This window comes from Pseudophryne corroboree, chromosome 4, assembly GCF_028390025.1.
Source record: "Pseudophryne corroboree isolate aPseCor3 chromosome 4, aPseCor3.hap2, whole genome shotgun sequence".
NCBI classification, from domain to species: Eukaryota; Metazoa; Chordata; class Amphibia; order Anura; family Myobatrachidae; genus Pseudophryne; species Pseudophryne corroboree.
This window is the reverse complement of record NC_086447.1, coordinates 651,429,904-651,501,992: the sequence shown is the minus strand read 5'-3', so window position 1 is coordinate 651,501,992 and position 72,089 is coordinate 651,429,904.

Sequence of the window (72,089 nt, the reverse complement as noted above, 5' to 3'; positions counted from 1 at the left end):
GGCATCGGCCTTGGCAGACGACGTTGCTGGCATTTCATCGTCTCGGCCATGACTAGTGGCAGCAGCTTCAGCACGAGGTGGAAGTGGATCTTGATCTTTCCCTAATTTTGGAACCTCAACATTTTTGTTCTCCATATTTTAATAGGCAAAACTAAAAGGCACCTCAGGTAAACAATGGAGATGGATACTAGTATACAATTATGGACTGCCTGCCGAGTGCAGACACAGAGGTAGCCACAGCCGTGAACTACCGTACTGTACTGTGTCTGCTGCTAATATAGACTGGTTGATAAAGAGATAGTATACTCGTAACTAGTATGTATGTATAAAGAAAGAAAGAAAAACCACGGTTAGGTGGTATATACAATTATGGACGGGCTGCCGAGTGCCGACACAGAGGTAGCCACAGCCGTGAACTACCGCACTGTACTGTGTCTGCTGCTAATATATAGACTGGTTGATAAAGAGATAGTATACTCGTAACTAGTATGTATGTATAAAGAAAGAAAAAAAAACCACGGTTAGGTGGTATATACAATTATGGACGGGCTGCTGAGTGCCGACACAGAGGTAGCCACAGCCGTGAACTACCGCACTGTACTGTGTCTGCTGCTAATATAGACTGGTTGATAAAGAGATAGTATACTCGTAACCGGTATGTATGTATAAAGAAAGAAAAAAAAACCACGGTTAGGTGGTATATACAATTATGGACGGGCTGCCGAGTGCCGACACAGAGGTAGCCACAGCCGTGAACTACCGCACTGTACTGTGTCTGCTGCTAATATATAGACTGGTTGATAAAGAGATAGTATACTCGTAACTAGTATGTATGTATAAAGAAAGAAAAAAAAACCACGGTTAGGTGGTATATACAATTATGGACGGGCTGCCGAGTGCCGACACAGAGGTAGCCACAGCCGTGAACTACCGCACTGTACTGTGTCTGCTGCTAATATATAGACTGGTTGATAAAGAGATAGTATACTCGTAACTAGTATGTATGTATAAAGAAAGAAAGAAAAACCACGGTTAGGTGGTATATACAATTATGGACGGGCTGCCGAGTGCCGACACAGAGGTAGCCACAGCCGTGAACTACCGCACTGTACTGTGTCTGCTGCTAATATAGACTGGTTGATAAAGAGATAGTATACTCGTAACTAGTATGTATGTATAAAGAAAGAAAAAAAAACCACGGTTAGGTGGTATATACAATTATGGACGGGCTGCCGAGTGCCGACACAGAGGTAGCCACAGCCGTGAACTACCGCACTGTACTGTGTCTGCTGCTAATATAGACTGGTTGATAAAGAGATAGTATACTCGTAACTAGTATGTATGTATAAAGAAAGAAAAAAAAACCACGGTTAGGTGGTATATACAATTATGGACGGGCTGCCGAGTGCCGACACAGAGGTAGCCACAGCCGTGAACTACCGCACTGTACTGTGTCTGCTGCTAATATAGACTGGTTGATAAAGAGATAGTATACTCGTAACTAGTATGACTATAAAGAAAGAAAAAAAAACCACGGTTAGGTGGTATATACAATTATGGACGGGCTGCCGAGTGCCGACACAGAGGTAGCCACAGCCGTGAACTACCGCACTGTACTGTGTCTGCTGCTAATATAGACTGGTTGATAAAGAGATAGTATACTACTAATATTATATATACTGGTGGTCAGGTCACTGGTCACTAGTCACACTGGCAGTGGCACTCCTGCAGCAAAAGTGTGCACTGTTTAATTTTAATATAATATTATGTACTCCTGGCTCCTGCTATAACCTATAACTGGCACTGCAGTGCTCCCCAGTCTCCCCCACAATTATAAGCTGTGTGAGCTGAGCACAGTCAGATATATATATACATTGATGCAGCACACTGGGCTGAGCAGTGCACACAGATATGGTATGTGACTGAGTCACTGTGTGTATCGTTTTTTTCAGGCAGAGAACGGATATATTAAATAAAACAAACAACTGCACTGTCTGGTGGTCACTGTGGTCGTCAGTCACTAAACTCTGCACTCTCTTCTACAGTATCACAGCCTCAGGTCAATCTCTCTCTCTCTCTCTCAACCCTAATCTAAATGGAGAGGACGCCAGCCACGTCCTCTCCCTATCAATCTCAATGCACGTGTGAAAATGGCGGCGACGCGCGGCTCCTTATATAGAATCCGAGTCTCGCGAGAATCCGACAGCGTCATGATGACGTTCGGGCGCGCTCGGGTTAACCGAGCAAGGCGGGAGGATCCGAGTCTGCTCGGACCCGTGAAAAAAACATGAAGTTCGTGCGGGTTCGGATTCAGAGAAACCGAACCCGCTCATCTCTAGTTTAAACACCGGTATGCTTACCGACAGTTTCTGCTGTACACTGTGTCCTTCTAGCATTCTCCACCACTTGTGACAAGGATCACACACACAGGGACTTAGATGAACACTTTCAGTGTTTATTTTGTACAGCAGGTCACCACATAGCAAGTTGATTCCATACAATCTGTATTACAGGCAGTAGCATACAGGTACTCACAGCATAGCAGACTCTTGATAGGCTCCAGTGTTCCCTAGTCTAACCCACACAACCCGGCCTATCACTTGGGTAGCTATTCCACCATCAAGAGCAAGGTGACTCTGTCTTGGAAAGCCTTATATCAGGAAATCCCAGGTGCTGCTGATCACACACCTGGGAGTCTGCTACTGCTTCTAAAACCTGGTCTGGATCCTCCACATTACTTCCACATGGAAAACTGCTGTCTCTGCCACACTATGTACTGTATGTGTGGGTATCTATGTGTATGTATGTGGGTGTGTGTATCTACAGTATATGTGTGTGTGTGTGTGTGTGTGTGTGTGTGTATATCTATGTGTATGTCAGAGGCAGAACATCTGCCGGTGCACCCGCTGCATAGCACAGAGACCCATAGCAATTAAGGGACCTGAAGCCGGCACCATTATAATTAGTCATCATTATAAGCTGCCATTGCTGCGTCGCACTTCCTGTCCGTTCTGGTCCTAGTATGGGTGTAGTATGGTATGCCGGTGGCCAGCATACCGGCGCCGGGATCTCGACCGCCGGCATACCGACAGCTGGGTGAGCGCAAATGAGCCCATTGCAGGCTCGCTACGCTTGCCACACTGTGGGCACAGTGGCACGCTAAGCACATAACGCTATGCATTCTCCCTCCAGGGGGGTCGTGGACCCCCAAGAGGGAAAATAGTTGTCTGTATGCCAGGTGTCGGGATTCCGGCGCTGGCATCCTGAGCTCCAGGATCCCAACAGCCGGCATACTGAATACCACGCCCTAGTATAGATTGAGCCTGCTGCTGTGGAAAGATGAGGTCTGCAGTCTGGCCAGAGGAGGAGGGGCGCCAATTCCCTCTCTGTCCCACTCCTCCCCTTTCTTGCCGACCAGTCCAGCTCTTCCTATCTGAGGCTTGCTGCCACAGGGGAGGAAGGAGCGCTAAGAGTGGAGCGGGCGCTGAGGTCTTTGGAGGTAAGGAGCGACAGAGCTGGTAAGAGGCAGAGCAGCCACCTGCTGCAGAGAGCCCAGTGCCTGTCAGGCTTCTGGAGCAGCGGCATCCCTGTGAGTATGGGAAGCCGAAAGAGCAGTTGAAGCTGCCACCGCCGCCCAACCCATAACCCACAACCGAGCACATCTGGCCACATAAAGAGCCAATGCAGAGACTGTAGTGACAGTAATGTTTTCACTGCCCACATTGACATCGCCGGAGGGCGGAGTCATAGAGGACAACTGTCAGGAGCTAGTTGCTGAAGCCATCACAGGTGTGTAGTTTACCAGTTACCCTCTCCTATTGCCAATAACTGTCACCAACTAACATGTAATGTACCTTTCACCCTCTTCCTGTTACGCACTACCTATACCTATGACCCTCTCCCTGTCTCCCATTGTCTATACCTGTCACCCTCTTCCTGTCACCCACTGCGTATACCTGTCACCCTCTCCCTGTCTCCCATTGTCTATACCTGTAACCCTCTCCCTGTCACCCGCACCCTCTCCCTGTTTCCTACTGCCTATGTCACTCTCTCCATCAACTACTACCTCTCCCTGTAACCCTCTTTCTCACATTGGGTACAGCTGACCGGCAGCTGGGATCCCGGCGGTCAGCATACCAACGCCGGGACCCCGGTCACCTGAATGCCGGCAGGGGGCGAGCGAATCAAAGCCCCTTGCGGGCTCGGTGGCTCGTTGCGCTCGCGACAGGTACTATTCCCACTCTATGGGTGTTGTGGACACCCACGAGTAGGAATAACCCTCGGCCCCCTGTCTGCATTATTTTGGTGGTCAGGATCCTGGTGTCAGTAAGCTGACTGCCGAGATCCCGACTGCCAGGATGGTAACTACATACCTCTTCCTCTCACCCTCTACCTGTCACCCACTGCTTATACCTGTCACCTCCTCCCCATTATCCTCTGCCTATCCCTGTCACCCGCTGCCAGTCCTTGTCACCCTCTTCCTATTTCCTACTACCTATGTCACTCTTTCCATCATCCACTGCCCAGTCCTTGTCACCCTCTCCCTTTATCTGTCACCACTTCCCCATCATTTTCTGCCTGTCCCCATCACCTTATCCTCCTTTCCGTTACCCTCTGCCTCTCCTGTCACAGATAGCCATGTTGCATAGGACGGAAGAGGGGGGCCCAAAGTAAATTTTTGCACCTGGGCCCACCATTCACAAGTTACGCCACTGGTGTATGTATGTGTGTGTGTATCTGTGTGTGTATGTATGTGTGAGGGGGCATAATGTGTATAAGTTGCACTTCTGTGGGCATTATATGTAATCAACACTACTACTGGGTACATTATGTGTATAAGCGGCGCTACTACAGGGAGTATTATGTGTATAAGCGGCACCACTACTGGGGACATTATGTGTATAAACAGCACTACTATGCTTGAGGTAAAGTGAATAAGATTGTGCTACTGTGTGGCATAATTTTAAATGGGTGTACTATTGTGTGACCATGCCCCTTCCTTGTGAGACCACACCCCTTTATTGACGCACACTGTCCCTTTGTAAAATATGGGAAAGCGAAAATTAATAGATTGCAGGGGGGCCCTGCCGACAGTAATAAAACATAATAAAAGTAATTCCACACACTGTCCTCCATAGTAATGTCACACATTGTATACCCCCAGTAATTCAACCACACACTGTACCCCAAAGTAATGTCACACATTGTGCCCCACCTAGTAATTCTACCACACAGTCCCCCATAGTAATGCCACACATTGTGGCCCCACCCCCCTAACACACACAGTAATTCTACAAATTGGCCCCACAGCAATCAAATAAATAAAAAATGTAAAAAAAACACTGGCCCAAACCTCAGGTTTCTCTCTCAGCACTGAGAAGCAGCACAGGGCAGAACGGAGCAGGCAAGCAGGGAGGCAGGTGGGCGAGTCATGCCGTGTCACCATAGGTCTTGGGCTGGGCCGTGGAAGAGCACTGCCCTAGCCCAATCTCAATGGCAGCCGGCAGTGGAGTGGCAGGCATCTCTGGCAGGCAGTGGCACATTTGACAAATGCTGCAGCAAAGTGGTTGAAAAGCACAGCGCTACCCTCTCCATCCCTGCAGGCAGAGGAGACTGATGCACTCAGAGCACACAGCAGCTAGTGGTGGGAAGAGAGGCTGCAGTGCTGCAGGCTGACAGACAAGAAGGGGGGCATGCAGAACCAAGCCCTCACCGGACCCCTCCAACAAGCCCGGACCTAGGTAATTAGTACCTCCCCCCCTCTCAGTGCCACTGCTTATGCAAGGCATACACGGTCAGATAAAATGCCAGTCAGACTGATAGATATTTTTTCTGACACCCTGTCAGATTTCATGGCCATAGACTGTGAGATATCTTAGTGTATGGCCACGTAATATCTGTGTTCCAACCCTGGGGAAGAGATACAGTATTCCCCATTCCTCAGCTGTAAAAGAACAGGGGAAATGCCCATTGGCTGGCTGTGGCAGTGCATACCAGATGCAGATGACTTGCAACTAAAAAACTAGTGTGACGGATGAACTGGTTTATTTGGCATGTCCTAACAATCAATATTTGCCAATCGATCGTGCGCATACCCAAATCAATTATCTGGGTCATCCGCCGATTATAAGGTGGATCACCCATATAATTATATAATGTTTGCCCAGCGTTAGTAGGACAGGCTTATTAAAACAAAATACAAAAGTAATAATAATATGGCATTTACATTTTTTTCTATGTTGTATGGTTTTGAAACAATAGGAAATTTAGAGGCCTATTAAATATATTTCTTGATGTGACCCTTAATTTTTTATAATAGGTTTTACCTTTGCTCATTGTGAAATGCTTAGGACATAAATAACGCCGGCTGTCAGGTTCCCAGCACTCTGTCGAGATGATAGTGGACTTCAGGAAGAAGTCAGCTAGTGCACCTCTGCTAACGATGGGGGTCCAACGCTGATGCCATTGTCGGGAAAGCTCAGCAGCGGTTGTTCTCCTCAGGCAACTAAGGAAGTTCAACATCCCACAGAAGATTCTGCTCTTCTTCTACTCCGCGATTCTGCTCCTCTTCTACTCCGCGGAGTCGGTACTGTGCTCCTTGATACTGGTATGGAACGGCACTGGCAGCGCAAGGGACAGATGCAGGCTCCAAAAGGTGGTCAGAACCACAGACAAGATCATCAGGGCCGACCTTCACTCAGTCCAGGACCTATACCTGTCCAGAGCTAAAAAGCCGTCAATGAGAGTAAAGGAAATCCCGGCCACAGCATGTTTAACTTGCTTCTTCAGGCAGACGTTGCAGGGCTGACCCTGCCGGGTCCACCAGAAGCCTCAAAAGGTTTATTTCCCCAAGCAGTCCGCCTGCTGAACTCCTGAACATTGACTGACTAGACATACATGTAACTCACTTGTGTCCCTACGATATACCTATCTGTATGACTTTTCTTGCCCCCCACCCCCCACATGCTTATCTGTTACTTACTAGGCTGTTGTATAGCAAACTGAAGACAAATTCCTAGTATAGGGGGTCAGGAGACCAATAACAGAATCCCGACCATAAGTCTAGCGGGCAGTTTAGAGCCGGGAGGGAGGGGGATGAGGTTTAGGCACCATCTGGGGAAGAAGGGGGGAGGTTAGCGTTAAGCTGCAGCGGGGAGGAGGGAAGTTAGGGTTAGGCTGTGGAGCAGATGAGATTAGGTTTAGGCACCACCAGGGGGAGGTTAGGGTCAGGCACTAAGGGGGTGCGGAAATGGTGGGTTAAGGTTAGGGGTAAGGGGAGAGTGGGGAACAGTCTTAATTCCCCCTGATGGGATTTCAACTATCGTGATGTTGGTGTCGGCATCCCATCTGCCGGGAAATGATACTGAACCCAACAATACATACATCTGTATTTATGCATAAACCCTTCATCTATTGTTCTCAGCTGCAATACAATGCAGAGAACAATACAGCAGGGGATTAAGTTATTAAAGGAAGGGATTAAGTCCTACTGGCCAGTCTCAGGTAATCCTATTAAAGGTCAAGATAAATGTGGACCCATCTGTATATATTGATTCTTGACTACCAGATTTACTTTAGTGGGGTGCCACACAAGCCTAGAAAATACAAGCCCAGATGAAACATGTACCAGATTTTCTCAAATAAATCGTGTTTAGTATTTTGACCCCTTGTAGTTAGGATAAAAATGTTTAAAATAGATTTCTCACGTATATTTGAAGATGAAACACGCACAGATTTGGTTTGGTGTAAATTAATTTATGTGGATTAAATATATACATTTCAGTAGTACGCAAGAACAACAATATGGGTCAACATTTCGATATTTTATTGCCGAATACCATAGCACTATGTACACGAAGGGGGTAGGGGGTGGTGGTGGTGGTGGTGGTGGTGGGGGGGTGTTCCCATGTTTAGCATGCTCTATGTTATGTTGATGAATCCTAGTTATACAGTATATGCAGTTGTGCTCCTGGATACATGACTGTGGATCCCTGAGGGCTATTGCAAAAATATGTACACTACACTAATGTAGACAAAAGTGATTGGACACTGACAGCAAATAGATCAATGAGATTATATTGACGTCAGTACTTTGTAGGTCCACCACGTGCAGTGATTACTGCAGGCACCCTTCTTAGCAAACTGTCCACAAGTTCCTGGACATCAGCAGGTTGCATGTATTGCCATTCAGCCTTACGAACAGTGACCAACTGCGACTCTGAAGAAGGTTGGCTCTAGCTAGAATGCCCCCCTTAGCTACAATTGGTCCCAGAGGTTCTCAATGGGCTTCAGGAGCTCACCATTTCGATTGTGCTGGGGAGGGGGTGTTGGGTCCAATCACTGTCATCAACATAGTTTATGTGATTGGGACACCAGCAGCAGTATATATTGTTGTTTCCAAAAGACGAACCCTACATCTGAGTATTTAATTAATTGACATTGTGGTTAACTTAGTATGCCACTTAGGATACCATGCACCTGTAATTGCTATGTGTTTTCCTATGATTTGTTGATGTCATATGTCCTGGTTAGTAATTACAGTGCTTGGCTTTTGCTGAACTTTTGAGATCTCCACTTTTGCTTTCTATCAGTCATCAGTACCCTACAGGATAATTTTTTAAAGAAATAAAAGCCTAAATATAACAGAGCTTGAGTGTATGCCATCTGGCTTCCTCTTAAATGTAATAGTTTTTATTAACAAAGTATACAGTGGCCAAGAGGGTTTGTGATGATATAATTGCAACTTTCAAGGGTTGGTTCCTTCTGTGTGTGTCGAGAAGGGGGTTTAGGCGGGACGGTGGGGGGGAGGGGCGGGGGCTGTATTGTTATTCTCAATCTTTTACACTTTGTTTTTATAGGGGTTATATTAATTTCTGCAAAATTTAGTTATGTACTTGAATATATATAATTTTTGCTTTCCATATCATGTATTCAGTATCCTAGAATTTATTTTGCATCTATTATATTTGTTTGCATGTGATATATAAGGAAACAATAGAAACATAAAATGTCAAAAAAAAAATCCAAAATTTATTATTTTTTATTCCTTTGCAGCTGCTAACATAAGGTATACAAAGCCCTCAAAGCAATAACCAAAAAGTTAAATAAATAAAAAATGTCACAGCTCTCCTGTGCCGCATATTGTGTTATATACTGTAACTCCAGAAAAATAATGGAGAACAAAAGAACAAAAATTTGGAGGATAAAATAGGGAAAGATCAAGAACCACTTCCTCCTAGTGCCGAAGCTGCTGCCACTAGTCATGAGAACTGTGTGTTCTAAGATGGTATCACAAATCCCCAAGGAGAGTCCAAATGTGTCGGCGGTTGTGATGCCTGACCTTCCAAACACTGGACGGGAAGAGGTGGCTCCTTCCACCATTTGCACGCCCCCTGCAAGTGCTGGAAGGAGCATCCACAGTCCAGTTTCTGATATTCAAATTGAAGATGTCACTGTTGAAGTACACCAGGATGAGGATATGGGTGTTGCTGGCGCTGAGGAGGAAGTTGACGAAGAGGATTCTGATGGTGATGTGGTTTGTTTAAATGAGGCACCGGAGGAGACACCTGTTGTCCGTGGGATGAAGAAGGCCATTGTGATGTCTGGGCAAAATATAAAAAAGCCACCTCTTCGGTGTGAAATTATTTCTCCACAAATACAGACAACAGGTGTCAAGCCGTGTGTTGCCTCTGTCAATCTGTAATAAGTAGGGGTAAGAATGTTGACCACCTAGGAACATCCTCCCTTATACGTCACCTGCAGCGCATTCATCTGAAGTCAGTGTCAAGTTGTGAAATTTTGGGTAAGAGCATAAGCAGTCCACTGACACCTAAATCCCTTCTTCCTCCTGCAAGCCACAACACCAACTCCCTCAACGTCAACTTCCTCCTCAGTCAGGAACATCAGTAGTCCTGCAGGCCATGTCACTGTCAAGACTGAGGAGTCCTCTCCTAACCGGGATTCCTACGGAGGATCCTTGAGTGGTATGCCTGCTGTTGCTGCCGCTGTTGTTGTTGCTGCTGGGAGTCGATCGTCATCCCAGAGGGGAAGTCAGAAGACCACTTGTACTACTTCCAGTAAGCAATTGACTGTCCAACAGTCCTTTGTGAGGAAGATGAAATATGACAGCAGTCATCCTTTTGCAAATTGAGGCCTTGACAGCTATGTTGGTGTTAGACGTGCGTCCGGTATCCGCCATTAGTTCAGTGGGACTTAGAGAATTGTTTGAGGTACTGTGTCCCCGGTATCAAATCCCATCTAGGTTCCACTTCTCCAGGCAGGCGATACCGAGAATGCACAGAGACATCAGAAAAAGTGTCCTCAGTGTCCTACAAAATGCAGTTGTACCCACTGTCCACTTAACCACGGACATGTGGACAAGTGGAACAGGGCAGACTAAGGACTATATGACTGTGACAGCCCACTGGGTAGATGTATGACCTCCCGCAGCAACAACAGCAGCGGCACCAGTAGCAGCATCTCGCAAACGCCAACTCGTTCCTAGGCAGGCTACGCTATGTATGACCGCTTTCCATAAGAGGCACACCGCTGACAACCTATTATGGAAACTGAGGGACATCATCGCAGAATGACTTATCACAAATCCCCAGGAGAGTCTAATTGGGGTATCGGACAATGCCACCAATATTGTGCGTGCATTACATCTGGGCAAATTCCAGCATGTCCCATGTTTTGCACATACAATTAATTTGGTGGTGCAGAATTTTTTGGAAAATTACAGGGGCAAGCAGGAGATGCTGTCGGTGGCCCGAAAAATTGCGGGCCACTTTCGGCATTCAGCTACTGTGTGCCGAAGAATGGAGTGCCATCAAACATGCCTGAATCTGCCCTGCCATCACCTGAAGCAAGAGGTGGTAACGAGGTAGAATTCAACACTCTATATGCTTCAGAATGGAGGAGCAGCAAAAGGCCATTCAAGCCTATACATCCACCTACAATATAGGCAAAGGAGGAGGAATGCACCTGACTTAAGCGCAGTGGAGAATGATTTCTGTCTTGTGCAAAGTTCTCCAATCCTTTGAACTTGCCACACGTGAAGTCAGTTCAGACTGCCAGCTTGAGTCAGGTCATTCCTGTCATCAGGCTTTTGCAGAAGCAGCTGGAGAAATTGAAGGAGGAGCTAAGACGGAGCGATTCTGCAAAGTATATGGGACTTGTGGATGGAGCCCTTCATTCACTTTGTCAGGATTCAAGGGTGGTCAATCTGTTGAAATCAGAGCACTACATTTTGGCCACCGCGCTCGATCCTAGGTTTAAAGCCTACGTTGTATCTCTCTTTCCGGCAGACAGAAGTCTGCAGAGGTTCAAAGACCTGCTGGTGAGAAATTTGTCAACTCAAGCGGACAGCTCCTCTTTCACTTTCTCCCGCAACTTGGGCTGCGAGGAAAAGGATAAGATTTCCGAGCCAACCTGCTGGTGGGGATGCAGGGCAATCAGGAGCGAGTGCTAACATCTGGTCTGGACTGAAGGCGCTGCCATTGTGATAGCTGGGCAGCACCGTTTCTGTCAGTTATTTTAAAAGCATTGTACGCCAGCCCGTCTCCTCACATAAGCAAGCAGTTTATTCACAGTTCAGACAGGGTTATCACAACAATAACATTAAACTCCTTGTTCTCTCTCCCCAACACAATATTCATATGGGTTACATCAGATTACATTTGCTTCACTGGCAATAACAACATTAACCATGATGTGACAGCATTACAGTACAGTACAGTACATACCAGCACAGTCTGGGAATCAGTAGTGTGGCTTCTGCAAACTGAGATTCATTTCAGTGTGCTCTCCTCCATTCGCTAGGGGCTCTATCTAAACGGGATCTCTCATGGACACGTTACTGGGGGCCTTCCGCCAAATGTGGTTTCCTACCACTCACCCAGATAGACCTCTACCGAAGGCTCACACCTCCCATCCTGCTTCTTGGGTACCCCTGAAGGTGGGGATCCCCTTTGTTTCTTCCACTGATTGCTCATGCTGTTGCTGCTCTCACACTGCAAATCTGGATATCTTTTGCTCTTCCTAGCAGCACCTACATGCTGTTCCATAATGCCAGGGACTGTGGAGTACCATGCTTGTTCCACAGTCCCCAGGCTGCATTTCTCCTGGACACTTAGCCTGTGCCCTCCATCTCAGTCCTCAGCTCACACTGAATTCTCGCCTGTGTTTTTTCCTTGTCCTGTAAAACCCCCCTACACTTCCTGTCATAAGATAACCCCCTACATGTCGCAGGGTCTGTGAGAACTGGTTTAACTGGTTTTGGGGCCATAAACTACCCCACTCACTGATAAGAATTAAATGGCTTTTGGAACTTTCCAATATCTGTTAACTTTCCAGTATGCCACACCATCGATTACTGACATGTCTACTGTCAATGCATATGATTCTGTCACCACTGAAAGAATGATGGAAGATTATATGAGTGACAGCATCCAAGTAGGAATGTCAGACCGTCCGTACACACTGTATACTGGCAGGAAAAAGAGGCAATTTGGATGCCCTTGCACAAACTGGCTTTATTTTACCTAAGTTGCCTCTCCTCCAGTGTGTACTCCGAAAGAGTGTTTAGTGCAGCTGGTAACCTTGTCAGCGATCGGCGCAGGAGGTTACTTCCACAAAATGTGGAGAAGATGATGTTCATCAAAATGAAATATAAATTCCTCGGGGAAGACCTTTACCAGCAATTGCCTCCAAAAAGTACACAGGGACCTGTGATGGTGGATTCCAATGGGGACTAATTAATACTCTGTGAGGAGGAGGATGTACACAGTAAAAGGGGTGAGGAATCGGAGGATGAGGTTGACATCTTGCCTCTGTAGAGCCAGTTTGTGTAAGGAGAGATTGATTGCTTCTTTTTTGGTGGGGGCCCAAACAAACCAGTAATTTCAGCTATAGTCATGTGGCAGACCCTGTCGCTGAAATGATTGGTTTGTTAAAGTGTGCATGTTCTGTTTATACAACATAAGTGTGGGTAGGAGGGCCCAACGATAATTCAATCTTGCACCTCTTTTTCTTCTTTGCATCATGTGCTGTTTGGGGACTAGTTTTTGAAAGTGCCATCCTTTCTGACACTGCCGTACAAGTCCAGGGGTACTGCCGTATAAGTCCAGGAGTACTGCCGTATAAATCCAGTCCAGTGGTGCTGTCCTGTGCTGCATCAGTCCAGTTATGGTGGCTTGTGCTACCATAAGTCCAGTGGTGGTGTCTTGTGCTGTATATTATTTACTCCAAATAAAAGGGTTATTTACATAACTTATATTATTATCCAAATAATTTTTACAGGGTTTGCCTTGTGTGGTGTAGGGGTACGCTCAACTGTGCTGCATATTATTATAATAGCTTCAAATAAAAGGGTTATAAATATCCAAATTAATTTTACAGGCTTTACTGTGTGTGTGTTTGGTTTAGGGGTACACTATCCTGTGCCACCAATATTGTGCATGTATTACATCTGGGCAAATTCCAGCACGTCCCATGTTGTTTGTGTCGCACACTTGTGTCGCTTAGCTTAGTCATACAGCTACCTCATTGCACCTCTTTTTCATCTTTGCATGATGTGCTGTTTGGGGCCTTTTTTTTTTTATATCTGCCCTCCTGTCTGACACTGCAGTTCCACTCCTAGAAGGGCCAATTGTTTGTGTTGCTTAGCTTATCCATACAGCTATCTCATTGCACCTCTATTACTTCTTTGCATGATGTGCTGTTTGGGGCCTAGTTTTTTTAAGTGCCATCCTGTCTGCAACTGCAGTGCCACTCCTAGATGGGCCATAGAAGGGTGGTGGCAAAACCAAGCCAAAACCAAAGCACGAGCGGGGAATTGGAAACAAAACCAAAACACAAAACACGAAAAGTGCCCGCTACACATCTCTAAGGGACAGATGCTTACGAATTTTTTTCTGAAGAAAAATGGTTTTGCCTTGTACGTGATTGTCACTTTAAAAAAAACGTCCGAGTTTAGCTAGGAACCCGCACCTCCAGCCAACTTCATTACATCTGGCCCCGGGTGTGCTAGGTCAAAAAGGAAACATTTTCTCTGCAATTTTACACTTTTGCAATTAATCTTTGCAATCTTTACATACCATTATAACAGAACTATTTTCTTACCCAGCTTATGTCATTTGTTGAACAAAAATGTGGAAAAATAATAGTTTTTCTGCCCCAAACAGTCCTATAAAACATAAGGATCCACTTGGTGCAAAACATTTTATCCTGAAGTTGGGGTTAAAACTGATCTTGATATTAAGTACCAAGGAGACTAATATCTTAATTCAGAAACCCACATAATAAAATGACATGGCTAGAAAAAACATATTATATCCTCGCTGTTCGCACTTGTCATTTTCAATTTATAATATAGCTTGTCTTACTAATGTTTCTTTAGTTAACCAATTTATATTAGACATACATGTAGCCACATTATATATCGTACAGTATACTGTATATAAGACATTTGGCTTCAGACTAAAGAGAATGATAATTAAATATTGATATACCACTGTGCACACTTCACCAGCAGACTTGGGTTCCTGGGAAACATTGTCAAGTGTCCTTATCTTTCACAATCTTACATTAAATATGAACTTTACAGTATTTGCTTTCCTAGAAATAAAAAGCATGATCCTGATGTGCTTTATTATGCTGTAAGTAACTGTATATGTTATTGTTATTGATACCAAAAGAAAGGATCATATATTAGGTTAAAAGTTCATAGGTGATAAGAGTGAATTATGTTAAATAAATTTAAATTCAACTTCCATTAGAGCTTGATGGAACAAGAGCAGTGTAAGTGAAAGAACAGAATGCGAGTTAAAGAACAGTATGCAAGTATACCAACATTTGCCAAATTAAAAGGAACAGTTTTTTGACTGAGCAAATCAAAGCTAATCCTGTATGTTAGAGGTGCAATTCAAAGGGTTCTGCATTGTAATGCCAACAAATCATTCTACATTTCATCCAAATGTTGCCCCTGATTTGATGTCTTCCTCAGTATAGCTGGTTTTCAAACCTTGTAGCCCCCTGTAATGTAACGTAAGAAGAACTTGTATGTTTATAAGCAATAGAGAACTAGTAGCCATGGCACTGTCTGTCTAATATTGTATATTCTTAATTACGTAGGGCAGTATTCAATTGAAGTCGGAACTGCCGTCTAGTCGGAAAGACGGCAGTTTACGACTTTTTTAAGCCGAATCATGATTCAAACTATTCAATGGGGCTGCCGTTGATTAGTGTATTGGCCACGGATCCACCTGTTTTGTCGGATTTGCTGCCAAATCCGACAGGTTTTAGTCCCGTTTCTGACAATGTCAATCCGACTTTAAAAAAAGTTGGATTGACATTGTCGGAAATGGCCAAAACCTCTAGGATTTGGCTTTGAATTGAATACTGAACTGTCAGATCCTTTCCGTCGGAAAGGATCCAACATCAATTTAATACTACCCTTAATGTATTATAACTAGAGATGAGCCGCTCCGAACTTCCGAGATCCGAGTCTTCCCGAGCAGCCGTTTTCCAGCCAGATTTGGATTCCACTTCGAGGCAAAATGTCATCCTCATGGCATTGGATTCTCACGGATTTTGGATTCTATATAAGGCCCCATGACTAGGACCCAGCGCCATTTCACTTTCAGGCATGCTGCTGTATGCTGCATTGTATTCTACTGTATTGGCTGTGCTGTGTCCACTGTTCAGACTCCAGACTTACAAGTGGCTGCGCTTTGTATGTACTCAGTGTATAGGGGCATGCTGGTGTATGCTGCGCTGTACTCTGTTGTATTGGCTGTGTTTTGTCAGATTACAGACTTACAAGTGGCTGTGCTCTGTATATAGTCAGTGTATAGGGGTCATGCTGCTGTATGCTGTGCAGGACTCTGCTGTATTGGCTGTGCCAGACTCCAGACTTACAAGTGGCTGCACAACATTGTGTATTGTGTGACTCACTGTCAGATATTCTATTGTTTGTACTGTTTTGTGCACTTTACTATAGAGTGCTTTGTTCATGTTATATATATAACCTGTGACGTCAAGCAGTTTAAACTGAGCTGCAAGTTAAAAAATAAATAAACATAAATAAATATAAATCTATTGTTGTACTGTTTGATCCTCTTTGTTCATGTGTATCTCTAAGCCCCGTGAGTCCACACAGTGGTCTGCGAATGTAAAACTATATAATGAGAAAAGCAACCAAATACCAGTGCTGCAGCTGCTGCCACCAGTCATGCACCACTTTTCATTTCTGCCACTGTTGTGTGGCAGTGTTTCTTAGATGTGCTATAAACTGCTGTTTGTGTAGTCCGCTGCTCTGTCGCTTAGTAATCAGCCAGCTCACTGCAGCCTTTGGGCTAAAGCGAATGAAAACAATATTGTGAGCTGTGAGGTGGTCAAATTGTACTGGAAATAAGTGGAAATGAATGTTATTGAGTTTAATAATATCCTAGGAACAAAAAAATGGCAAAATTATGTGACCTTTTTATGTAAATTTTTGGGGAAAAATCCAAACCAAAACCAGTCATGGACGAAATCCGAAACCAAATCAAAACTAAATCAAAAACAAACACCAGCTGACGATTAGAACCAAAACCAGCAAATGTGACCCGGTGCACCTCTCTAATTATAAATGACACTTTCTAGCAAAGCATACTGTTTTCTTTGTAGGGGTGTATGGTGGTGGAGTTGTGCTTCTCAGATGTGGTAGGGGGGACAAGCAATTATTTTTAAGCTAATCATGTGCCTGTTGAATGGCAGAATTTTTGCCACCCATTAAATTTTTCTACATTCAACTCCGTTACATCTCCGTCTGCAGCTGCACGGGCATGACTGGATAGTAAATGGGCATGCTAGCTAAGTTCAGCAAGGGTTTATCCAAGGCACATTGACACATCTATGGGTTATGCAGAGTTGATGCAACTGTTTCTGTTGCATCACTTGCACCAAAGATATGGCTGTGCAAGCGTGCACTCATAATGACGATGGCTATGATGCCCTGGGTTGGTGGTTCAAGAACAATTCAAATTATATATGGTCAATATAATAGGCAAAACCAATGCTTGCGTATTCCCCCAAAAAATTATGTGGACAAACAGAAGTGAATCTTAAACTGAGCCTAAGGATGACATATAGTATAAACACAATTTACTTAATTTCATATTTTTTTCTGAATTTCTTAATAAGAAACTTCAGGCCTAGGGGTGTCATGAAAATAATTCTGATGCTCAAGGGTGCTGTGGTTTAAAAAGGTTTGATAACCACTGGACTACAGTTATATATATATTTAATATTTAAGTTCACTATTTAGGTTTCATATATAACATCTACAGAGAGAGAGCTAGATTTTGGTGTGGTGTGTTCAAACTGAAATCTAAATTGCAGTGTAAAAATAAAGCAGCCAGTATTTACCCTGCACAGAAACAATATAACACACCCAACTCTAACTCTCTCTGCAAATGTTATATCTGCCCCACCTGCTGTGCACATGGTTTTGCCCATTAGCTAACAGATTTGCTGCTGCAATCAGATCTGAATTAGGCCCAAAGTTCACTTTTGGGTCTCTGTTAAACGCTTCAACTATTTGCTATATCCTGGAACTGCCCAACTGCTTGGTCAAGTATACAGTACAATCTTCAAACCAATACCTCCACATCAGTTGGATTTTTTTGGGGCTGTTTCTTTTTTTTTGGCAGAATGAAAAAAAGGATATTCAGCGCCCAATCAGTTATTGGGCAGTATGGATGGTGAAATGGTTAGCATTGCTGCCTCACAGCACTGAGGTCATGGGTTTGATTCCCACCATGGCCCTAACTGTGTGGAGTTTGTATATTCTCCCCGTACATGCGTGGGTTTCCTCCTGGTACTCCGGTTTCCTCCCACAATCCAAAAATATACTGGTAGGTTAATTGGCTCCCAAGAAAATGAACCCTAGCGTGAATGTGACTACGTGTATATGAGATAAGGATTATAGATTGTAAGCTCCACTGGGGCAGGGACTGAAGTGAATGGCCAAATATTCTCTGTAAAGCGCTGAGGAATATGTGTGCGCTAAATAAATAACTAGTAATAAATAAATAATATACAGATGTAGGAAGGCTGCCAACTAAGGGGGTCATTCCGACCCGATCGCTCACTGCAGTTTATCGCAGTGCAGCGATCGGGTCGGAACTGCGCCGGTGCTGCAGTGCGCCGGTGCATGCCAGATGACCACGCTATCTATTCTCCCTCCAGGGGGGTCATGGACTCCCATGTGGGAGAAAAGCTGTCGGTATGCCGGCGGTTGGGATTCCAGCGCCGGTATGCTGGTCGTCGGGAGCCCGGCCGCCGGCAAACTGAAGACCACCCCAGTCTAGAGCCTTTCCCCGTATATGTTATGTACACTTGAAGTTTGAGATTACCCCTCCCCACCTTCCTCTAATTGTTTTAACAGGGACGTGCAGTGAGGTAAATGGCTGAGGAGGCACTGGCTAGTACCAGAGCCAGATTTACACACAGTATATGAGCCAAAGGCTCATATTGGCTCATATGCAAAGGTGGGCATTATGCAAAGTTGCTGAGGTATAAACTCCTGGAAATTTGGTGAGTTTGCAGAAAAGATGCCATACAGAGTTGCCGATTAATGTTTTGATGGTGGCTGCTCAAGCCTGTTGAATGCCCCACTGCCAAAACTCCCAGTTTATAGCCTTAACACCACCCCTCCCCAGCACTCAGTGTTCCCATTGATCCTCTGTGTGTCCCCCAGTGCTCCCTATGAGCCATCATACCCCAGATGGTGGCTTTCACACCCCCGTTTACACAATGTGGCCTTATCAACCCATGCCTATTGCCCTCACACACACTTTACATAATGTAAACCCCATCACTCTCTGTGGTCCCCACACAACCCCCTATACCCAGTGTGGACCCCATCACTCCAACATGTGAGCCCCACACATACCAGGACTCAGTGTGACCCTTTCACCTCCAACTCATGGTCCTCACACTCCATTTGCACTGTGTGGTCCCTATCACTCCCATTCCATGGCCCTCAAACCTCCCTGCACTCAGTGCACTGCCCCCCTTCCCACATTACTCCTTTTCACCCCCTCTCGCAGCTGCCTTGTCACTACTCCTCCTGAAATTTTGGCCTCAGTCTAGTCAGGGCTGTCTCACACTCCCTGTCCTCAATGACGGATAGACAGCTGACAGGGGGAAGGGTATACTGTAATGGGGGGCATATATAGGTGAAGGGGAATGGGTATATAGTAATAGTAGGGATATAGATGCAGAGGGAAGGATATACAGCAATGGGAGGTATATTGGTGCAGAGGGAAGGGTATATAGTATTAGTAGGGATAGAGATCCAGGGGGAAGGATATACAGCAATGGGAGGAATATTGGTGCAGGAGGAAGGGTATATAGTAGTAGTAGGGATATAGATGCAGGGGGAAGGATATACAGCAATGGGAGGTATATTGGTGCAGTGGGAAGGGTATATAGTAATAGGAGGGATATAGATTCAGTGGGAAGGGTATATAGTAATAGGAGGGATATAGATGCAGGGGGAGGGTATATAGTAATAGGAGGTATATAGGTGCAAGGGGAAGAGTATATAGTAATAGGAGGGATATGGATGCAAGGGGAAGGGTTTATAGTTTTGTATATAAGTATGGGAGGAGATGTTGGTGGTAGCCAGCCACACTGACTCAGCCCCCGGCAGCCTGGTTCCCTTTCCCCTTTATGTACTTTGGGAAAGGAGAACATGAGCTGAAAGTGGAACCTCACATCATTGTCTGACACACATTCTCTGGGGACACTCCGCCTGTTCCCCTGCCTGCCCCAGTACACTCACCATTCAGCAGGCTGTCCATGTTCGGCCCTTCGCACCTGCCTCCTTGCTGCTGGCCAAGTGTCCTCGCAAGGCCCGTCCCCAGTTGCCGAGTAAATGTGACTGGCCTGGCCCCTACCGGTCGGCTGGTTCAGCTGCAGTATATCCCTGCCACCTACCCAACAGTATTACTGGTCCTGTGATCCGCTGCGCGGGTGGTGGGCTCGGAGAGGAGTCCACTGTGCTAGCATCCATGGCAGGTGTGGCGTGTGTGAGGGGGGTGCTCTTCATTTTCTGTGGGTGCTTGGGCCAGGGAGAACCCACGGAATCGGCGCCTATGCTGCCATATACTTTTTACTCCAGAGTTTTGAAAAAGGATTAAAATAATACAAAAAAGATATTTCTAACATAATCTTTGTATTTGTCATATACTTTAAACAGTCAAAACTCTGGTGCAAACGTTAGTATGACAGGAAAGGCTCTGACTAACCTGCCTTACCCTATTGTATGTCACTGGTTTTTAAGCAGGGCAATAGCATTTGACTACACATTGAATGAGGCATAATCGAAAGTAAGTCCTCTTTATATTAATATAGTTTCAGTTTTTGGGGTGAGCGTTGGGATGTGGGTCCCGCTGAGCTACAGTATTCTGGCTGGGCCACTTCAGGGCATCACCACTTAACACATACTGTATATTACATTTTTTTTTATCACTTTCTTTGTTTTTTATCCATGTATTTTTTTCACACATTTTTCACTCTTATAACACTCCTAGCAGTGAGTATCTGCTTTCATACTCCTAATACTCTGTAACACTTCACTATCTTTCATTTGTGAGATGCCCTGGGGTGGTGGGGGTGTTTGGCTGGGCTGGTTTGGAGGTACCCTGCGCCCCAGACGTGAACTCCAGAATGTTTGGGACTTGCCCAACAAAGAGGTGACCTGGACGTTGGTGGGTAGGACCATATGGCCAAATTTATGCTAGCAACCTAATATATGATATTTATTGTAATATATATTTAAATTTTGAGCAGTAAGGTTTGCATGGTAACCTGCACCCTTTTTTTCTATGTATACATACAGAGCCCACCTGGCAACATTACATCAAAATATATCATTACATATTTGCAACAAATATAACACAATACTGGATGAGAAGGAATGCCACTTGGGCTTAACCTTTTTTTTCAATATGCCCGGCACTCTGATCTCACCACAACTGCTATGTACCGAGTTTGCAAAAAACAAAGGTGAATATGAAGAATAAAATAATCAAAGGCCATATTGTTGATAAGCTACAGCTGACAATCACACCTATAGGTATTGTGGCTCTATACTAAAGTACAGTAGGCATGGGTATGAAGTTAACTACTATACAGTAGTATAAAAAGGTTGCAAACCAACCACAGAGAGTTTGAATATATGGGATCCGATCTCCAGGTCGACAGTAACTAGGTCGACAGGGTCTCTAGGTTGACATGTTCAAGGTCGACAGGTCAACATGAGTTTTTCACATTTTTTTCTCTTTTAAAAAAAACTTTTTCATACTTAACGATCCACGCGGACTACAATTGGGAATAGTAACCTGTGCCGAGCGCAGTAAGGCACCTTGCTCGAAGTATGGTGAGCGAAGCAAGCCATGCGAGGGGACACGGTGCACTAATTGGGGTTCCCGGTCACTGTATGGAGAAAACGACACCAAAAAAACATAAAAAATTAATGTCGAGCTTTTGACCTGTCGACCTAGACCATGTCGACCTAGAGACCCTATTGACCTAGAGACCCTGTCGACCTAGTTACTGTCGACCAATAGTGGTCAACCTAGACACTGTCGACCTAGTTACTGTCGACCTTCCATACCATACCCGAATATATGGGTATAGTTATGGGTGTGGGGTTCCAGTTTCTTGTTTTACCGCTGTGCTGCCCTCAAACTTAGGCTTACCGTACTATCGCTTTCTAACAGGGACACTCATGAGTTACAAAGGCTCTGTGGCTGGCTGAGTTCAAGCCTACATTTCACCTGGTTTTAATCAGTCCCAGAACCTGTGTAATTCATGAGTGTACCGGTTTAAAGGGATGGTATGGCAAGCAAGCATACTCAAACTGTCATTTTATTTTTAACCTGCTGGATGGAAGAGAGTAATGTCAACCAGTGAGCACCCACACAGAAGCAGGAGAATGCCAGCAAGAAAGCCCCACAGGAGATACTTAGACATGCATGATAAATATTTACTATGCAGCGATTTAATTTGCAAGGAATATCCCATAGCATGAATATTCCCACTTCCTACAATATTTATTGGGGGGTAATCAGTTAGCACCGTTTTTTCATCTAGGCAAAAAACATCACTTTTCGCTATTTTTTAGGGCAAATAGGGATTCGTCCTATGCAATAGCAGAGCCGTTTTTTGCCTAGGTGAAACATTCGGCAGGCGCCAAAAACATGTGGATCGGCAAATCCACATGTTTTTGCACATGCGCCGCCCATTTTCGCCGATTATGAGGCATTTTTCGCCAATGCCTTTTCACAAAAAGAAGTGAAAAGGCATTGGTGAAAAGACATAAAAAGGGGTGAAAACGTCCCACAATGGAATACGCAGCGGGGTAAATTCAATAGCTCCTAAATTGCCGGAGCTGATTGAATACCCCCCTCATGGTACCTTCAACTGTTAGGATGAAGAAACATAGTAGAAACAAACCAACCTCTATGGCTCCACAATCCCATGAGTCTATGGAATCTACCAATAAAACAATCCCGTTCTGGCTTGTATATATGACTGCATTTTCATCTATAACATTAAATGATGCAACCTTTAAACAAATTGTACAACATTTTAACTGAGTTATAAAATAATGAAATTAACAATGAAATAATAATTTAAATGAAATAAATACACTGCACATGTGTAGCTGATTTGAAAGCCCAGATTTGTTCTTTCAGTTCCACTTAGCTAGAAAAAAAGTCATTATAAAAACAATACAGACAAATGTATAAAGAAGAAACAAATTGAAAAAACTGCTGACCATTAAAAAAAGTATTTATTCAAAGAATAAAGTATTTTAAAATTATTTTTCCTCTACAAACACCAAACAGCAATACTCCTTGTTTAATAGCCCAGTGAGTCGTGCCCCCATCAATAATACTGCTTAGCCAGGGATGCAAATGTTTCTCACTTATATATCCCTGTGTTCCTGAATAATACAGGGTTCCTGGCCATGGCCCTCATTTCGACCCAATCGCATGCTGCACTTCCTCGCAGCGGTGCGATCGGGTCTGGAATGCGATGCTGACAGCGGAGAAAGCGGTCGCAGCGGCGACCGCAAGAAGATTGACTGCAGGAAGGCGTTCCGGGGCGTCAACTGACCGTTAGAGGCCATTTTCGGGGAGTGGTAAGAAAAACGCAGGCGTGTCCAGGCGAACGGAGGGCGGATGTCTGACGTCAAAGCCGAGCCCATCATCGCTGGATCTGTCGCACAGCGTAAGTATGTCCAGGGCTGGTCTTGATTTGTGAGAAACTTTTTTAGCTTAGCAGGGCTGCACAAGTGATCGCAGCCCTGCTATGCTAAAATACACTCCCCCATAGGTGGAGATTAGTTGATCGCACCAGCAGCAAAAAGTTGCTTGGTGCGATCAACTCGGAATGAGGGCCTATGTCTGCTCATAATCATGCGACACACATCACGTTCTTCATGTAATGCAGTTGCACATGCAGACCCAATTTTTTCCCTGAGACATAGGGTCTATTTACTAAGGGCCTGATTCAGACATGAAGGGGGGGTCATTCTGAGTTGATCGCACGTAGCAACTTTTTGCTGCTTGTGCGATCAACCTGATGCGATCACATTTCTCGCTGGCGGCAACGTTCGTCACCAGGCAACAACGCGCATGCGCAATGCGTCCACCACGCATGCACATTTCCAACCCATTCGCACCACAGCGAAGAACCGCTGCGTGTGAACCGGTCGGAATGACCCACATAGACGGAATTGCATAGCCACACACAAGCAGCTTTGTAATTCCATCCACCAAAATGCTAATGCAGCAGGAGGTGTCTATATGAAATAGACACCTCGTGCATTGCATTTGCGATCCGAGTGCAGCATCCACAGACGCTGCCTCTGATTACCATTGTGATTCACAACCATCGGTTGCGATGGTTAAAGGTTTGTCCAAGCTGCATAAAGTGAGGCTTACTCAGCCTGAATGGTTCCTGGCAGCTTGCAATGACAGGAAATATGCGTGCTGTCATGCAGACCTTGGCCTCAACCCTCCCAGAAAATGGGGTGACACAACCCCGTTTCTGGGAACGCTAGCCTAGAACGCCCCTTAGGAGACACTGTGAGTGGATTCGCAGTCCTCCCACCATCAGAGATGTGTGCTAACCATCAGGTTAGCGTACGTCTCTGAATCAGGCCCTAAGCCTTGGAGAGAGATAAAGTGGACAGAAATAAAGTAGGCTAAGTACATAGACCCCAAAGTCTCTATGATAACTTATGTTCTAGAGGGACAAGACAAGCATGTGTACATTCAGTTAGATCCGCCTGTATTTGTGTATAAACACACATTTGTCTACATTGACATACCTGGTACTTGAACGTACAACCTCATCATTGCAGTCAAAAATCTAATATATGAAGCTAGTTGTAAATGCCAATATAAAACCATTGCAGCAAAGCAAAGCTATATAGTGCGGCCGTAGGGGGATTGAATGAGTGGCAAAATACTACATAAGTATGTTTAGTTGCAATGTTAAAAACTGAAAACAAAGAGGGGGTACTTTCCATCCCCAGTATCCCCTTGCAGACTAATACTCATTTCAAGCTGCAACAGGTGGGTCGCACACGGGAGCCATACACAGGTGCTTCCCAGGTGCAACCTGTCTGAGCCCCTTTCACACTGCTATCAGCAGCCCGGCATATTGCCAGGTTGGTGACATCAGTCTTGACGGGTGCGGGGGCGGTGCTTGGAGATCAGATGATCTCCAAGCGCTGCCCATACATACAGTGTGAACGGGAAACGCATCAATCCAGCAACCCGTTCACACTGCACAGCGACCAGGGTTGAAACCGTGTTCAACCCTAGTCGCTACTGGGGTTGAAAAGCTTGACCCGGGATATTTCTCCTGGGCCCTTTCAGACTGCACAGCAACCTGGGTTATGCGCACTCATGTGCAATAACCCAGGTTACAAGCTGGCAGTCTGAAAGGGGTATACATAGTACTTGCAACAATACATGAAAACTAAATGCTCATAGAAATTCAGAGATATTTGTTGCATTTATTTGCAAATACATTGTAAGCTGCCGAGCCCCTTCATGGCTTCTATGATTATCGGCAGTCCCTTCACTGCATGGTAACAATGCCCACTTGGGGCCATGTAATTGTCTATTATAAGGCCTCATGATAAAGGCCCATACAGAAATATGACCAATTTGTGGGCGAACTTACCAATGAGCCATCCCTGGGATCTCCAAGTAACACAACAGGAACCAGCATGCCTTCCAAATGCAGATCCCATACAATGCCTCTCACAAATGCACACACAGTGGAAGCTGCTCAATCAGTTTGGCAGAGAAATACAGGCAGGTATTTAACCATCATGCAATAACATCAGGGAGGTGTGTGATTGACTCCAAATGTACTATGCAGCAGGACAACAACCCCAAACATACAGCCAATGTCATTAGTAACTATCTTAAGCATAAAGAAGAACAAGGAGTCCTGGAAGTGATGATATGGCCCCCACAGAGCCCTGATCTCAACATCATCGAGTCTGTCTTGGATAACATGAAGAGACTGAAGGATTTGAGCAAGCCTACATACACAGAAGATCTCTTGTTAGTTCTCCAAGATGTTTGGAAAAACCGCCCTGTCAAGTTCCTTCAAAAACTGTATGTAAGTGTACCTAGAAGAATTGATGCTGTTTTGAAGGTGAAGGGTGGCCACTCCAAATATTGATTTGATTTAGATTTCTCTTATGTTCATTCACTTTGAATTATAGAAATTGAACAAAATAAACTATTAACAATTCTATTTTTGAAAGCATTCTTACGCTGCAGCATTTTTTCCACACCTGCCTAAAACTTTTACTGTATATATATATATATATATATATATATATATATATATTTATTTATATATGTCTTCCGACAGCGAGGATTCCGAAAGCCGGTATCTTGAACCGTGTACCATATATATAGATATATATAAATAAATTGTTTTTTTGAGGAGTGCTCTAATTAAATTGTATAAGTGTTCCCACTATAACCTTAGAGAGTAAATACATATTTTCTTATGAATGAATGAAGAGGATAGATTGATATAGCCTTATATACAAGCACACCCAATATTATTATTATTATTTATTATTATTATTAGCATTTTCGTATATAGCTCGGTATATTCCGTTGTGCTTTACATTAGAACAGTTATAGAACAAAACTGGGCAAAGACAGACAGTCATAGAGGTAGGAAGGCCCTGCTCGCAAGCTTACAATCTATAGGGAAATAGGCATTGATACACAAGGATAGATGCTACCTATTGCATAATGGTCCACCAGATTGTTAGGTTCTTAATGGATTGTATGATATGATCACCCAGCAATGTTGGAAGACAAAATATGTGATGTTATGTGTACTGTACAGAGAGAATGTAATTGGATAGGGAAGGATTGAAGGTTATGTGGGTGGGTCTGGAATTTGGTAGTCTTGTCTAAAGAGATGAGTTTTCAGGGAACGTTTGAAGGTTTGGAGACTTGAGTAGGGTCTTATTGTGCGTGGGAGGGCATTACACAGAGTGGGTGAAGTCCAGATAAAGTCCTGTAATTTTGAGTGGGAACAAGTAATACATGTGGATGAGAGATGCAGATCTTGTGCAGAGAGGAGAGGTCTGGTAGGGAGATATTTTGAGATGAGTGAAGAGATGTATGTTGGTGCAGTTTGGTTAATAACCTTGTATGTAATTAAAAGTATTTTATATTTAACATGGTAGAATACCGGGTTCCCAATGGAGGGACTGACAGAGTTGATCAGCAGATGAAGAACGTCTAGAGAGGAAGATTAGCCTTGCAGCTGCATTTAAAATGGATTGTAGTGGTGAGAGCCTATGTTTGGGAAGACCAGTAAGAAGACTATTACAATAATCAATGCGGGAGATAATGAGTGCATGGTTTAGAGTTTTTCCAGTGTCTTGTGTAAGATAAGGGCGTATTTTGGATATTTTTTAGGTACATGTAACATGATTTAGAGACAGATTGAATGTGTGGAACACAAGGACAGTTCAGAGTCAAGGGTGACACCTAGGCAGCGAGCTTGTTGGGTAGGGTGGATAGTCGCATTGTCAGTTATGGAGATATCAGGCTAGCAACTACTCTTGGTTGGTAGGAAAATAATTAATTCTGTTATGGAAATGTTGAGTTTGAGGTGGCGAGATGACATCCAAGATGAAATGGCAGACAGGCATTCAGTGACACGATCCAATACAGATGGTGATAAATCTGGGGAGGAAAGGTAGATTTGAGTATCATCTGCGTACAAATGATACTGAAATCCGAAGAGATGAGGTATAGATTGAGAACAGCAGAGGACCCAAGACTGAGCCTTGCGGTACTCCAACTGACAGAGGTAGAGAGGAAGAGGTAGAATCAGAGAAGTGAACACTGAAAGAGCGATTAGATAGGTAGGATGAGAACCAAGTAAGGGCTGTGTCCTGAAGACCTAGGGATTATAGTGTTTGTATGAGAAGAGAGTGGTCGACAGTGTCAAAAGCAGCAGAGAGATCTAGAAGAATAAAAAGTGTGTAATGGCCTTTAGATCTAACTGTGACTAGATCATTCACTACTTTGGTCAGTGCCGTCTCAGTGGAGTGTTGGGCACGAAAGCCTGACTGAAGTTGGTCCAATAAGTTGTGGGAGCTAAGAAAGTGTGTAAGGCGAGTGTAGGCAAGTCTCTCAAGTAGCTTGGAGCCACATGGTAGCTGAGAAATGGGACGGTAGTTAGAGAGTGTGTTTGGGTCAGAGTTGTGTATTTTAAGAATGGGAGTAATCACTGCATGTTTAAACAGAGAAGGAAAGATACCAGTAGAGAGAGAGGGGTTACAGATTTTAGTTAAGGTTCGGATAAGCAAAGGAGACAAAGTTTTACTGACTTGTGAGGGTATAGGATCAAGAGGAGAGGTAGTGGAGTAGGAGGATGAAAAGAGTGTTAATACTTCATCTTCACTTGTGGGATCAAATGTAGAGAAAGTGCCAGAGGGTTCAGGTAGGGAATTGAGCAGGTCACTGGCTGAGTTAGAGCATACCATTTCATCTCAGATTTTATCATTATTATCCTTAAAGTAGGAAGCAAGTCTTGTGCACGGATAGTAACTAGTGGGGGAGGTGAGGGAGGGTAAAGAAGTGATTTAAATGTGTTAAAAAGTCGCTTGGGGTTGGTGGCATGATGAGAGATTGGAAATATGTTTGTTTGGCAGTATCCAGGGCCTGACGATAGGAGTGGTAGGTGGTCTTATATGTGAGAAAGTCACTTGGATTCTGAGATTTACGCCACTGATGTTCTACTGTACGTGACAGTTTTTGTAGGTGTCTTGTTGATTTAGAGTGCCACGTTGACATCTAAGCCTACGTGGAGTGTGATGGGTAGCTGGAGCCACTTCATCAAGGGCACTCTCTAGTGTCTGGTGCAGGTGGGATACAGCAGTGTCATGTGTGGTAAATGTAGAGATTAGTGTGAGGTGTTGTTGCAGTAAAATGAAGAGTTGTTGAAAATTGATATTGTTAGTATTTCTGCGGGTTAGAGGAGGCTTACTTGGTTTTAGTGTCATAGAATTTAGAGTAATAGAAAAGATTGTGAAGGTGATCAGGTTGTGATCAGAGAGAGGGAAAGGATTGTTACTGAATTCATAAACTGAGCAGAGCCTGGTGAACACAAGATCAAGGCAGTGGCCCTCCTGGTGAGTAGAGGAGTCAGACCATTGGGTGAGGCAGAGAGGAGGTTAGACAGAGGAATTTGGAGGCATGAACAGATTGTGGACTGTCAAGAGCTATATTGAAATTGTCCATAATGATGGTGGAAATGTTAGAGGATAAGAAGTGTGGGAGCCAGGCATAAAAATCTTCTAGAAATTGTTGTTTGGGTTGCACAGGAGGGCGATAGATAGCTGCAACATGCAGAGAGAAGGGAGTGAAAATCCTGATAGAGTGAACTTCAAATTATGTGAATGTGAGTGATGGAACCTGAGGTAGAACTGTGTATGTGAAAAATTGGGACAGTAATAGTCCAACCCCACCACCTTCATTATTACCAGGCCTAGATGTGTGTGTGAAGTGGAAACCACCGTGTGACAGCGCTGCATGGGAGGTCGTGCCCAGAGCCGGCCATAGGCATAGGCAAACTAGGCAATTGCCTAGGGCATTTGATATGCCTAGGGGCATCAGCAGCTTCTGCTGATTAAAATGATATGCGGCATGCCTATATTCTGTGTGTAGCATTTCATATGCAGATACAGCCACAGTCTCACACAGTATATAGGCATGCTGCATATCATTTTAATCAGCAGAACCTGCTTGTGCATCCTAGCCACATAGCAATGCATAAAAGATGCATTTTCATAAAAAATGTGCCCGACGTTAGCATTGAGGCAAGATTTATGAGGACACATCCGTATTCAAGCAGAGGCAGAGGTCACAGTGTTAGTGGCAGTGTGAGTGTTGTGTGCATGTGAGTAGGTTGGTTGTGCAGTAGTGTTCGGAATATGTGTAAGGAGCATTATGTGTGTCATGTAAAAATGCATTAATAATGTGCAACATATGTGTAAGGGGCACAATGTGTGTCATTATGTGTATAAGGGCATTAATAATGTGCGGCATATGTGTAACAGGGTACTACTGTATGTGTGTCATTATGTGTATAGGGGCACTAATAATGTGCAGCAAATGTGTAGGGGCACTATGTGTGTCATTATGTGTATAAGGGCATTAATAATGTGCGGCATATGTTTAAGGGACATTACGTGTAAAAGGGCGTTAATAAAGGTTGTCCTAATGTGTAAGGCGCATTATGTTTATAAGGACATTAATAATGTGTCTCATATGCGTAAGGGACATTACTGTGTGGCATTATGTGTATAAGGTGCTCTACTATGTGGCGTTGCGCATAGAAAGGGCACTACTGTGTCGTCTAATGGGAATAAAGAGCAATAGGGTGTGGTGTAATGTGAATAAGGAGCAATTAAGTGTGATGTAATGTGAATAAGGGGCTCTACTGTGAGGAGTACGTTTATAAGGTAAAGTGATACTACTGCGGGATGTAATATGAATTATGGACACTATCGCATGATCAAATGTGAATAAACTTGCAGTACTGTGTGACATAATTGGAATTGTGTGGCCATGCCCCTTGCCAGCAAAAACACACCCCTTTTTGGGATGTGCGCCAAATGTGCGTACTGTTCCTATTTAAAATATAGGGGGTACAAACACCAAAATAAGGACTGCTATGGATGAGGGGTGATGGTGCTGGGAAAGAGGTGCAAGGTCAGAGGCGGAACCAGCGGTGGTGCTAGGGGGCACCAGCCAAAATGTTGTCTAGGGCATCATATTGGTTAGGGCCGGCTCTGGTCGTGCCTGATTGTATGAGCCAATAGATTCTAAAAACGTTTTTAATAAAACGTAATTAAAACATTTTTCAAATGTTCAAAACATTCATTTTCACAAGCATAACTATGCACCATAGAGATATCAACAAAATGGCTTATCAAGCCTGTTCACTTTTAATTTGTGTGATGATAAAACTTTCCTCAAATTTGTTTAGTATGTGGCGACTTCTTCAGGGGTGTTGATTTTCAAAATGATTACATTTTCATATTTTGATTACGGGGATGATTCTCATTCTCAGAAGATAAATAGCAAATAGATTACACCAATAACAAACACTGACGACTGTGCTAAAATTTATAGAATAATCTCTATTGAGTTCTCCAGATTAGGTGAGTCTAATCTGATTCCAAATTGATAGGACTCCTATATTCTAATTTACCACAACTAAAGGCATAAAATTCAAGCTGTTTTATTTAAAAAGTGGTTTTCTAATACTTTATCCAAGAATCCTATAAGAACCAGCAACACTCAGTCACCTCTGTGTGGTCTGGAGTTCAAATGCAAAGTGGAGCCACCAGTAGTGCTACTGCACACAGGGATGCAAAAAGTGGGCATCTCAAGTCTAGTACATTCCAGTGCAGGCATCTACACTAGGTGAAGGCTTTAACTAGTATTTGCATATTATTGCTCGTGCAATGCCGAAGAAAAACGCACGTGTGCACTACCTTTAAATCAGACCCACTGTGTTCTCCTTTCTGTAACCTTCCCTTGAGCATTCAAAAGAAGTACAGTATCCTCCATACCAAAGGAACATTTCAACACATCATTGCAGTATGCAGCCACCGTAGGGTTACAGTGTGTTACTATGTGATGCCTGATTCAGTTTGTGGTCATAGTACTAACTACAAACAGTGTACACTATATTTTATATCTTCTTTTTTGGTACACAATCCTGAAAGTCTGCCACACTAAGAGGTTGGAGAAGCACTGGAACAATTATCCTTTACTTTGCTCTTTTGTTTGTCCAATTGGTCAGTTCCTTTATTTCAAGTTGCACACAACCGACATCTGGCAATCTTTATCCATCTACCTAAGCCTCTGAGATTCCCCAGCAGAGGGGAGAATCACTGAAATAATGGGGTCCTGTGCTAGGCAGTTGCTAATTTGAGAGGGTTTATTGTTCAAGTATTTAATTCGGATGGGGTTTCCATTTTAAAAAAAAATCAGAAAAAAGTGATAATGAAGCAATGCATGTGTTACATTCCAGCCACTATGGCTGCCTAGTGATAGCTGGCTTAGTCCCCAGTATAGCATCAGTAAAACATGTTTGCCCCTCTGGTTACCTCTGCTATGGTCAGTATGGAGCACACGTTTGTGATGTGTATGAATGCATTCAGGCATGTTTCTGCCACTATGCCTCTTTATAATGGTGTAATAGTGCCAACAGTTTCTTTACTATGTGTGCTTAAAGGGTCTGACCTGACATATATACATGGTGAACAACTACCACAGTGATTACATTCAGGCATGTTTCTGCCACTATGCCTCTTTATAATAGTGTAATAGTGCCAACATATTCTTTACTATGTGTGCTTAAAGGGTCTGACCTGACATATATACATGGTGAACAACTACCACAGTGATTACATATAACCGATTTTAAAGATTATATTTAAAGTTATATGTAATGTTTTGGCAGCTTCCCCAAAAAGAGGCCCCTTGCCAATATGGGCCTAAAAGTCGATATGGAAATTGTTTTTTTTTTGAGGAGCACTCTAATTAAATTGTACAAGTGTTCCCACTCTAACCTTAGAGAGTAAATACACCTTTTCTTATGAATGAATGAAGAGGACAGACTGATATAGCCTTATATACTCAGCAATCATCCCTACCCCACAAGCTCGCTGCTTAGGTGTCATTCTTGACTCTGAACTGTCCTTTGTTCCCCACATTCAATCTGTCACAAAATCATGTTACATACATCTAAGGAACATATCCAAAATATGACCATATCTTACACAAGACTCAGCAAAAACTGTGATCCATGTTCTCATTATCTCCCGCATTGATTATTGTAATAGTTTCCTGACTAGTCTTCCCAAACATAGGCTCTCACCACTACAATACAATTTGAAAGGAGCTGTGAGGCTAATCTTCCTCGCTAGACGTTCATCATCTGTAGATCCGCTCTGTCAGTCCCTCCATTGGTTACTGGTATTCCACCATATTAAATATAAAATACTTTTACTTACATACAAGGTTATTAACCAAACTGCACCAACATACATCTCTTCACTCATCTCAAGATATCTTCCTAACAGACCTCTTCGCTCAGCACAAGATCTGCGTCTCTCATCCACACGCATTACTTGTCCCCAGTGAAAATTACAGGACTTAATCCCGGCTTCACACACTCTGTGGAATGCCCTCCCACGCACAATAAGACTCACCTCTAGTCTCCAAACCTTTAAATGTTCCCTGAAAACTCACCTCTACAGACAAGACTATCAAATACCAGACCCACCCGCATAACCTTCAGTGCTTCCCTATCTAATTACATACACTCTGTACAGTACACATAACATCACATATTTTTCTTTCTTTACTCTCACATCCTCCTGACCCTTTGACAAAATTGCTGGGTGATCATATCATGCAACCCATTAAGAATCTAGCAATCTGGTGGACCATTATACAATAGGTAGCATCTATCCTTGTGTATCAATGCCTATTTCCCTATAAATTGTAAGCTTGCGAGTAGGGCCTTCCTACCTCTGTGTCTGTCTGATTTTACCCAGTTTTGTTCTATTACTGTTGTTCTAATTGTAAAGCGCAACGGAATATACTGCGCTACATAAGAATCTGGTAATAAATTAATAACTAATAAAATATACAAGCACACCCAACAGATTCTAAAAACTTTTTTTTAATAAAACATAATTAAAACATTTTTCAAATGTTCAAAACATTCATTTTCACAGGCATATCTTTGCACCATAGAGATATCAACAAAAAGGCTTATGAAGCCTGTTCACTTTTAATTTGTGTGATAATGATAAAACTTTCATCAAACGCGTTTCATCTGTGGTGACTTCTTCAGGGGTGCTGATTTTCAAAATGACTGAATTTTCATATTTTGATGACCTCTGTAGGTATACTCTAATGCGTTTCGCTCTGTACTGGAGCTTTTTGAAAGAGTAAAAAAAAAAGGTTCCACTACAGAGCGAAAAGTGTTAGAGGATACCTGCAGAGGACTTGTGCTCCATTATACCTGGAAGCCAGACACCACTAATAATACCTAAACTTCCTTTGGAAGTATTGGTGATACGTAATCCTTGAAAATGGAGACGTCCGTTATTGCTCAGCCTGCTCCTTCCACTACAGCACGGTACGAGACACGAGGGAACTAAAGACACATCCGGCAAACCGGTGAGACAGACTGCTGGCGAACCACACTCCCCCAGCAAGAGATGGTCTAACAGGAGGTGCGTTACTTGCCACCTGGAATAAGACCCCCAGCCGCAGTAAGACCAACGTGACCCATTGTGGATACCTGCTATTGAACTGTTGTCTGGATCCAAAAGAACGGTATTATTTACTGTTGAATTTTTCTCTACCTATATATGGGACAAAATATCTGGATTTTCAGCTACTATTTTATACCTAACAAAACATTTTTCAGTTTTTTATTGTGCACAGAGTTAATCTAATTAATCTACCTTCAAGGGGATAATATTTTGTAATACGTTTTAGATTGTGCATGTATTGCTTTATATAAGGTTTTACCTTAATGAGTATTGAAAATTGTATTTTCATTCTCATATACATTTTTTTTTTGTAAAATAAATAAGTGATATTATATATTTTAGTCTTTGTTTCATTCACCCACACCAGTGTTTAATTCTTATCAGCGCAAGGTGTTATTTAGTAGCTGACAGATGCTTTACCAACACAGATATTATACATAACATAATATACAATATTAAATATTGCAGCAAGATATACCTTCTTAGCACAAATGAATGTTATGTAACCTTTCTGCTTTCATTTTCAGGAACAAAGAAACCAATTTCTGCAGATTTACTTATGCTTTGGCTTAAAATGTACATATGATTGGCTAATAATGGGGGTGATGTATAAAAAAACGTCCTAACGGACGTTATGTGTCCAGGGGCGTATCACCACATTATCATGGTGATATGCCCGCAGCCGCCGCCACAATGTATGATTAAGGCCCCCGCCGATGTGGGAGGGTGTTATCCTACCTGTCCCGCGGTAGCGCACCTCCCACATCGGCTCGGCCGGGTTCAGCGCCGCAGTCTGGGCGCATGCGCACTTCTCTCCAGCTTCCTGTCTGCGCCGCAGGAGGCCTCCGGCGCATGCGCGGTGATGTTTGTGGACCAGCAGATTACTGGCCACGAACAGTAAAGTTTGTTGAAAAAAAGAAAAAAAAACTCAGCGAGTGCATATTTGGCACTCATCTGGGGGAGGCGTTACGCCCGGCGTCCACAAGAGACGAAAAGTGACAGCAGAGGCAATCATACATTGCCTCTGCTCTTCGTCTCCCGTCCAGTACTGCGGAGAAGTGGTAAGTGGCGGGAGCGCACGGCGGCCAGGCATACGGCACTAACACGCCGGTCATACATATGGATGCAGCGCTAAATGCTGCCTTAAGGTGCGCTGTGGTCAGCGGGAACCACAGCGCACTTTCACACATCTGGCCCAATATTCTGCTGTGAAGACCAGTTGCCAATCAGTGGTGCATGTACTAGAAACCCCCAGTTGCCCCCTCATACTACATAACTGTAACACTGAATGAGGTGAGCACAACTTCTAAACACAACCCTTTCCTCGAAAGACATAATAAAACGCTAGACACAAGCAAATTAAATATCTATTCACTTGTGAAAGGGAAACATGTTATTGGTGATATGTCTGATGATGCCAGACATGAAATAATACAGGTTGCAGAATATACAATATTTATTTCACAGGCAGGATTGCTTTCGTGGCAAAAAGAAATGTTATGTAATCTTCCTGGTATAGTTTTCACTAGGCATAAAGAATCCAATTTCTGCTGTTTTATTGTGATTTGCCTTAAATGTACCTATGACTGACTATTTAGTTTCACATGTAACTTTTACTTTATAACATTTCTCCAAGTGGCTTATATTCATGCCATGTGGTCTAGAAACTATTTAAGGCTTTCCGCCAGCTGCAAAGGATACGCCAGTTTAAATATGTCTGCACGTGCTGTGTGGTCAGTCCATGAAAGACAAATAGATTTCCTCCACCATTTTTATTTTCATTTGCAAAATGAATGTATTGTATCAATCAGTAAAATAATAAGAAGCAGGACATGTTAACACTCAATAAATAAAATGGGCACTATACAGTATTTTATATTTAGCATATCTCTATTCCTGCGGCTTCTAAACCTCACTTTTCCTGTCTAACTCCATTCACAAGTTACAATATTCCTTAGGCTACACTGAGGCATTGATGGATGCTTCCACTGTATCAGCAAAATGAAGAAAGCATGTCTACAAAACAGGGCCGTAACAAAGGGTGCAAGACCACTGCTAACTCCTAGGGTGCCACGCCATGGTGGTGGCACAGCTGCTAGACCAATGGCGCCTTTTTATAGCTTACACGGTGCCTATGACATTCCTGTGATCCTCTGTGATCTTCTACAGGACTGCTGCATACCATATAGTTCTATGATTCCAACACAAAAGGTTATTTACTCAACTGTGCCAGGAGAGAGCGAAATAATCTTTGGCTTTGATTTGTAAGGCAAGATTTAGTATACATTCAGGGGTATTCCACTCTGGACATTCTCTTATCAGGACTGTCCCCAGACGTTGGCAAGTGATATTCACACAGTCGAGTCACATTATTATGACCACCTCCTACATTTGACATCGGCAATGCATATCCCATGAAGTACGTCACGTGTCATGCGCTGGCTTGTTTCATATATAAGGTGTGCGATAAGCCGTCTGCACACATATCACTCGTTACTGTCATGAGTAAAAGGGGCGATTTATCCAAGATGTAAAAAAGGATGATTATTGGCTTTTGGGCCAAGGGTGGCAGTATTTCTGAAACAGCGCAGTTTGTGAACTGTGCATGTGCTGCTGTGGTGAAGGTTCATCATGACTAGACAAATGACACCATTGCGAATAACCGAAGTGGAAACTGCAGAGCACCACGTGCCATTGATGTGAGAGATTAACATCGGCAGGGAAGGTGCGTGAGGGCCGACCGTCACGCTACAGTGGAGCAGATCACCGTCAGAATGAACCTGGGGGCTACCAGACGTCTAATATCTTAGATTTCTAAATGTCTGGTTTGTGTTTTGGTTAGCTATTGTTAATTGATTTTCTAACATCTTCGGTTCCTGGGTATTGTCTCTTCATTTGTTTTTGTCTTCAGGTGAGACAATGACAATCCAGTACTCATTGTTTTAAATAGAAACTCGGCTGTCCTAGTAAACAAAGGTGTTTGCCTTCTTCATAGAATTTCAAAGCTTAGTGTAAATAAGGCCATTGTATTTTAGTCTCTGGGAGTTTTAATTTATGTGTGACTGATCTTCATGCTATTTAGAAGAAAAAGCAGACAGTGTGGGATTTATACAATATATATATTAGATTTATGATGTCTTTGTGGATTTTCCATAAGAGTACAAATTCCACTGTAATTACTCATACCACGCTCTAATGCGCAGGACCGCAGGAGCGACCATATGCAATTTGCAAATATGTGCACGCACAGCCAAACACGCACGCACACAGAGGCCACCTATGTGGTGTTTATATATAATGTGTGTTTTGTAATATTTTCTGACTTCGACAGTCCACCCTTTGGCAGTCACCAATAACTGCCACTATCTAATCACTAAACAGAAAAATATCAATACAATATCTACAGACGATTGGATGGTCGGAGGAGAGTTGTAGGCGGGAAATGTATGACCTAGTGGGATAGTAAAAAGCATGTATATATGAATCCATAAAAAGAAATTGATAGAGGCGCTCATTGCATTTAACACCATAATTTCCTAAGTTCTATTACAACCAAAGAGTCGAGTAGATTTATAAAATAAATATTTAATGATCACAATGAGTCAATAAAATACCACTTGATTAAAACAAATTCATAGGTGGTTAATATATAATCCCTATCTCACTGATTTGTCACATATATACACATAAGAATCACATGAATTGTATGGACTGTTGCGATAAATACTATATCAGTAAAACTCACTGAAGTGGCTGGTAAAAAGTCCAAATGTAACAATCTGTTACAATCATTAGGGAACACTGTTGCCAAAACTGCTGTATATAGAGTTCATGAATGAAACACAGTTACTGAATGTGTGGCCACAATGGGCTCTGTGATATTTAAACCGTTAGATGGATGACTTCAGAATAAATAGCCGGCATATAGATAGCAATTGAGCAAAAGATTACCTCTCCATTTGGGCTGATGAACCCGAGCGTCCCCGGGTGAGTCCAGAATTAGCCCAGTATTATATAGAGCTGGTGGGTTCGTAGCGTGTGTATGTATATATTCGGAATCACACTGTTGTAAGCTCAATTCCCCTGAGGGTGCTTCACCCACTTACTGCTGCAAGGGTTTATGGAAAGAACATGTTTGCGGCTGATTGAATGAGAGCCGCCACACGGGTCCGGCAATATCTGCAACTCTTCCAAGACTCCCTGGACGTGCACCGTCTGCCGGTGGTCAACGAGGAAGAGGATAATGAGCCTGGCCACAATTGCCGCACGGAGCTCACACGCCGGCTTCATTCTGTATGAAGTGCTTGTTGCTCACTGCTGCGGCCAGTAAACTTTAGGCAGAGATGGCTGTGTCCCTGATCGTGCAAGTGCTCAGTGAGAAAGGGGAGGAGTCCTGACACGTTTCGTCACGTGACCCGTGACTTTTTCTATTAATTTCTTTTTCTAGTAACGATATTGAATCCACAATAAATTTTTGCAACCTTTTTTGCAAAAAGTCACGGGTCACGTGACGAAACGCGTCAGAACTCCTCCCCTTTCTCACTGAGCACTTGCACGATCAGGGACACAGCCATCTCTGCCTAAAGTTTACTGGCCGCAGCAGTGAGCAACAAGCACTTCATACAGAACGAAGCCGGCGTGTGAGCTCTGTGCGGCAATTGTGGCCAGGCTCATTATCCTCTTCCTCGTTGACCACCGGCGGACGGTGCACATCCAGGGAGTCTTGGAAGAGTTGCAGATATTGCCGGATCCGTGTGGCGGCTCTCATTCAATCAGCCGCAAACATGCTCTTTCCATAAACCCTTGCAGCAGTAAGTGGGTGAAGCACCCTCAGGGGAATTGAGCTTACAACAGTGTGATTCCGAATATATACATACACACGCTACGAACTCACCAGCTCTATATAATACTGGGCTAATTCTGGACTCACCCGGGGATGCTCGGATTCATCAGCCCAAATGGAGAGGTAATCTTTTGCTCAATTGCTATCTATATGCCGGCTATTTATTCTGAAGTCATCCATCTAACGGTTTAAATATCACAGAGCCCATTGTGGCCACACATTCAGTAACTGTGTTTCATTCATGAACTCTATATACAGCAGTTTTGGCAACAGTGTTCCCTAATGATTGTAACAGATTGTTACATTTGGACTTTTTACCAGCCACTTCAGTGAGTTTTACTGATATAGTATTTATCGCAACAGTCCATACAATTCATGTGATTCTTATGTGTATATATGTGACAAATCAGTGAGATAGGGATTATATATTAACCACCTATGAATTTGTTTTAATCAAGTGGTATTTTATTGAATCATTGTGATCATTAAATATTTATTTTATAAATCTACTCGACTCTTTGGTTGTAACAGAACTTAGGAAATGATGGTGTTTAAATGCAATGAGCGCCTCTATTAATTTCTTTTTCTGGTTTATGTAGGTAGGAGTACCACACAACTCCTTATAGAGGCGAACATGCTTTTTACATCATTAATTCCAGGTTCGTGTCATTAAGATTGGCCCAATGAATAATTGTTAGACACAGGCGCAGCAATTTCATTTTGATGTATGAATCCATGTCTATGGGGCATGTATCATCGTGCCGTATATGTTTTAGATAAGCTTCGAGGTATTGCGAAGTATACATTAAATCCTTCTTATCCCGTATTAAGGGTCTGTAAGTGGGCTGAAAAACACTACCGAGCTCTTTTTGGCTTCCTGTTCCAACAAATGGGGTGCACATTTAGTTGATGATACATGGAGGGGGAACATATGTGAGTGCTAGTATATGTGGATATCACCTGTCGACTATGTGTGTCATTAACTGGAGGTTGTAGAGATGAAGATAAGACACATATCTAATATACATTCACATAACATTTACATCAACATTCTTGGGTAGGGCTGATGTCTTTTCCGGATGGGTGTATCTGGGCAGAGGGGGAGACAAAGGAAAAACGGGTGAAAGAAACAGGCCATGGAATTAATTTGCAATCCTTATCATAACACTGTCTCTATGGATGGGTCGTAAATTAAATCTGCTGCTAGGACAATGCCCTCGCTCCTTAAACTCATCAAATTTGTGCCGTGCTTGCGCCGCTTCAGAATTCGAACACACCTAAATATCAAGCCAATAATTATGACGACTCCCAGGATACAAAGGAGAAACTTTCCTACACTCATAATAACATTTTGAGCCCACTCTCCTAATCCTGAGAACCAATTTCGTGGGTTCAACCATGAGACCCAGCCGGTCAGCTCATTACCCACAGCAGTCAGGGTAAGGTTGTGTCTCCTCCGGAACTCCCACTTCAACTGCAAGATATTGTCCATCTTTTGATCGATAATCTCCGTGGGGTCGTCAGTGCTGTTGGTAATATACGTACAGCACTTCACACCATATTGAGTTGCCAAAGTGACACAGTACCCACCCGTCACGGCTGTGATATAATTAAGGACCATCCTGTGCTGGATCAGTTCCTTCTTGTAAGCTTGTAACTCCCTTCCCGTATACCTGAAGGTGTCGTCATACATCTCAGTGAAATTATCTATCAAGTTCGCTAGCGCATGGATATACCTATAATTTATAATTCCTCTGGCAGTACGGGTGATGTCTAATGCGAGAAGGAATTGAATCCCTGTGGATTCGTGAATCAAATCAGAGGCTACGTGCTCTGTCCTCTCTATGAGGTGTCTCTTGACGATGTGTTCATAGTGAGTATGAGTATAAGGAGCCTGAGCACTGCGGTGAACATCTTTCATCTTATCATGGGTTATGGTCATGACCTCTGGCAACACTCTTCCAACATAACACAATCCCTCTGAGTTCGGGGCAAGCCACTTATACGCCTTCCTCCCACATATGAAATAAGCATCATCGGGGAGAACATAGGGGACAGAATATGACATTACCATATTACAAACTCTCCAAGTGAAAAACCCAATCCCTAGTTCTCCTTTCTGCTCAGTACAAGTATCGGGTTGGATGATATGAGCACAGTACCCTGGTGATACTTCTCCAACCCACATGGTCTTGCTTCCTCGAGTATACCTATACCGAAAATACCTTCCACTGTTGGCTATTTGGCGTACAAGTTCAGAGTCTATGGGTATCCTATCAGCTCTGTGCGAAAAGGCCATTGTCTGGTTATTCCACGTCACTTCCCAATTTCCCGGTTTTCGGTAATTGGAAATATTGAAACATAATAAGTATCTATCTACATGATACTGGTGGAGCTTCAAACTAGGGGGCCTAGAAATATTGAATTTCTTGTCCACCGGTCTCCCACCCCATAATTCGAGTACCTCATCTATTGCTAAAGGGTACGGTACTAATCCTGACTTGCTCTGACCTTGAGGTACTTGTGAGCACACCCGGCATTCTGTCTGGTTTAAGACCTTACCCACTAGTGAGTGGTAATCACTCAACGGATGATGGTCCATGTCGATATTAAGGCTGGACTGACATCTCTGGATGCACCCATCCTCGACTATATTCTCACAATTCCTACAAATGCAATCTTCCTCAGACAATAACCCTTCACAGTGCCTCCGAGCTCCCTGACTACCAGATCGCTTTCTGATACTCGCCTTTGCTCGAGTGATGTGTTGCTCTTGAGATTCTACAAATCCATCCTCGCCATCAGAACCCATTCCAGATCCTTTCTCGACCTCTCTGGGACCCTCACCGAAACAGACTGTCCTGGTCAACAACAGGATTAACAGGAAAACCCGGAACGCAGTCTCTTGTGGTAAGTCCATCTTGTTAAGGGAAGAGAAGGGAAACAAGAAGGGGGAGAAAGAGAAGGAGAGAAGGAGGGTAGTGGGGGATGGAGAAAAATAAAAAAAACTGGTGCGACAACCGCCTCTGGTCTTGTTGTTCTCCGCGCTCAGGTGCCGTCTCAACAGTACTGCCTCTCAACCTTCCCGGAACAGACACTCCAGTGATCCGATGTTCTCTACACTCTGCTCTTTGTCACGGGTTCTCTCTGGGTCAGCGACCTTCTTACAGTGGGACGAGTGGACCCAAGTCTCTCTTTCGGCAACCTTTAATGCTGTTGTGCTGGTCAGCAAGACTTACATAGAAACATAGAATTTGACGGCAGATAAGAACCACTTGGCCCATCTAGTCTGCCCCTTTTTTTATATCCTTTAGGTAATCTCAACCCTTTTTGAACCTTAATTCTTTGTATGGATATTCATATGCCTATCCCAAGCATGTTTAAATTGCTCTACAGTCTTAGCCTCTACCACCTCTGATGGGAGGCTATTCCACTTATCCACTGCCCTTTCTGTGAAGTAATTTTTCCTTAAATTTCCCCTGAACCTCCCCCCCTCCAGTTTCAGTGTATGTCCTCGAGTTCTAATATTTCTCTTCCGTTGAAGAATGTTTCCCTCCTGAACTTTGTTAAGACCCTTGATATATTTGAAAGTTTCTATCATGTCCCTCCTTTCCCTTCTCTCCTCCAAACTATACATGTTAAGATCTTTTAGCCTTTCCGGGTACGTTTTGTGATGTAGGCCATGCACCATTTTAGTTGCCCTTCTTTGTACACTCTCTAATGTATTTATATCCTTCTGGAGATATGGTCTCCAGAACTGGACACAGTATTCCAGATGGGGCCGCACCAATGACCTATACAGTGGCATTATCACTTCTTTTTTCCTACTACTGATTCCTCTCCCTATGCAACCAAGCATCTGACTTGCCTTTCTCATTGCTTTGTTGCATTGCTTTCCTGCCATCAAGTCACTTGAAATAGTGACTCCTAAATCCCTTTCCTCCTCAGTAGTTTCCATTATAGTACCCTTGATACTATATTTAGCCTTTGGGTTTTTGAGACCCAAGTGCATGATTTTGCATTTTTTTAGCATTAAACTGTAGTTGCCACGTTCTTGACCATTTCTCAAGCCTACCTAGGTCATCAATCATTTGTTTTACCCCTCCCGGTGTGTCTACCCTGTTGCATATCTTTATATCATCTGCAAAAAGGCATACCTTCCCTTCAATACCATCTGCAATGTCACCAACAAAGATATTAAAGAGAACTGGACCAAGTACAGATCCCTGGGGTACTCCACTGGTAACATTTCCCTCCATAGATTGCACTCCATTAACTACAACTGTCTGTTTCCTATCCTGCAACCAGGTTCTTATCCATTTAACTGTTTTATAATCCACCCCCACGCTTTCAAGTTTATTTAGCAGTCTGCGATGTGGGACAGTGTCAAATGCCTTACTAAAGTCTAGATATGCTACATCTACAGCTCCCCCTTGATCTATTATTTTTGTCACAGAGTCAAAAAAGTCAATAAGATTTGTTTGGCATGATCTACCACCAGTAAATCCATGCTGTTTTGGATCCTGTAAGTGGTTTGATTTAAGATATTCCACAACTCTTTCTTTTAATAGTTTTTCCATTACTTTCCCCACTACTGATGTAAGGCTTACTGGTCTGTAGTTACTTGCTTCTTCCTTGCTTCCCCTTTTGTGCAGTGGAACTACATTTGCTCTTTTCCAGTCCTCTGGAATAGCACCTGTATTTAGTGACTGGTTAAATAATTCTGTTAACGGTGTAACCAGCACATCTTTTAGCTCTTTGAGTATCCTTGGGTGTATCCCATCTGATCCCATTGATTTATCCACTTTTAGTTGTGAAAGTTCTGTTAGGACCTTCTCCTCTGTAAATGTACTTTCAACTACCTTATTTTTATGAATGTCCTTGCAACTTAACTGTGGCCCCATCCCTTCTTCTGTAGTAAATACTGAGCAAAAATAATTATTTAGGTGATCTGCTATTGCCTTGTCACCCTCCACCAAATGCTCACTCTCTGTCTTAAGTCTTATTATTCCTCCATTTGATTTTCTCCTTTCACTTATATACTTAAAAAAAGTTTTGCCCCCTTTATCTACTGACTGGGCCATTTTTTCCTCAGCTTCTGCCTTTGCACGTCTGATCACTTTCTTAGCATCCTTCCGTCTGTCAAGATACACCTCTTTGTTATTATTATTTTGAGTCTGTTTGTATTTCCTAAAAGCCATCTTTTTTGCTTTCACACCAGTTGATACTTCTTTTGTGAACCACACTGGCTTCCTTTTCCTGGTGCTTTTCCTAACCCTTTTAATACAAAGATCAGTTGCACTTAGTATTGCACTTTTCAGTTTTTCCCACCTCTCCTGCACTCCTTCCAAGTTCCACCAGTCTGCCAAAAAATCACTTAAACATCTCCCCATTTTTGCAAAATCAGCATTTCTAAAATCCAACACCTTTGTTTTTGTGTGACAGGAGTTGGATCCTGTCTTTATACTAAACCATACTTCTTGATGATCACTGGATCCCAGGTGCTCACCCACATATATGTCAGATATCCTATCACCATTTGTAAGAATTAAATCTAATATTGAATCTTTGCGAGTGGGCTCCATCACTAATTGCTTGAGAGATGCTCCCTGTAAGGGATGTAGAAATTTGCCACTTGTAGCTGAACTTGCAAAAGACCCCTCCCAATTTACATCAGGTAAATTAAAGTCTCCCATGATTATGACTTCTCCCTTTAAAGCCTTTTTAGTGATGTCCAACAATAGGTTCCTATCCAAATCCTGCCCCTGGCCTGGTGGTCTATAGATCACCCCAATGCGAATAACATCCTTCTCCCCGGTTTCTATGGTGACCCAAAGGGCCTCAGTTTTGTCTTCAATATTTTGTATTAAAGTAGCATTTATGCTTTTTTTCACATACATTGCTACCCCTCCTCCTATTCTTCCTATTCTATCCTTCCTAAATAAATTGTATCCTGGTATAGCTATGTCTCAGTCATGATTTTCATTGCACCATGACTCTGTAATTGCCACAAAATCCAGGTTATCCCTTGTCGTTATCGCAATTAGCTCTGGAATTTTGTCTCCTAAGCTCCTAGCATTTGCACACATAGCTTTAAGAATTTTGTCTGTGCATTTGTTATTAGTAGCCATGTCCAGACTGTACAAAATAAATGACAAGTTTAAAGTTGAAATTACCTGTTTGGGGATGTTGCTCAGTGTTTGATATATATATATATATATATTTTTTTTTTTTACTAATCAGGAATCACACTGTTTCCTTTACACCATGAATACACCTCCCTAAATGTAAAGATATAGTACACCTGACCACAATGACCAAATGATCAAAGGAGGTAACCACCAGAGAGCATGCAATAATAAACTATGTTTCACTGTGCAACTTCCCCACACATGCAATGCCAATTACAAGCCAATCATTACATCAAAAAACATACACGAGTTTGCATAAGAGAGAGCTGTAGTGAGCAGATTGGGGGTGTCTTTTAATAGTGTAAAAAGACAGATAACATTGGTACAGGTGAAAATTCAGATGGTTTTGGTAAGCTATAGCCATAAATTTGAGTAGTTGCGGATGAAGTGGAAAGGTCTAGCAGCGTTCCTAACACAGATTTAAGTTATGAGTATGGGTTACTCAGGCTGGAGTAGTTTGATGTGTAGAGGAACTGGACTCACATTTGTTTGAAAGCTGTCCTTCAGTGGTCCAGATTGTGGATTGATTGTTGTCCTTCTGTTTTCCTTCGGTTTAACGTCGGTGTAACGTCGAAATTATTTTTAAATTTGTAGTTATCCTTTGAATAATGTCCTTTGAAGTAATGGCCCACAAGCCTATGGCCTAAGCCTTCCTCATGCTCTTTAAGTAATGGACCAAGCATGTGAATACACTGATTACACCCAAACTCCAATGAACCCTCCCCCAGCAATGACTAGTAATAAAAGTTTTAAGAAAACAAGCGAACAAACCAACCGAGATTTATCACAGTCATGCCCTCATGCCTATACTCAGAAGATAACATTCCAATTTATCAATAGCAACCCATCATGTGCATAAGCAATCTAATATAAAAGCAGATGCCTTATGCCTATAGCAATGCTATAATTCTTAACACCCAATTTGCTAATTACTATTTCAGTGCAATCAGTAGTGATAATCTGCAGCTCTCATTTACAATAAACCTAGACAAGTATATATTCACCAGCAGTTATTTGAGTGCAATGTTCTGCAGGAGTGTAGAAGATGGAATTACCAGCAGTTATTTGAGTGCAATGTTCTGCAGGAGTGTAGAAAATGGAATTACCAGCAGTTATTTGAGTGCAATGTTCTGCAGGAGTGTAGAAGATGGAATTACCAGCAGTTATTTGAGTGCAATGTTCTGCAGGAGTGTAGAAGATGGAATTACCAGCAGTTATTTGAGTGAAATGTTCTGCAGGAGTGTAGAAGATGGAATTACCCGTTTAAGAAAAGGAAGAAGGAGGAGGAGTCACTTCACAATCAATATCAGTTGAAGATGTGACCAATATATCTAATAACGTCGGTGTAACGTCGAAATTATTTTAAAATTTGTAGTTATCCTTTGAATAATGTCCTTTGAAGTTATGGCCCACAAGCCTACGGCCTAAGCCTTCCTCATGCTCTTTAAGTAATGGACCAAGCATGTGAATACACTGATTACACCCAAACTCCAATGAACCCTCCCCCAGCAATGACTAGTAATAAAAGTTTTAAGAAAACAAGCGAACAAACCAACCGAGATTTATCACAGTCATGCCCTCATGCCTATACTCAGGAGATAACATTCCAATTTATCAATAGCAACCCATCATGTGCATAAGCAATCTAATATAAAAGCAGATGCCTTATGCCTATAGCAATGCTATAATTCTTAACACCCAATTTGCTAATTACTATTTCAGTGCAATCAGTAGTGATAATCTGCAGCTCTCATTTACAATAAACCTAGACAAGTATATATTCACCAGCAGTTATTTGAGTGCAATGTTCTGCAGGAGTGTAGAAGATGGAATTACCAGCAGTTATTTGAGTGCAATGTTCTGCAGGAGTATAGAAGATGGAATTACCAGCAGTTATTTGAGTGCAATGTTCTGCAGGAGTGTAGAAGATGGAATTACCAGCAGTTATTTGAGTGCAATGTTCTGCAGGAGTGTAGAAGATGGAATTACCAGCAGTTATTTGAGTGAAATGTTCTGCAGGAGTGTAGAAGATGGAATTACCCGTTTAAAAAAAGGAAGGAGGAGGAGTCACTTCACAATCAATATCAGTTGAAGATGTGACCAATATATCTAATAACGTCGGTGTAACGTCGAAATTATTTTTAAATTTGTAGTTATCCTTTGAATAATGTCATTTGAAGTAATGGCCCACAAGCCTACGGCCTAAGCCTTCCTCATGCTCTTTAAGTAATGGACCAAGCATGTGAATACACTGATTACACCCAAACTCCAATGAACCCTCCCCCAGCAATGACTAGTAATAAAAGTTTTAAGAAAACAAGCGAACAAACCAACCGAGATTTATCACAGTCATGCCCTCATGCCTATACTCAGGAGATAACATTCCAATTTATCAATAGCAACCCATCATGTGCATAAGCAATCTAATATAAAAGCAGATGCCTTATGCCTATAGCAATGCTATAATTCTTAACACCCAATTTGCTAATTACTATTTCAGTGCAATCAGTAGTGATAATCTGCAGCTCTCATTTACAATAAACCTAGACAAGTATATATTCACCAGCAGTTATTTGAGTGCAATGTTCTGCAGGAGTGTAGAAGATGGAATTACCAGCAGTTATTTGAGTGCAATGTTCTGCAGGAGTGTAGAAGATGGAATTACCAGCAGTTATTTGAGTGCAATGTTCTGCTGGAGTGTAGAAGATGGAATTACCAGCAGTTATTTGAGTAAAAGGTTCTGCAGGAGTGTAGAAGATGGAATTACCCGTTTAAGAAAAGGAAGGAGGAGTAGTCACTTCACAATCAATATCAGTTGAAGATGTGACCAATATATCTAACAACGTCGGTGTAACGTCGAAATTATTTTTACATTTGTAGTTAACCTTTGAATAATGTCCTTTGAAGTAATGGCCCACAAGCCTACGGCCTAAGCCTTCCTCATGCTCTTTAAGTAACTTGGTACGGTCCTTCCCACCTGTCAATGAGGCAACCTGAGCATAGAAAATTTCGAATCATTACATAATCCCCAGGTTCAATGTCATGACAATTACTGTTCGGTAGGTCAGAAATCACCAGCTTTAGATTTCTATTTTGATTCCTCAGCTGCTGGCTCATCCTAACCAAATATTTTACAGTCACTTCGTTATTGCTTTTCAAATTATCCTGGGGGTCTATCATTACATGATGTTGTCGGCCAAAAATAATCTCAAAGGGTGATAGGTTAAGGGGGGACCTGGGAGTGGTTCTGATGCTGTACAATACTGGTGGCAAAGCTTCTGGCCACAACAATCCAGTCTCAGCCATCACTTTGCTCAGCTTGTTCTTAATAGTGCTGTTCATTCTCTCCACCTTCGCACTCGCCTGTGGTCAGTACGGAGTATGCAGCTTGCTATTAATTCCCATCAGTTTGCACAGTACCTGAAAGACTTCACCTGTAAAATGGGTACCCCTATCGCTTTCAATTATTCTAGGGATACCATATCTACACACAAATTCCTGCACAATTTTCTTTGCAATGAACGTAGCAGTATTTGTGGCAGCAGGGAACGCTTCTATCCAATTGGAAAATACATCAATACAGACTAACACATATTTTAAATTCCTACACGGTGGTAACTGTATGAAATCAATTTGTATTACCTGAAAAGGGCCGTCTGTCGGAGGGATATGGGATGGTTCTGTTGGTATTGACTTTCCAATATTCTTCCTCAAGCAAGTAAGACATGTCATTGCTCTCTTACCTGCATGAGAAGAGAATCCTGGCGCACACCAGTAGGCTCTCACCAGCTTACACATACCCTCTTTACCCAGATGAGTCAGACCATGTGCCGCCTCAGCTAAGCTTGGAAGATATGCTCTGGGGGCCACTGGCTTACCGTGTCCACCTGTCCAGAGTCCTGAGGACTCCTGGCCATACCCCTTTGACCTCCAGACCGCCTTTTCCTGGAGAGAACACAAATTTTGCATTTCAATTAATTTTTGTGTGTTGATTGTGTTGAATATCATCAGTGATGTGATGTTCGTTTGTATGGGGGTGCTGGCTGCTGATTTAGCAGCTTTGTCTGCCCGGCTGTTACCAAGTGAGATTGGGTCTTGGTTGTAAGTGTGTGCTTCGCACTTGATAACAGCCACTCTGTCTGGTTCTTGTATCGCTGTTAGAAGCCTTTTTATGTGGGATGCATGCGCTACAGGTGTGCCAGCTGCCGTCATAAAATTTCTGAGGCGCCATAGGGTCCCGAAATCATGCACTACTCCAAAGGCATACCTAGAATCTGTATATATATTGGCTGACTTACCCTTGGCCAATTCCCACGCTCTGGTTAGGGCGACCAGCTCAGCAACTTGTGCTGAGTGCAGTGGGCCCATGGGTTCAGCTTCTATGATACCTCTGTCATCTACGACTGCGTATCCAGTACACAAGTCTCCTGAGTCCGTCTGTCTGTGGCAACTACCGTCAGTGTAAAAGGTAAAGTCTACGCCTTCCAGTGGGTTGGCACTGATGTCAGGTCTCGCAGTGAAAGTCTGATTCAGGTATTCCATACAATCATGCGTATCAGTATCTGTACTAAATCCTCCTTCACCATCATTCTCATCCTCTTCCCTTTGTGCCTGTCCAGGCACACTTGGCAGATAAGTTGCAGGATTTAGTGCGCTGCATCTCTTTAAGGTGATGTTTACAGGGGCCATTAGTGCTAATTCCCACTTTGTAAACCGTGCCGATGAGACATGTCTGGTTTGGGCGGAGTTCAGTAAGGCTGATACTGCATGAGGTGTATGGATGGTCAGGTTGTGTCCTAACACTACGTCTTCGCTTTTACTTACTAGCAAAGCTATCGCTGCAACACTTCGCAAGCATGTGGGGAGACACCGCGCTACGGTGTCCAACTGTGCACTGTAGTAAGCTACCGGCCTGCTGGCATCACCATGTCTCTGGGTTAAGACTCCTGCTGCGCACCCTGCACTTTCTGTACTGTATAATTCAAAAGGCTTCCCATAATCTGGCATACCTAATGCAGGTGCCTGTGATAGGCACTGTTTGAGTCTCTCAAAGGCCAATTCGGACTCATCTGTGTGCGAGATCCGATCTGGTTTGTTCGAGGAGACCATTTCTTGCAAAGGTAAAGCCAGTATGGAGAATCCTGGGATCCAGTTTCGGCAGTACCCACACATTCCAAGGAAAGTGCGGATCTGTTGCTGGGTTTGTGGCAGGGTCATGTCACGAATCGCCTGTATTCTATCAGCGGTGAGATGTCTAAGTCCTTGAGTCAAGCAATGTCCCAAATATTTTACCCTGGTCTGGCACAGCTGCAACTTATCCCTTGAAACCTTGTGTCCCGTATTAGAAAGGTGAAACAGAAGCTGTTTCATGTCCTTCAAGGACGATTCGAGTGAATCAGAACACAGCAATAAGTCATCGACATACTGTGTTAATACTGACCCGCTCTCAGGTTGAAAGGATTGTAAACAGTCATGCAAAGCCTGGGAGAAAATACTTGGGCTGTCAATGAAACCTTGGGGGAGACGAGTCCAGGTGTACTGTACTCCCCTGTATGTAAATGCAAAGAGGTATTGGCTGTCAGGGTGCAGAGGGACAGAAAAGAAGGCAGAACAGAGGTCAATGACAGTGGAAAAATTTTGCAGTAGGGGGAATTTGCATGAGGATGACAGCTGGATTGGGCACTACGGGGAATTGGCTCTCAACTATCTTGTTTATCCCCCTTAGATCCTGCACAAGCCTGTAACCCCTCCCCCCACTCTTTTTCACAGGGAAGATGGGACTATTGGCAGTGCTGGACGTCCTGACTAGTATGCCCTGTTGTAGCAATCGCTCTATGATGGGGTACACTCCTAATTCTACCTCTGGCTTCAGAGGATACTGAGGGATTTTTGGAGCTATCCTACCGTCTTTTACTTGCACTACTACCGGAGCTACAGTCGCCATCAATCCAGTGTCTTGTCCATCTTTGGTCCAAAGGGAACCCGGTATTTGTGAGATAATTTCCTCTACCTTTGATGGACACTTATCTATAACAGCAGAATGCGACATTAGCCTTTGAGGGGTGTCTAATATATCTTGCACTTCCTGAACGTGATTCTCAGGTATATCCAAGAAGACACCCTCAGGAGTACAGTATATGACACACCGCATTTTACACAATTAATCTCTTCCAAGCAGGTTAGTCGGAGCCGCTGCAGCCAGCAAAAAAGAATGCTAGGTTTGCAAGGGCCCTATCGTAAGCTCTGCAGGTCTACTCAAAGGGTATTGTTGCACTATTCCTGTTACTCCCATTGCCGAAATTGTTTTACCCGTGGTTTTCATACCTACAGTTGAATTTGACACTGACCTGGCCGCCCCTGTGTCTACAAGAAAAGGTAATGGTACACCAGCTACATCAACCATGACCTCAGGTTCACTACCAAGGCTAGCAATCAACTTCACTGGCTGCAGACTACAGGTGTGGCCCAACCCCTATTGTGTATCGAGACCCTCCCGCAGCGCGTTGGCAGCTACGATATGTGGGGGAGGTAGCTGAGAATTTCCGGAGGTCTGCCCATCTCTCCTTGGGGGGTACCTCCTTGTTTCCCCTGCATGTGGCTCGTAACTTCTCCTATGTGGTCCCTGATCCCAATTATGTGAGTAGTAGTGTGGTTCGTATTCTCTGTCTAGGGTTCTATCTTGGTTATGCGCTCTACTACTCCTACAGTCTTTGGCAAAATCCCCTTTCTTCCTACAAATGTAGCATGTTCTAGGTCTGTCCCAAACAACAGGGGTCCGGGTTTTTGGCTGATGGGGTTTTGCCGTAAGGGCCTGTATACTTACCGTCATCAGTTTTTCCCCTTGTGACTCCCTGTGTTTAATGATGTTCCTATCATGCTCAGATACCTCTCCAGTTTGGTAGAGAGGTCTGTACTCTTGTTCTGAGTGCCTCCTTCAACCCGTCCATTAATACTGAAACAGTTACCTCTCTATGATGTGCATTGTCTCTAATGTCCTCGATCCCAGTGTATCTAGTCATTTCCTGCAGTGCTCGATGGAAATATCTGTATGCCGTTTCACCTTCCTTGTGTCTTATGGAAAAGATTTTATTCCATTTTACAACAGTAGGGAAATATATTCCTAATTGCAGATTGATTTGTCGTACCTTCTCCTGAGTGTACTCATCAGTGATAGGTACTTCTTCGTCTAAATTGCAATTAGTTATGAACTTCGCGGGGTCAATATTGGAGGGTAAACATACCCGTAGCATTGTTCGCCAATCGTTGTTTGTGGGTTCGGTGGCGTTACCTAACTCTTTAATGAACCTCTGGCATGCGACTAGATCCTTTCTGGGATCGGGAAACTCTGACATAATTGACCTCAATTCTGTCCGGGACCAGGGACAATGCATGGCAATGTTCCTGATGGGAGTGACTCCCTGAGCGTCAGTCTTCCCATTGGGGACTGCAATCACCCTGACAGGATTTAATTCAATTACATCATTCTGGTTTGATTCTACAATGTGGGGTGCTATGGTTTCTGCATAATGTACGGTACCGTACTTACCTGTGGACATGACCTCACTTATCCCTCCGCTAGGGGGCCTGACTACTGCTCTTGTTGGTTGGGCCGTGCCCACCTGAGTGTCTTGTATGGTGGCTGCTAGAGAGAGTGCCGATATCGTGCTGGGCTCATTTTCTTGTTCGCAATCCTGGGGAAAATTTAAAACAGGATACAACTGGCAAGGGTTAGGGTTAGTACATTTTGCAATTACACTCTTATTCTGTACCAATGTATCATTGCCTGTAGCCATTTTCTCCCCAACAATATATGGTGGTGGTGCCGTCGCCATTGTTTTCCCGCTAGGTTTGGATCCTGCTGCGCAAGCTAATTCCTTTTGCATATCCCCCTCCTGTTGCCATAAATTTAAACAGTCTGTATGTTTAATCCTTTGTTTCTTGGATTTTATCAGACATATCCTTAACCTTAAGTTCTGTAATACCTCTGGTTCAAAGCTGCCCACTCTAGGGAATGGTACACTATCATTGTTGGTCATACATATCCACTCATTGCATAAACCTTCTGTGTGTGAACCATATTTTTCACACATGATAAACCTTGCTGAGCCTTTTGGCCACAATTCTGCCTGAACCCTGTCTAAACGTATCTTACTTGAGCAACTGGCTCCCATATTTGTGGGTCTCTTCTAATACCTTTAAAAAATTCGCACAAACACCAAAATACTCAATATAAGTAGACGGTGGAAGTATACCTAAGCGCCTTCCACTCGCTCGCGCCCACGCTGGCCAATACAACGATACACTGTTGATAGCGGATCGCAATGTACCCAACTTAGGGCTCCTATCAGACCTTACACCGTAATTTCTTTCGGTGGAAGTTCTGTTTGGAATATTTTCCTGAGAGAGGCAGTGAAAATTTCCTTTTCGGTATCTTTCAACTGGAATTGTTTGTAGGGTGAAAAACAGAGAAATTAGATAACTATCCTTCACCCTTTCCAGTGAAGCCCACCAGGGAGATTTCCCGAAGTTATCAAAGAAAAACCCCTTTGTCTATACAATCACGTCTGCGTATGCTCTTCCACAGCAAATGTGACACAATAATATCACGTTGCGCTATGCAGAACAAACGGACATGTGATGCAATAGCACAGCCTATAGATACTAGTTATCTATATGCCCTACGATTGTTGTAGACTACCTAGTAGACCACCTAGAGTTGTACGGGATACCACTCAGTCCACCAAGACCACCTAGTCCACTTTTTTTTTAATAACGCAGGGTTGCGAACCCTACGCCACCGGGTCTCTAATAACCCAGTGTGTACACCTAGACCACCTAGCAGTCCACCTAGTCCACCTAGTTCTTGGGTTCAGTATCCACTCACTCCTGCACTCGCTCACTCAGATACACTTTATTTTTCTGTACAGAAAATTATCATTCAGACAAGCAGCTTTACTCCCAGAGGCAATACAGTAAATAAGGGTTTTATACTAAACTTTGGAAGCTGGGCAATCTTGTGTTATTGTAGTGTGGCTACTATCCCACCTTTAAACTATACGAACTATCGTGTGGTTTTATTATGCGCACACAATGCTACGCTAGCTTGCGTAATTACGCAACCGTGCGTACCTTAATGCCACGTGTGCGGCCTTGCGCTACGTGCACGTTTTGTGTACGCTGTCCTCACATTCCGTACCACGTGTACCAATGTGCGGATGCAATAAAACAACTCACACAATTTCTATAAATGTGAGCAATATTAACTATAATCACTCACTTAACATGCCACACAGTTTCTTTTCTGTATAAACCTTTATAACTAGGCCAGACTGCGTTTGTGTTTTACACTTACTTCCTAAATATTTATATTATGAATCTAGTAATCTGAATGTTATGGCAACAATGTGGGAGAGTATGCACAGAGTATGGGTGTACGCTTTTGTAGTGTACGCATTTGGCGCCAAAAATAAATTCACAGATTTTAAATAGCTTTGTTCCTGTTTACCTTACGAGTTCTTACCAGCATCCCTACAAACCATACAGAGCAGACACCATCTAATCAGCAATTAAGTAGGGTTTTCAGTGTATCCACCAACCAAGAAAAGGATACGTAGGATCCCTGTCCACCCTTATGCTGATAGATTATGTCTGCTTGTGACCTGTTAAGCAGTAAAAATGTGGAAAATCGGACGATGCTCCCAATTGATAATGCTGATTATCTTTACAGGAATAAAAGCTATACCTTAAACACACCGTAAATACACTTTAAACCTTTAGCCGCTGCGGCCGCTATACTTAATTCACACTCTACGCACCTTTTACGCTATTAGCGTACAGAGTCCTGTACAGTGTACGGACTTTGCGTACACACGCCGCGCTGACCGTACAAAGTACTCACAGCGCGTACACACCCAGAGATACACTTTAAACCTTCTACAGCAATGCTATGCAATAATAATACACTTTAAACCTTAGCAGGGCAATGAGCACACGACACCAATTGTGATTTTACCGCTGGGTTCCGACACCACAGTGGATTATTTCTGAAAGGGGGTTTACAATACAAATTATACACTACAATACAAGACAATATATAACAAAATAATGGCTACAGTCAATGTACATACGTGATTGGAATCGCTTGCGCTACCCGGTCCGGTCCTCGGTCATCACGGGTGATGACCTTCAGAGTCTGTGATAGTGACCTGGCCTGCAGCTGGCTCTTTATACAGTAGATCAAAACATAATACAATAGACACTGTGTGCTCTTCTTCCATTGGTTCGGGGGTGGGACATATCCTGTGCACCGGGGACCATTGGTCAGCTCAAGAAGTGGGCGATGGCTAGGACTTGAGATGTGGTTTCTGTTGTTTGCATCTGAGTTCCCGCCCCATGACCAGTTAAACCCATCACATTAATCATACATAAATCTGGTATTATTAATAACTTAATGTGGTAATATATAATAATGTTCTTATTCCCACCAGATTAATGTTTACGTGACTCTGAACAATATGATCCCACACATATGATTATCTATTTCAATCCTCAAGATATACATATATCCATATACTCATATATATATATATATATATATATATATATACACACACACATATATATACACACACACATACTCCTGCTATCACAATTTGTTAGGAATTTTATATATATATATACAAACACATACATCTCCAAGAGTTTAGACTATGAATGTTAATATCTTAGATTTCTAAATGTCTGGTTTGTGTTTTGGTTAGCTATTGTTAATTGATTTTCTAACATCTTCGGTTCCTGGGTATTGTCTCTTCATTTGTTTTTGTCTTCAGGTGAGACAATGACAATCCAGTACTCATTGTTTTAAATAGAAACTCGGCTATCCTAGTAAACAAAGGTGTTTGCCTTCTTTATAGAATTTCAAAGCTTAGTGTAAATAAGGTCATTGTACTTTAGTCTCTGGGAGTTTTAATTTATGTGTGACTGATCTTCATGCTATTTAGAAGAAAAAGCAGACAGTGTGGGATTTATACAATATATATATTAGATTTATGATATGTCTTTGTGGCTTTTCCATGAGAGTACAAATTCCACTGTAATTACTCATACCACGCTCTAATGCGCAGGACCGCGGGAGCGACCATACGCAATTTGCGAATATGTGTACGCACAGCCGAACACGCACGCACATGGAGGCCACCTGTGTGGTGTTTGTATGTAATGTGTGTTTTGTAATATTTTCTGACTTCGACAGTGGTCATTCTGAGTTGATTGCTCGCTGCATTTGTTCGCAGCACAGCAATCAGGCTAAAAATTGCCAGCTCTGCGCATGCGGATGATGCAGTTTTGCACAGGGTCTAGCAATGCATTTTAGTCGCAATGGTTGCCGCAGAGTGATTGACATGAAGTGGGCGTTTTTGGGTGGCAACTGACCGTTTTCATGGAGTGTTCGGAAAAACGCAGGCGTGCCAGGAAAAACACAGGCGTGGCTGAGTGAATGCTGGGCGGTTTGTGATGTCAAATCTGGAACTGAATAGTCTGAAGTGATCTCAAGCGCTGAGTAGGTTTTGAGCTACTCTGAAAGTACACAAAAATGTATTGCAGGCGCTCTGCGATACAACCGTTCGCACTTCTGCTAAGCTAAAATACACTCCCAGTGGGCGGCAGCATAGCGTTTGCACGGCTGCTAAAAACTGCTAGCGAGCGATCAACTCGGAATGACCCCCATTGTGGCCACAGTTAACTAATTAGGGCGCTATGAATGCTTTCCTGTATAATACCTTGGTTTGGAGTTAGAGATGTGATGCAGACACTTTTCGGGTTTTGTGTTTTGGTTTTGGATCTGGATCTCTGCTTGTGTTTTGGATTGGTTTTGCCAAAACCACCCTTTAGGCTTTTCATTTTGGTTTTGGATCTGGATGTTTTTTGAAAAAAACATAAAAACAGCTAAAATCACAGAATTTGGGGGTAATTTTGCTCCTACGGTTTTATTAACCTCAGTAACATTCATTCCCACTCATTTCCAGTCTATTCTGAACACATCACACCTCACAATATTGTTTTTAGGCCAAAAGGTTGCACCGAGGTCGCTGGATGACTAAGCTAAGCGACACAAGTGGGTGGCACAAACACCTGGCCCATCTAGAGTGGCAATGCAGTGGCAGACAGGATGGCAGTTTTAAAAACTAGGCCCCAAAGAGCACATAATGCAAAGAAAAAAAGAGGTGCAAGATGGAATTGTCTTGGGCCCTGCCACCCACCCTTATGTTGTTTAAACAGGACATGCACAGTTTAATAAACCCATCATTTCAATGACAGGTTGTCCCCCTGGAAAAAGCTTGCAATGTTCTCCAAATTATAGCTACCTACAAACATACCACCTCCTTCTTTGATGACTTTTAACATTATGAGAAGAGGCAAGAGGAAGAGGACAGTGTCAAGAAGGTGATTAAAAATTAGAGAGGCACACGCAGTCAGGCTTTCACCTACACTCCTATATTGTGTTAGGCGCCGGGGTCCGCTCGGCCGTGCGGCCCGGCGCCTAGCAACCAGGGACGCCGTGCGCGTTCAGCCGCCGGCTCCCTGGCAACGCTAAGACGCCGGGCGCACGGAGCCGCTCTGACCTTAGCAACGGGGACGCCACGTTCAGCCGCGTTCCCCGTTGCTGGGTCTATTCTCATTACCCTGATTATGTGCTGGCCGTGCAGCATGCAAGCTGCACGGCATTTCTATTTGATTGTCCTGTCTGGATCCTGATTGGAGGGTGCCTGAATAAAGGCACCCTCAGGACTTCTTACAGACGCCGGTGATAGCTTCCTGTTTGCCTGTGTCTGCTGCAGAGAGTTCCCAGTCCCGGTCTTTTCGGTTGTTCCTGTCCTCAGAGATCCTGTACTCGGAAGTTACCATCTGTTCCTGGAGTCTGACCGAGCACCTTTAACATCTGGTGGTGTGTTGCGGCTTGTCCGCTTCTGTTTATTATTTTGTTTAATTGTGTTCTGGAGCTTTGCGGAGGATTCCGCTTCCACAGATCCACTCTGGTGTCCGGCGGTGCCGGATAGGAGTGTCGGATCAGTGGATCCTTGGTTGTCCTTTTTCCTGGCGGCTAGTCCGCACATACCTTTTGATTTAGTTAGTTAGCTTGTAACCCCTGGCCTGGTTGCTTAGTCAGAGGGCCCCTTGTTATCACCCTGTCTCGGACTTCCCCTTGTCTCCCATTAAGACCTGCGGGGGCATCGGGGTTGGGCAGACATAATCCGCCCTTCGAACGCGGCTGCCATGGGCTCAAGCAACCATAGTCTCGCAGGGGATTTCTGATAACACGGGCGAGACAACGGAGTTAGGGCGCCAGGGGTTACTAGGCTATCCAGCTCCCACAACCAGCTTATTTTCCTGTACTCAGATCCCTGCCATAAGATCTCCTCCGGTCTGGAGTACAGGAATCATAACATATTGGTGTGGAACGGAAAGGACATCAACCAAGCAAATATATAACTACCACATTACTGGACAAACTGAAAAACTAGGGGCCAAAGCCTCCGAATTTTGTACCCCATTCTCCATTTTCAGGGATTAAGATCATCTCAGATTTAATGCTGGGATGCAAATAAACTGGTGTATACCACAGGATTAAGATTGGATATTCCCCTCCACGAATACTGCAGACTTATTTTGTGAAAATCTTGTGGGTTTCTTTTTTTCCATTTTATATTGCATTTTTATTTACCTATTTTGTGGCAGATGCCTTTTTTATTTTTCACAGCTCCCAGCTACGTGTAGTATGGGAGCATACCTGTGTGTCCCAGTTACACGCATGTGAGCATACCTGTGTGTCTTGTTTATTTTTTTCATATGTAATTTTTAAATAAAGCAGCCCCTTAGATGTTTTAGCAGCCCCTCCTAAACCGCCACAGCAGCCCTGTATGGGGCAAGTTGAGTTCGGGTGGGTTCGGTACAGTACTCAGCAGGACTGTGCAGTGAATTTTTTGTTATTTAGCCCCTGCCCTAGTGGATCTTACCACTCTACAGTCAAAAATCATTTCATACTATAAGTAGGACTGTGGTAGGAAGCAATGCTAACCTCTGTGCACACAGCATGCATCAGCCTGGCAAGCCATACATCTTCCTGGCTGTAAGCCACCATGAGACTCCATACAGGGACTTATTCAGTAACTGTTCGTGCCTCACAGGAGCTCCTGGCCCATCTAGTGCTGCAGTGCAATGGAAAGCTGATGCAATGCAAGATCACTGAATTCTGTTCTTCTAACATTGCGAGGTCTTGCGACAACCCTACGCAGCCCTTAGGAAAAGATCTCTGTACAACAAATGTGCATCTTGTAAATAAATAATCCCAAAATGTGGAATATCAATAATAAATCAAAATTAAAATTAAGGGTTGACTAATTGGAGCCATTCATTTGAGTGCGTCCCTAACATGAGATAATTGAGAACAACCTCTCTCTAATGCTTTGGCAGAAAAGCTCTCTTTTACCTCTCCGGCAGTTGCGCTGGATTATGATTCTGTCTCTTCTGAGTCACACTGACTTTGGCCACAAATTTGGTCTCTCTCCACTTTATTAAAAAACACTTTGTCAAAATAGCAATTTCCATTTCAACCTTTGTGACTATGTTTTCACAAATCTGTTTGTGATGGTGAAGCTTGTTTCATATCTGCTTTAGGCTTTCATTTAAACCTAGGATCAAGTACAACAGCACCCCTGGAATTATACGGCAGCACCCCAGGACTTATACAGCATAGGCAGCACCCCTAGAGAATTACACAGCACAGCAGACAGGCAAACGCACCCCTGGACTTCAGTGGCAGTGGGGAAGCACCCCTGGACTGATAGGGCAGAGGGGAAGCACCCCATACAGGGCAGCACCCCTGGAATGATGTGGCAAAGAAAATATGTGCCAGATGGAATTGTCCTTGGGCCATCCCTCCCACCCCTATGTTGTATAAACAGGACATGCACACTTTAACAAACCAATCATTTCAGTGACAGGGTCTGCCACACGACTGTGGCTGAAATTATTGGTTTGTTTGGGCCCCCACCAAAACAAAAAAAGCAATCCATCTCTCCTTGCATAAACTGGCTCTACAGAGGCAGATGTCGTCCTCATCCTCAGATTCCCCCTTTCAGTGTTTACATCCTCATCTTCACAGAGAAATATTCAAACAAACTATATAATTTAGGTGTCAGTGGACTGCTTACCCTATTAACCAAAGTTTCTGAACTTGACAATGACTTATGATGATTGCGCTGCAGGTGATGTATAAGGGAGGATGTTCCTAGGTGGTTAACGTCCTTACCCCTACTTATTATGGATAGACAAAGGCAACAGATGGCTTAGCACCTGTTGTCCGGATTTGTGGATAAATAATTCCACACCGAAGAGGTGGCTTTTTTGATATTTTGCCCAGGCATGACAATGGGCTTATTTATCCCATGGCCAACAACTGTCTCCACTGGTGCCTAATTCAAACAAACCACATCACCAACAGAATCCTCATCATCAACATCCTCCTCAGCGCCAGCTACACCCATATCCTCCTCATCCTGGTGTACTTCTACAGTGACATCCTCAATGTCAATATCAGCAACTGGATTGGCTGAGCTCCTCCCAGCACTTGCAGAGGGCGTGCAAATGATGGTAGGATCCTCCTCTTCCCATACAGTCTTGTAAAGGTCAGGCCTAGACATTGCAAACGCGGACAGTGCCAGCACCCTTGTATTTTCACAACACCCATGTAATTTTACAGCATACATGACAGGGCCAGTGTACTTTTTTTTCACTGCACCCCTGTATTTTACAGTATACAGGGCCAGTGTACTTTTTTTTAACAACAGCACCACTGTATTTTTACAGCATACAGGACCAGTGTACTGTTATTTTAACAACAGCACCCCTATATTTTTACAGCATACAAGACTAGTGTACTTTTATTTTAACAACAGCACCCCTGTATCCTGTATTTTTACAGCATACACGACCAGTGTACATTTATTTTCACTGCACCCCTGTATTTTACAGCATAAAGGGCCAGTGTACTTTTATTTTAACAACAGCACCCCTGTATTGTTACAGCATACATGACCAGTGTACTTTCATTTTAACAAGAGCACCCCTGTATTTTTACAGCATACAGGACCAGTGTACTTTTATTTTAATAACAGCACCCCTGTATTTTTACAGCATACAGGACCAGTGTAATTTTATTTTAACAACAGCATCCCTGTATTTTTACAGCATACAGGACCAGTGTACTTTTATTTTAACAACAGCACCCCTGTATTTTTACAGCATACAGGACCAGTGTACTTTTATTTTAACAAGAGCACCCCTGTAGTTTTACAGCACAGGGCCAGTGTACTTTTATTTTAACAACAGCACCCCTGTATTTTTACAGCATACAAGACAGGGTCAGTGTACATTTATTTTCACTGCACCCTAGAATTTTTACAGCATACAAGACACGGCCAGTGTACATTTATTTTCACTGCACCCCAGAATTTTTACAGCATACAAGACAGGGCCAGTGTACATTTATTTTCACTGCACAGAATATTTACAGCCAGCACCCCTGTATTTTCACAGCATACAGGAGGACAGTGACCCTTCCCCCTGTACGACACAGTGACAGCCAGGACAGCAATACCTATGTACAGCTGCAGCACCACTAACAGCTCATGAAACACGTTACAGCCAGGACAGCACCCCTAACAGCAAAGGGACACCACAGTAACATGAACAGCACCCCTACAGAGCACACACTGACCCCACCCAACACCACCTCCCACAGAAAGACAGAGGTCTGTCTCCCTCACTTTCCAAGTCCAGAGTGAAAATGGCGGTGACACACAGCTATTTATATGGAATCCAAAACCCGTGAGAATCTGACAACGGGATGATGACATATTGCCTCATTCTGGTTACCAAGCCGGACTCAGATTCTGGCTCGGAACATGATGTTCGGGGAAAGGGGGGGGGGGGTGAGTTCAGTTCTCTGAGAACCGAACCCGCTCATCTCTATTTGGAATAAGCATAACCTCTTACATTTTAGATTTTTAAAGACTGCTATCTCAATGGGGTTGGAATCACCCAGTGCCCGCTGTGTATGTGAAAAGAGGGCATGGCTTGTGTCTGCAACACCATGCAGCCTGATGTATGACATTTTGAGGCATGACCATGGTTCACATTCTCATGTGATGTGGGCTTCCCTATCAGTGTGGATGACACCTGCATGCATCCATCACTGCTATCGCCACTGCTCAGTGACAGAGCAGCTCTACTATGTTGGTGTCACCCCCTCATATGGTGTCACCCACTGAGGTCCGCAATCCCCTAATGATGCCACTGGTAGAAGATAAATAATGAATGTGTCAACGAAATGAAATCATTTGCCATATACTGTAATTTGTGTTCTCCATAAAAAATGTTGTTTCTTCCAGCTTCCCTCTCCTTTATTTGTCTCTCTATGTCGCTCTTCATCCCATCTCTGTATCCCTAATCTTTTTTCCCCTTTCTTTTTTCTCCATCTTTGTTTATGTCTTCCTCTTTTTTCTCTCTCCATTTCCCGCTCTTAACCTCTTTTCCTTGTCTCTTGCCTTCTCTTCCTTCTACCCATGGCCGCCATCAGGGGCATACTGCTGGCACAGCTGACCTAGGTCCAGCCTATCTAACAGAGAGGGGAGAGCCCGGGACGCTCATGCTGCCGTCTGCCGCCAGTCCCCACCCATCCTCCGCCGTCCACCACCATCTGCCCATAACACTCTATTGAAAACGTTCCTCCCAAAATGGCTGCCACCTCAGAGGAGAGAGTTATTAAAGATACTAGAGGAAGCCTCTAGTATCTTTAATAACTGTCTCCTTTGAGTCAGAGGCCATTTTGGGAGGGGAGTTTTCAATAGTTTGAAGCAGGCAGGAGACAGCACAGCAACAGTACAGCAGCAACAGTGGCCAAGCATGGGGTGGGGAATCCCCTGACAATAAGCAGAACCCCTAACAATGAGCAGGTACTGGCATAATAACTAATAACTGTGTGGACATAATATGGTGACAAGGGCATAACTGTGAGGCATAATTTGGTGTCAGGGGCATTACTGTGGGGGACATAATATGGTGACAGGGGCATAACTGTGAGGCATAATTTGGTGTCAGGGGCATTACTGTGGGGACTTAATATGATGCAAGGAGCATAATATGTGTTGGACCGAATGTGCATAGGAATTTTATTTTATATATATTTATTTTTTAAAATATATTTTACTTTTTTTTTTCCCTGTGGGAGGGGGGCTGCTTTTTTTGTCATTCCTGGGCCCCACAACTTCTGATGGCAGCCCTGCCTCTACCCCGTTTGCACTCTTTTTATCCATTCTTTAACTTATTCTCTTGTTTTCTTATTTGTTGCCTGTACAGTACCTGTGTGTTTTGGTTTTGTAGTTTATTTTCTCTGTTTAAGTTGTACTTACTTTTTTTTTTTAAAGCTTTTTTTTTCCACCATCTTGCTCCTTCTACCTCCTTTTTCCTCCACCACTTAACCTATTTTGCCTATTACTTTTTGACTCATCTTAACTGTTTTTGTCTCTGTAATAAGATATTTTCATTTACTGTATATATTTTTGTCCATTGGCTACATGTGTACATTCATGTATCAAAATCATTGATATATGTTTAATAATGCATTGAACATGCTTTTCTCTCTCTCCCCTTTTCCGCTGCTGGTCTCCACCATATTTCCCTCTCCCTCCTCTTTCCTGTTGCTCTCTTCCCCTCCTTCTCCATCTCGCTTCCCTTTTCTTTCAGTCCCATTCTTGCCTCCTCACCCTTGTCTATCTATTCTCATTATTTGCCTTCTGAGTCCAACCAGTGTTTCAATACCTTTAAGTGGAACCAATGTTTCTGATGGTCGTTCAGTGATGACAAACAGCGGTTCATGTATGCGCTGACAGGTGGGGGAAGTAGGTAGGTTGGCAACCCAATTAAGCAGGTGCATCTTATTCCTGGAGACCAGTGGGGCAAGTGGGCGGGTACGGGTGGGTACGGCGTATCCTTAAGAATTTAGCCGTGGGTACGCTGTACCCATACCGACGGGCCGACGCTCCTTGCCACTCGCTCCCCTCCCTCCCTCCGTCCGCTGATCACCCCAACTGCATGAGGGAAGGAGAGCGCAGCATTTGCTCTCCTGCCCCTCAGTGTCTTTCTTCAATTCAGCGCCCAGCCTGTGAGCCAATCAGAGCTCGTGGACTGCCAGCCAATGCTGCCAGACCGCGAGCTTTGATTGGCTCACGGATTAGCGCTGAATTGAAGAAAGACACCCGCACCGACTGAGGGGCAGGAGAGGCGCACGCTGCTCTCTCCTCCCTTCACACACACAGGAGAGCAGCAGCGGTGAGCAGGGGGGGGTATGGGGGCGGAGAGGCATGTATACCTTGCACTGGGGGCATATCTGGCACTGGGGGGACATGTGTATCTTTCACTGGGTGCATATCTGGCACTGAGGGCATATCTGGCACTGGGGAACATGTATACCTGGCACTGGGGGCATATCTGGCACTGGTGGCATATCTGGCACTGCGGAGGACATGTGTATCTGGCACTGGGGCATATCTGGCACTGTGGGGGACATGTGTATCTGGCACTGGGGGCATATCTGGCACTGTGGGGTACATGTATATCTGGCACTGGGGGTATATCTGGCACTGCCGGGGACATGTGTATCTGGCACTGGGGCATATCTGGCACTGCGGGGACATGTGTATCTGGCACTGGGGGCATATCTTGCACTGTGGCGGCATTTCTGTATCTGGCGCTGAGGGTATATCTGGCACTGTGGGGGCATTTTTTTATCTAGCACTGGGGGCAATGTATATCTGACACAGTGGGGGCATTTGTATATCTGGCACTGTGGGGCAATGTGTATCTGGCACTCTGGGGGCATTTGTGTATCTGGCACTGTGAGGCAATGTATATCTGGCACTCTGAGGGCATTTGTATATCTGGTACTGTGGGGCAATGTGTATCTGGCACTGTGAGGCAATGTATATCTGGCACTGTGATGCAATGTATATCTGGCACTCTGGGGGCATTTGTGCATCTGGCACAGTGAGGCAATGTGTATCTGGCACTGTGGGGCAATGTATATCTGGCACTGTGGGGCAATGTATATCTGGCACTGTGGGGCAACGTGTATCTGGCACTATTGGGGTCATATGTGTTTCTGCCCCTCCCCCCATATGTGTATCATGCCCCCATTTTCGTTGGCCACACCCCATGTGGCATTTGGCCACACCCAATTTTTTGGCACGCGTGCACACATTACCTATAAGACATTTTTTCTACTTGCACCACTGCTGGAGACTGATACAGCTGTTCCAGCAGGTTCTTCGCAGCAAGGACGGAAATATAGCAGCTGCCACAGCTCTTGCCTCTGCAGGGATGGTATTTCATTTGAGGAGTAGAACAGATTCACTTGAAGGATCAGTCAGTTGGAGCTAAGATTGATGGGGGGCACACAAAACATCCTCACGTAACCTTGTTCCATTGAGTGTTTTAACAAATTATATAATACAAATCGCATTCAAATGCCTAGTTTAGTCCACATGGAGCATAATACATTAACAATATACACGAATACTGAGGATATGTTTGTAAATGTAATACAACTGAATTCCACTTTGACCAGTCCTGTGTTTCTGATTTACATTACATAACAATATTTTAGCAATTCTTTTAATTTACTGATGTTTATAAAAGCAACCCGAAACTTCCTTGAATGCACTATACAAATGTGTTACTCGCTGTACTTCAGCATAAATGCCAGCCCTCCAGTGAGTTACATGACTCCCACCACATATATGTTGGCAATCCATCATTGGTCGGATATAGTGACAATAGAAATCAAGAACTGTACAACGTCAAGTCCAAGAGTTTGGGCTATGGTAACACGAATCAATATCAACATTTTCACAGTAGAAAATGTATGTTTCAGACCCCAAGGGATAATTGCCTGTGTATCAACTTACATGCTGATTCCGGGTTGCTGGTTCTGGTAAATAATGACTTATGGGTAAATACGTACAGTATATTGTATCATAATTTCAGTTTTGTAAAATAACCAAATGAAACTGCTATGGAAATCTAAAACAAGCATTCGTTCATGCACATAGCTTGTTGACCTAAATGCTTATATTCTGTTAAACAGGAAACAGCACAGATGAAAATTAGCACGCTGTCTCGTATTACAGACTCATATTCTATGTGTATCCTGATTCCAATACAAAAGTTTCCAGAAATTCAGATGAATAAAACAAGCCAGAGAGCAAAGTAACAGCAGTGTTCAAAATAAAAACCTTATCTCTTTTTGGGGAGATGTATAGAACCTTCAAAACAGAGAGAAAATAAAGAAGTTACTGATAGCAACTAATCAGGTTGTAGCTATAATTTATCTAGCACAGTCTATAAAATGATGGTTAAAGCTGATTCGTTGTTATAGGCAACGTCTCCACCTTATCTCTCTCCATGTATATATACAGATGGTTGTAATGCTAAGTGTAAAAGCACAATTGTAGAGTAAATTAAAGGAGAATGGTGAACAGGGCTTAGGATATCAACAGTTTAGTTGCTTTAAGTCCGCTATGGCATGGAAATCTGTGGGCAGTACTTAGCACCACTTGTTATACAATGACACTGATGGCCCTTGGGAATTTCAGGCTGAGGCAGTGAATGTGGGCAGTGTAGATGGGTAAGTCAGTTTGAGGTGGCGATTGTGAACTGGAGGTTGGAAAGGCAGGCTGAGGCAGTGGTTGATGGGACTGGAGGTGGTAATGGCCGGCTGAGGCAGCGGCTGATGGGTCTGGAGGTGGCAATGGCAGGCTGAGGCAAGAAATTATGGGACAGGAGGTGTTAAAGGGGAGGCAGTTATTGGGAAAGGTAGCTGAGGCACTGATTGATGAGACTAGAGATGGGAAAGGCACCTTGAGGTAGTGAATGATGGGACTGGATGTGGGAAAGACAGGTTGAGGCAGTGATTGATGAGACTGGAGGAGTTAAAAGTAGACTGAGACAGTGAATGATCATACTGGAGGTGGGAAAGGCAGGCTGAGGCAGTACAAAAAAGACGAGACAGCGCTTTTTACTTTGATCTTAATTTTATCCAATATCTAAAATATATAAACATACATCATAATATAGATACCGGCCAGTATCACATGCATAAAATAATTACAATCCAATATAAAATCTACTAACACAATTGAGCCCATAAAATTTTAACCACCAATATTTGCACCCAGGTCACCACACGCCTAGTTCTCATTCAATCCTGCGTCTCTGAAACAGTTATACTAATCAATTTCAGTCTCAATGGAACTTTCCCACACAGGGCATAATATCCTGGGTTAATCAAGCAAGTTCATTCAACATGCAACTTACTACAAACAATAGGCACTTTTATTCCAAAAAGCAGTTAGTAGTATTAACTTATGTGCAAACATGCAAAGCAGCATATATAAGTCCAGGTAGCACTCCAGTGTTTGCACAGGACAGGACACCATTTTACATAATTGCAGCAATTATCTGCTCATTTTATATACGGTGGAGCCGGTCAGTTCATCACTTTTTTGCTATGCCCCAGTGCTAAGGGGAAGAGACATTAGGAGTCCATAAACCAGTGTGTGATCCCAGGTGAAGCTGTTCATCATCACAGCAACGGTGAGAGGTACTACTGTTTGGGTGCAGTGCACAGTGCACCCTAAGTGCTTGCTGAACCATACTATATGCTGCAGTGCATGTGTATACTAAAGTTAATACTAACTGCTTTTTAAGGCAAAGTGCAATTCTGGAGTGCTACCTGGACTTATATATGCTGCTTTGCATGTTTGCACATAAGTTAATACTAACTGCTTTTTGGAAGAAAAGTGCCTATTGTTTGTAGTAAGCTGCATGTTGAATGAACTTGCTTGATTAACCCGGGATATTATGCACTGTGTGGGAAAGTTCCATTGAGACTGAAATTGATTAGTATAACTGTTTCAGAGACGCAGGATTGAATGAGAACTAGGCGTGTGGTGACCTGGGTGCAAATATTGGTGGATAAAATTTAAGGGCTCAATTGTGTTAGTACATTTTATATTGGATTGTATTTATTTTATGTACAGTATGTGATAGTGGCCGATATCTATATTATGATGTATGTTTATATGTTTTAAATATTGGATAAAATTAAGATCAAAGTAAAAAGCGCTGTCTCGTCTTTTTTGCACAATTCTTGCTTTTTGAGGTATTTGGGCTCAAATCCTCGAGAGCAGCTGCTCTTACTTTGATTTATGACGGCGCCAGGTGTATATTTGTATTAGAGACTGAGGCAGTGATTGATGGGACTGGAGGTGGGAAAGGCAGGCTAATAGGCCCTACACACTGGCCGATATTCCTCAAAGATATGAACGATCTATAACGTTCATATCTTTCAGTGTGGAGGCACCAGCGATGAACGATGCGCGGCCCCACGCTCGTTCATCGCTGGTTCCCCGTCGGCTGTGCATGCAGGCCAATATGGACGATCTCGCCCATATTTGCCTGCACTTCAGTGGAGATGGGTGACAGGGGGAGTGAAGAAACTTCACTCCTCCCGTCACTGCCCCCCTGCTGCCGGGTCACCCGTCGGCCGTATCTGCCGTTGGGCAGCTCGGCGGTAGATCTTTATATGTGTAGGGCCCTTAAGGCAGTGATTATTGAGACTGGAGGTGGGAAAGGCAAGCTGAGGTAGGAACTGGAGGTGGGAAAGCTAGGCTGAGGCAGTGATTGATTGGACTGGAGGTGGGAAAGGCAGGCTGAGGCAGGAACTGGAGGTGGGAAAGGTAGGCTGAGGCAGTGATTGATTGGACTGGAAGTGGGAAAGGCAGGCTGAGGCAGGTACTGGAGGTGGGAAAGGTAGGCTGAGGCAGTGATTGATGAGACTGGAGGTGGGAAAGGCAGGATGAGGCAGGAACTGGAGGTGGGAAAGGCAGGCTGAGGCAGTGATTGATGACAGTGGAGGTGGGAAAGGCAGGCTGAGGCAGTGATTGTTGGGACTGGAGGTGGGAAAGGCAGGCTGAGGCAGTTATTGTTGGGACTGGAGGTGTGAAAGGAAAGCTGGGGCAGTGATTGATGGGATTGGAGTTGGTAAAGGCAGGCTGAGGCAGTGATTGATGAGATCAGAGGTGGCAAAGACAGGCTGGGGCAGTGATTGTTGGGACTGGAGGTGGGAAAGGCAGGCTGAGGCAGTGATTGATGAGAGTGGAGGTGGCAAAGGCAGGCTGAGGCAGTGAATGTTGGGACTGGAGGTGGGAAAGGCAGGCTGAGGCAGTGATTGTTGGGACTGGAGGTGTGAAAGGAAAGCTGGGGCAGTGATTGATGGGATTGGAGTTGGTAAAGGTAGGCCGAGGCAGTGATTGATGAGATCGGAGGTGGCAAAGACAGGCTGGGGCAGTGATTGTTGGGACTGGAGGTGGGAAAGGCAGGCTGAGGCAGTGAATGATGGGACTGGAGGTGTGAAAGGAAAGCTTATGAAGTGATTGATGGGATTGGAGTTGGTAAAGGTAGGCTGAGGCAGTGAATGATGGGACTGGAGGTGTGAAAGGAAAGCTGAGGCAGTGATTGATGGGACTGGAGTTGGTAAAGGTAGGCTGAGGCAGTGATTGATGAGACCGGAGGTGGCAAAGACAGGCTGGGGCAGTGATTGATGGGACTGGCGTTGGGCAAGGCAGGCTGAGGCAGTGATTGACGTGACTGGAGGTTGGAAAGGCAGACTGAGGCAGTGAATGATGGAACTAGAGGTGGGTAAGGCACACTAAGGCATTCAATCATTGGACTGGATGTGGGAAAGGTAGCTGAGGCACTGATTGATGAGACTAGAGGTGGGAAAGGCACCTTGAGGTAGTGAATGATGGGACTGGAGGTGTGAAAGGCAGGCTGAGGCAGGAACTGGAGGTGGGAAAGGCAGGCTGAGGCAGTGATTGTTGGGACTGGAGGTGTGAAAGGAAAGCTGGGGCAGTGATTGATGGGATTGGAGTTGGTAAAGGTAGGCTGAGGCAGTGATTGGTGAGACCGGAGGTGGCAAAGACAGGCTGGGGCAGTGATTGATGGGACTGGCGTTGGGCAAGGCAGGCTGAGGCAGTGATTGACAAGACTGGAGGTTGGAAAGGCAGACTGAGGCAGTGAATGATGGAACTAGAGGTGGGTAAGGCACACTAAGTCATTCAATCATTGGACTGGATGTGGGAAAGGTAGCTGAGGCACTGATTGATGAGACTAGAGGTGGGAAAGGCACCTTGAGGTAGTGAATGATGGGACTGGAGGTGTGAAAGGCAGGCTGAGGCAGGAACTGGAGGTGGGAAAGGCAGGCTGAGGCAGTGATTGTTGGGACTGGAGGTGTGAAAGGAAAGCTGGGGCAGTGATTGATGGGATTGGAGTTGGTAAAGGCAGGCTGAGGCAGTGATTGATGAGATCAGAAGTGGCAAAGACAGGCTGGGGCAGTGATTGTTGGGACTGGAGGTGGGAAAGGCAGGCTGAGGCAGTGAATGATGGGACTGGAGGTGTGAAAGGAAAGCTTATGCAGTGATTGATGGGATTGGAGTTGGTAAAAGTAGGCTGAGGCAGTGAATGATGGGACTGGAGGTGTGAAAGGAAAGCTGAGGCAGTGATTGATGGGACTGGAGTTGGTAAAGGTAGGCTGAGGCAGTGATTGATGGGACTGGAGTTGGTAAAGGTAGGCTGAGGCAGTGATTGATGGGACCGGAGGTGGCAAAGACAGGCTGGGGTAGTGATTGATGGGACTGGCGTTGGGCAAGGCAGGCTGAGGCAGTGATTGACGTGACTGGAGGTTGGAAAGGCAGACTGAGGCAGTGAATTATGGAACTAGAGGTGGGTAAGGCACACTAAGGCATTCAATCATTGGACTGGATGTGGGAAAGGTAGCTGAGGCACTGATTGATGAGACTAGAGGTGGGAAAGGCACCTTGAGGTAGTGAATGATGGGACTGGAGGTGTGAAAGGCAGGCTGAGGCAGGAACAGGAGGTGGGAAAGGCAGGCTGAGGCAGTGATTGATGAGAGTGGAGGTGGCAAAGGCAGGCCGAGGCAGTGATTGTTGGGACTGGAGGTGGGAAAGGCAGGCTGAGGCAGTGATTGTTGGGACTGGAGGTGGGAAAGGCAGGCTGAGGCAGTGGATGATGGAACTAGAGGAGGGTAAGGCACACTAAGCATTAAATCATTGGACTGGATGTGGGAAAGGTAGCTGAGGCACTGATTGATGAGACTAGAGGTGGGAAAGGCACCTTGAGGTAGTGAATGATGGGACTGGAGGTGTGAAAGAAAAGCTGAGGCAGTGATTGATGGGATTGGAGTTGGTAAAGGTAGGCTGAGGCAGTGATTGATGAGACCGGAGGTGGCAAAGACAGGCTGGGGAAGTGATTGATGGGACTGGAGTTGGGCAAGACAGGCTGAGGCATTTATTGACGAGACTGGAGGTTGGAAAGGCAGACTGAGGCAGTGAATGATGGAACTAGAGGTGGGTAAGGCACACTAAGGCATTGAATCATTGGACTGGATGTGGGAAAGGTAGCTGAGGCACTGATTGATGAGACTAGAGGTGGGAAAGGCACCTTGAGGTATTGAATGATGGGACTGGAGGTGCGAAAGGCAGGCTGAGGCAGGAACTGGAGGTGGGAAAGGTAGGCTGAGGCAGGAACTGGAGGTGGGAAAGGTAGGCTGAGGCAGTGATTGATTGGACTGGAGGTGGCAAAGGCAGGCTGAGGCAGTGATTGTTGGGACTGGAGGTGGGAAAGGCAGGCTGAGGCAGTGATTGTTGGGACTGGAAGTGTGAAAGGAAAGCTGAGGCAGTGATTAATGGGATTGGAGTTGGTAAAGGCAGGCTGAGGCAGTGATTGATGAGACCGGAGGTGGCAAAGACAGGCTGGGGCAGTGATTGTTGGGACTGGAGGTGGGAAAGGCAGGCTGAGGCAGTGAATGATGGGACTGGAGGTGTGAAAGGAAAGCTGAGGCAGTGATTGATGGGATTGGAGTTGGTAAAGGTAGGCTGAGGCAGTGATTGATGAGACCGGAGGTAGCAAAGACAGGCTGGGGCAGTGATTG